General features: G+C 41.6%; 1 protein-coding gene across 2 annotated transcripts; it reads right to left on the bottom strand.

The window, feature by feature from the left end:
- Positions 1 to 2,560: 2,560 nt before the first annotated feature.
- LOC115114440 (cadherin-6-like) lies at positions 2,561 to 42,595 on the bottom strand. 2 transcript variants are annotated; one of them, XM_065013440.1, is made up of 13 exons: positions 42,471 to 42,595; positions 30,735 to 30,798; positions 27,178 to 27,528; positions 19,201 to 19,495; positions 18,874 to 18,993; positions 16,122 to 16,295; positions 12,428 to 12,615; positions 11,955 to 12,211; positions 11,085 to 11,221; positions 10,782 to 10,903; positions 9,985 to 10,102; positions 5,603 to 5,854; positions 2,561 to 4,790 (listed from the first exon to the last, which is right to left on the bottom strand). In XM_065013440.1, exons 3-13 carry the CDS (start codon positions 27,409 to 27,411, stop codon positions 4,291 to 4,293), a joined length of 2,397 nt encoding a protein of 798 aa, XP_064869512.1. In that variant the 5' UTR covers positions 27,412 to 27,528; positions 30,735 to 30,798; positions 42,471 to 42,595; the 3' UTR covers positions 2,561 to 4,290. The 2 variants fall into 2 exon arrangements, with proteins under 2 accessions (XP_064869512.1, XP_029498532.1); XM_029642672.2 differs by lacking the exon at positions 30,735 to 30,798.
- Between the last annotated feature and the right edge of the window lie 29,494 nt (positions 42,596 to 72,089).

A 72,089-nucleotide genomic window follows, 5' to 3' on the forward strand; every position in this document is an offset into this window, starting at 1 on the left:
TCAGCTTTTCCGAAAGGAGGGCGGGGTAGGGCCTTATATGCGTCGCGGAAGTTAGAATAGCAATGATCCAAGGTTTTGCCAGCCCTGGTTGCACAATCGATATGCTGATACAATTTAGGGAGTCTTGTTTTCAGATTAGCCTTGTCAAAATCCCCAGCTACAATGAATGCAGCCTCAGGATGTGTGGTTTCCAGTTTGCAAAGAGTCAAATAAAGTTTGTTCAGAGCCATCGATGTGTCTGCTTGGGGGGGAATATATACGGCTGTGATTATAATCGAAGAGAATTCCCTTGGTAGATAATGCGGTCGACATTTGATTGTGAGGAATTCTAAATCAGGTGAACAGAAGGACTTGAGTTCCTGTATATTGTTGTGGCCACACCACGTCTCGTTAGCCATAAGGCATACGCCCCCGCCCCTCTTCTTACCAGAAAGATGTTTGTTTCTGTCGGCGCGATGCGTGGAGAAACCAGCTGGCTGCACCGACTCCGATAGCGTCTCTCCAGTGAGCCATGTTTCCGTGAAGCAAAGAACGTTACAGTCTCTGATGTCCCTCTGGAATGCTACCCTTGCTCGGATTTCATCAACCTTGTTGTCAAGAGACTGAACATTGGCGAGAAGTATACTGGGGAGTGGTGCACGATGTGCCCGTCTCCGGAGTCTGACCAGAAGACCGCTTCGTTTCCCTCTTTTACAAAGTTGTTTTTTGGGGTCGCCGGCTGGGATCCATTCCGTTGTCCTGGGTGAAAGGCAGAACGCAGGATCCGCTTCGCGAAAATCACATTCTTGGTCGTACTGATGGTGAGTTGACGCTGCTCTTATATTCAGTAGTTCTTCTCGACTGTATGTAATGAAACCTAAGATGACCTGGGGTACTAATGTAAGAAATAACTTTAGTTTTTGCCTGTAAGCAGGAATCAAGAGGATAGAATTATGGTCAGATTTGCCAAATGGAGGGCGAGGGAGAGCTTTGTATGTGTCTCTGTGTGTGGAATAAAGGTGGTCTAGAGTTTTTTTCCTTTTCCTCTCTCATTTCTACCAGCATGTCACATGTGCAACATGCTGGTAGAAATGAGGTAAAACAGATTTAGGTTTGCCTGCATTTAAGTTCCCGGCCACTAGGAGAAATATTTAAAAAAAATAGATGAACACTCTCTTGGTATATAGTGTGGTCTACAGCTTGTCATGAGGTACTCTACCACAGCCGTGCAATACCTCGAGAGGTCCTTAATAATAGACATTGTGCACCAGCTATTATTGACAAATATTTTGTCCCCAAATAAGAATATGGCATTAATTGCATCTATAGATATCTAGTCGTTGAAATAAAAACAACGTAGCCAAGGTGATTCCCTCCATAAAAAAAAGAGGTATAGAGCTATAATGCCAGTAAGATTAAATGCATTCTGGTCACAAATCAGGCATGAGAGAGAGGGAGGGCTGTTCAGCCTCACATGACAGTCCCATTAAATATTAACAGAGAAGAAATGTCTAGGCCTAATGGAAGCTGGTCTAGCCTGGAGAGTTACGTCTCTTAGCACTCATGCTGCTGCTGATGGGATGTGTTGGCAAGAGTTGATGTGCTTTTGGACAGCTCATTGTGTTGCATGGTATTTAGCTGGTGGAAACTCATGTGATTCTCTCTCTCCTTTTAGTTCCTGGCAGGTGTTGCAATTGCCTGGAGCTTCTATGAACTTGTAGGGAACGGGCTTTAAAACATGTCCATTAAAGCATCACACAACATGTATGATGACAATGGTTGGCTTCTTTGTAGAATTGCTGATGCCATCTCCAACTGTTCTGTCATTTTTGTGAAAAACCAAATGAATGACCACAAACAACAATGATTAAAACATGAGCAGCTAGGCTACATGTTAATATAAGGTTCTAGGTTGAATACAAGTATCCTTTAATCCCTTGGGATGTTTTCAACAATGAAACTAGGTGGCTAACTTCCACAGGTACCATTTTCAGCATTGGCTGCTCATCTACGATTGTATGAGGCAAACTTAGCCACCACCATCAGATGAGATGCTAGCACACATGCTTACAGATGGGGAGAGAGGCCTGGTACGAGTCAATTAGCAAAGGCATTGTCTTAAATGTCACCATCTGCCTAACATCTGATCTGCTAAACCAATATCAACTTAGAAATGAATACCCTCTCTCTTAATCAGGTTTCCAGTCCTGAGAGATCTCCAGATCTCAATCACAGATTGTACTAATTAGGTAATGCTGGGGGAGAACCAGAGTGAGTCATGTGACATGCGCACAGTAAAGTAGGCTATTGATACTGAAATGTAGCCAGTCTGAGAAAGATGTCAGTGACCAGTTTGTGTGATGGTACAGTAGTATTGTAGCTGAGTTGATTAAATTAGATGCAATGGGAAAGGAACACTGCGACTACCTCGCTCTCCAACCAAGTTGCATGAGTTGAGGAGCAAACTACATTGAAGAAATTCAGCAGGTCTTGGAGGACCAGAAGCAGTTTTTTAATGATCTTCCACTGTCCTCCAGAGTTGCTGAATTTCACTTTTAATGTAATTCGATGAGCATTTATTTTGTGGTTTACTGGAAAAGTTTATTATGGTAAAATTTGACAATTGTTAATACATCATAGTATGACATGTACTGTAGCCTGTAGTGTCCACATTTAGTTGTACAACTCCAAAAGACATCAAAAACAGCGATATTGGTTGGATGCTTGTGTTTCAACAATATTAATTCAGCATGTGTCCTATATATATTTGGTACAAAGAAAATCACAACATAAAAAGTAAATTAGTACATCATGAACATCAGCTATGCTCTCAAATCACTGCCACAAAGCACAGTTTCAACCACAGTACATACCATTATTTAGTCAAACAATTTTACAGAGAAAAGTTTGATGTCAAATCAGAATGATGTACCCAAATACCCAACACATCATTATCCACAAACACTTTCAAAGTCGAAGCGCAGATCAGTTGTAATTGATCCTTTGGATCCCGTCTCAACTTCTTTAATGATGAAGTTGTTTTGGAGTGATTGCTTATGTTCGCTTAGCTACTAAGTATGATATGAGTTCAGAGAGTGAAAAGCATTATCATCCAATGTTGTCAGAGAGAGAACAGAACAATTAGCAAACACATGGCTGAATGAAATATTTACTTCAGATGCTTTCTATAGTTTTGGTTCTTTTCAAGGATGTTAGGTAATTCTTCATGTAAATGCTTTCTCTCTGTAAAGTATAAGCTGTTAAAATGTCTGTTTTTCTCAGCCAATCTCCTTCTCTGGTGGTATGCTCATTCACCTTGTAGGCTTTTTGTGCAGAATTTATGTAAGTAAGACATACAGTATGTGTATATATCGCTGCGCCCATAAACATGTCTAATATGACCATTATTGATTTGTGATGGATTATGTCGATGTTGTCAGATGTTGCTGAAATTCGCTGTAAATCTTAGAGCATCAAACCTCATCTCCATCCATTTCTTCATTCATCATCATGTGCAGAGATACACACATACAGTCCTTGTATCAAAGCATGTCTTCAGAGAGTTACTCTTGGATACAGTTCCAAAAAATGGAACATTTAAACAACGTCTAATTGGAATAGTGAACTTTCTGTGCATCAGAAGGCTTGATAGGGGAATGGAGTAAGTACAGAGTGGCTGCCCAAGTTCCATAAACTTTCATGAAGAAATGTTTTATTTTGGTCCTGGGCTTTCCTGCCATTTAAAGTATTTGGCCATTTTAAAATATAGGTACGAAGAATTACCTAAAGAGATGTTCAATTCCAGTTCCTTGTTCCTGGAAAAGCAAAGTTCAAATTCACTAAAACACTCAAATATACAAAGTACAACATACTGCACTTCAGTAACAGTACAGAGAAACTATATGAGATATCTCTCAAGAATACACAGAATTATTCAGAGAAATATGTAATCCCTTCCAATGCAGCATATAGATACAGATGTAACCAGAAAATAAAAATAAATGTATATATTTATAGTTTATTTTGACATTGAACTCAGGATCATTAACTGAAGTTCACCTTCTCTGGAAAAGTTGGCCTTGCACTAAAATAGTAAAAAAAAAAGATTCCACACAGCTGCACAGTCTCTATCTGGTCTGGCCATCAGAAAGAGCTATGGCCTATAGTTGCGTTGGAAGAAATAAAAGGGCACTTTGTAAAAAACTCGGGCTGCAACATTTGTCCTCATTTTTTGAGAAGAGAGATTACAGTCAGTTATAGTTCATAGTTCATCCTCCTAGCTCCGGCCCCAGAAACAGGTCAGGTAGTGTGTTAGGAGTCACAGTCGCTGTCCTCAGCCCCGTACATGTCAGCCAGTTTCCTGAAGCGGGGCCCCCAGTCACTGAGGTAGTTGTAGTCCTGGTCCCCTTCAGAGGAAGCTGACCCCAGGGAGCTGAGAGACTCAGCCACTGAACCGGTTCCCTCATAGGCATATGTGGCCAGAGAGTCATAAGGGGGGGCGGTGGGGTTATTGTCGTTATCCTGCACCCTTTGGTTTATGAAGTCCCGGACATCGGCGTTGTCCCGCGATGGAATGACTGTCTGTCTGAGAGGGGGGTACAGCGTGTCCGAGGGGATGATGTCCCGCCTCTGCTTGCTCTCCTCGATGGCTTCGGGGTTACGCAGAGCCCCTATGTCGAAGGCTTGGGTGTCCTCCTCTCCGCCCCCCTCGTCGTTGTAGCTGACGACGTTGTCTCGCACGTCCTCTTTAGAGATGATTAGAGGCTCCTTTTTCTTCTGCTTCTTCAGTGCCGCAAACAGAACTATGATCACTGAGAAACAGAGAGGGAGAGAGCGACAGAGACAGACACAGAGAGATGGAGAGAGAGAGCGAGGCAGCGTTAGCAAGAGGTTTGCTGTTCAGGGCTGGTTGATTTCATCTTATCTCGCTGCTCATGCTGCAGTGAACACTGCATTAGAACACGGGCTGCTTCCTGCAGCCCAGTACAACAGTGCAGTAACAATTTAGAAACAACTGCAGTTGAGATGCTGAAACATTTTTGAATTTTAACATCCCAATGAGATTGCAACTAGAAACGTATAGATAACCAGGAAATGGTGCCACGTTTAATAAATACCTTTCCATTATATGTAGTTAATGGTGCTGAAGTAATATATTGGGGTAATCGCATAATATTATTTTTCATTAAAGTAACTCCTGGTGTATCAGGGGTTATTTTTACTGCCTGTCTACTATCCTATCTACAATCTGAATCCCATTGGACTTGTTGTGATCCTCCATAAATAACACGTTTGCCGTACACAGCCAAGAGTGAAATAGACGGGAATTTAGGGCATTCTTAGAGGTGCCTGTGTGTGTGTGCGTACTCGTATGTGTACACATTCAGGTGATATACAGGAGGGTCAAATTGAACATCTAAAATATAGCAACTACACTAGAACCTATGGAATTTCTTATTAAAGAGAGATATTTTACATACTGTACATTCATGTGAATGACTAAACTGGAGATGGAGATGGTCAGAGCCAGACAGACAAACAGACAGATATAGTCAATGAGGACTCAATCAATATACTGTACTCACACAGCCAGCCAGATAGACAAACAGACAGCTATACTCACTGAGGAGGATAATAACACAAAGCAGGATAGCCACCAGGGCCCCGGTGCTGAGTCCAGCTGAGCTGGTCTGGGCCTCGGCGTTGCACAGCTCCATGTTGCCCTCGCGGTCGCAGGTGCACACGCGCACCGTCAGCGTCCCCGTGCTGCTCTGCATGGGGAAGTCCCCGTCTGTGATCACCACAGGAACCAGGTAGACGCTCTTGTGCAGTCGGCTGTAGCTGGAGCGCCGGGTTAGGACGCCAGCTGTGTTATCTAGAGGGAAACAACATACATTTAACACACATGTTAAGACTGATGTAACAGCCACATTATAGTGTGTTATATGGCTATGAAGGGTGACTGATTGCACATAGACTGCAGAATTGCCTTCCAGCCTGGATCATTGGATTCATTGGAATAACCATAAGGTGCCATAATCATGTATGCAATTAGGCATTATAACATATTTACTATAATGTCAAATCAAATTGTATTTGTCACATGCTTCGTATGACCACAGGTGTAGACTAACAGTGAAATGCTTACTTACAGGTCCATTTCCAACAATGCGGAGTGAAAGATAAGATAAAACATTTAATAGAAAATATAAATAGTATAAAAAATATAAATAATCAGGTGTTGACTGTGTAGGATAGACACCCAAACATAATATCAGGTGTTGACTGTGTATGATAGACACCCAAACATAATATCAGGTGTTGACTGTGTAGGATAGACACCCAAACATAATATCAGGTGTTGACTGTGTATGATAGAGACCCAAACATAATATCAGGTGTTGACTGTGTATGATAGACACCCAAACATAATATCAGGTGTTGACTGTGTATGATAGACACCCAAACATAATATCAGGTGTTGACTGTGTAGGATAGACACCCAAACATAATATCAGGTGTTGACTGTGTATGATAGAGACCCAAACATAATATCAGGTGTTGACTGTGTATGATAGACACCCAAACATAATATCAGGTGTTGACTGTGTATGATAGACACCCAAACATAATATCAGGTGCTGACTGTATAGGATAGACACCCAAACATAATACCAGGTGTTGACTGTGTATGATAGACACCCAAACATAATATCAGGTGTTGACCGTGTATGATAGACACCCAAACATAATACCAGGTGTTGACTGTGTATGATAGACACCCAAACATAATATCAGGTGTTGGCTGTGTATGATAGACACCCAAACATAATATCAGGTGTTGACCGTGTATGATAGAGACCCAAACATAATAGCAGGTGTTGACTGTGTATGATAGACACCCAAACATAATATCAGGTGTTGACCGTGTATCATAGACACCCAAACATAATATCAGGTGTTGACTGTGTATGATAGACACCCAAACATAATATCAGGTGTTGACTGTGTATGATAGACACCCAAACATAATATCAGGTGTTGACTGTGTATGATAGACACCCAAACATAATATCAGGTGTTGACTGTGTAGGATAGACACCCAAACATAATATCAGGTGTTGACCGTGTATGATAGAGACCCAAACATAATATCAGGTGTTGACTGTGTATGATAGACACCCAAACATAATATCAGGTGTTGACCGTGTATCATAGACACCCAAACATAATACCAGGTGTTGACTGTCTATGATAGACACCCAAACATAATATCAGGTGTTGACTGTGTATGATAGACACCCAAACATAATATCAGGTGTTGACCGTGTATGATAGACACCCAAACATAATACCAGGTGTTGACTGTCTATGATAGACACCCAAACATAATATCAGGTGTTGACTGTGTAGGATAGACACCCAAACATAATATCAGGTGCTGACTGTATAGGATAGACACCCAAACATAATACCAGGTGTTGACTGTCTATGATAGACACCCAAACATAATATCAGGTGTTGACTGTGTATGATAGACACCCAAACATAATATCAGGTGCTGACTGTGTAAGATAGACACCCAAACATAATATCAGGTGTTGACTGTCTATGATAGACACCCAAAAATAATATCAGGTGTTGACTGTGTATGATAGACACCAAACATAATATCAGGTGTTGACTGTAAATGATAGTCACCCAAACATAATATCAGGTGCTGACTGTGTAGGATAGACACCCAAACATAATATCAGGTGTTGACTGTGTATGATAGACACCCAAAAATAATATCAGGTGTTGACTGTGTATGATAGACACCCAAACATAATATCAGGTGTTGACTGTGTATGATAGACACCCAAACATAATATCAGGTGTTGACTGTGTATGATAGACACTCAAACATAATATCAGGTGTTGACCGTGTATGATAGACACCCAAACATAATACCAGGTGTTGACTGTGTATGATAGAGACCCAAACATAATATCAGGTGTTGACTGTTGTTGATAGAGACCCAAACATAATATAATGTGTTGGCCGTGTATGATAGACACCCAAACATAATATCAGGTGTTGACTGTGTATGATAGACACCCAAACATAATATCAGGTGTTGACTGTGTATGATAGAGACCCAAACATAATATCAGGTGTTGACTCTGTATGATAGAGACCCAAACATAATATAATGTGTTGGCCGTGTATGATAGAGACCCAAACATAATATCATGTGTTGACTGTGTATGATAGAGACCCAAACATAATATCAGGTGTTGACTGTGTATGATAGACACCCAAACATAATATCAGGTGTTGACTGTGTAGGATAGACACCCAAACATAATATCAGGTGTTGACTGTGTATGATAGAGACCCAAACATAATATCAGGTGTTGACTGTGTATGATAGAGACCCAAACATAATATAATGTGTTGGCCGTGTATGATAGAGACCCAAACATAATATCAGGTGTTGACTGTGTATGATAGACACCCAAACATAATATCAGGTGTTGACTGTGTATGATAGAGACCCAAACATAATATCAGGTGTTGACTGTGTATGATAGACACCCAAACATAATATCAGGTGTTGACTGTGTAGGATAGACACCCAAACATAATATCAGGTGTTGACTGTGTATGATAGAGACCCAAACATAATATCAGGTGTTGACTGTGTATGATAGAGACCCAAACATAATATAATGTGTTGACTGTGTATGATAGAGACATTTACATTTACATTTAAGTCATTTAGCAGACGCTCTTATCCAGAGCGACTTACAAATTGGTGCGTTCACCTTATCCAAACATAATATCAGGTGTTGACTGTGTATGATAGAGACCCAAACATAATATAATGTGTTGACTGTGTATGATAGACAACCAAACATAATATCAGGTGTTGACTGTGTAAGATAGACACCCAAACATAATATCAGGTTTTGACTGTGTAAGATAAACACCCAAACATAATATCAGGTGTTGACTGTGTAAGATAGACACCCAAACATAATATCAGGTGTTGACTGTGTAAGAAAGACACCCAAACATAATATAATGTGTTGGCCGTGTATGATAGAGACCCAAACATAATATCAGGTGTTGACTGTGTATGATAGAGACCCAAACATAATATAATGTGTTGGCCGTGTATGATAGACACCCAAACATAATATCAGGTGTTGACTGTGTATGATAGAGACCCAAACATAATATCAGGTGTTGACTGTGTATGATAGAGACCCAAACATAATATCAGGTGTTGACTGTGTATGATAGAGGCCCAAACATAATATAATGTGTTGGCCGTGTATGATAGACACCCAAACATAATATCAGGTGTTGACTGTGTATGATAGAGACCCAAACATAATATCAGGTGTTGACTGTGTATGATAGAGACCCAAACATAATATCAGGTGTTGACTGTGTATGATAGAGACCCAAACATAATATAATGTGTTGGCCGTGTATGATAGACACACAAACATAATATCAGGTGTTGACTGTGTAGGATAGACACCCAAACATAATATCAGGTGTTGACTGTGTAGGATAGACACCCAAACATAATATCAGGTGTTGACTGTGTATGATAGACACCCAAACATAATATCAGGTGTTGACTGTGTAGGATAGACACCCAAACATAATATCAGGTGTTGACTGTGTATGATAGAGACCCAAACATAATATCAGGTGTTGACTGTGTATGATAGACACCCAAACATAATATAATGTGTTGGCCGTGTATGATAGAGACCCAAACATAATATCAGGTGTTGACTGTGTATGATAGACACCCAAACATAATATCAGGTGTTGACTGTGTATGATAGACACCCAAACATAATATCAGGTGTTGACTGTGTAAGATAGACACCCAAACATAATATCAGGTGTTGACTGTGTAAGAAAGACACCCAAACATAATATCAGGTGTTGACTGTGTATGATAGAGACCCAAAGAGATCCTACAGTACAGTACTCACCTCCATTGTCTCTGACTGTGAAGTTGCCTCTGTAAGCTCCCTCCGTAGCCAGACTGAAGAAGAACTTGTGTCCACCTGCAGGGTCATCTGCATCCACCGCACTCACCGTCTGGATCTTCTGTTTACAGGATAAACAAAAACGGATTCATATTTTTAAAATAATATGTGTGCTGTCAGATAGCAATTCATATAGTAAGGTATTCTTTGGTTTTCCAGGCTGGCGATATTGACGAAAATTGGAGGCTAAAATTGTAGGCTAGAGACCATGCATATAGACATAACAGATTGGTATGTTTATTTAATTAATGACAAAAATAAATAACCATTTTGGAAGATCCATTGTAGATGATTGTATTGACTTCTCTCATGGGACATTGCATGGTAAACAGGAGGGCAGCAAACACAAACACAGAAGAACCAAGGATGGGCCTCTGAATTAATCATGAATAATGACAGAGGGATGAAGGAGGGATAAAAGGAGAAGGAGTAGAGGAATAGGCATGTGGTGGGCACCTATTGAAACATGTCCTTGATGTGTGACAGCTACTGTCACCTGCCATGACAGATCATCTCATCAGCTGCCACAGAAAGTAGACCCTGGAGACCAATCACTTCCCCAGAGGAATGCAGCACTCATCACAATGCTTTATCGTCATTTGTGGTATTCTTGGGCATATAGCCTATTGTAGAACCTCTAGATGTCACAATGATATAGAGTAATTATAGCAATGAGAATAATTAATTCATGTCAAACACTATCTATCATGGGACCTAAGTGGAGGATCTGCGTTCCGTACCTGTCCAGCCTTGGTCTTTTCACAAACAAACGTCTCGTAGAAAGAGGCAAATGTTGGTGCGTTGTCGTTGACATCTAGAAGACGGATATAAACAGGCCCCCGACTGGTCTGCAGAGGTTTGTCTGTAAAGCAAACATACACATAAAAAGCTATTATGAATAATAACTGTAATAAATAATTATATGATATTTGTTTTTTTAATGTTTCAAAACAGGGCAGAATATAATAATTGAACTCCATAGCCTTTTTAGAATAGTTTTGTATTGTGAATTCATGTGCCTGATAAAGCTGTGAAAGACTTACTGAACTCTGTTGCGATAACAGAAATGTTGTGCCAGGCAGCTTCTTCTCGGTCGAGAGGTCTTGTGATGAATACGGACCCATTCCCAGAATGCACGTTAAAAAGCCGGTCCAGATCTGTGCGACGATCGATGGAGTACCTATACGATAGATACACAAAATGTAAGACAATGATTGAAAGCAGGGAGGTTTGTGAAACATTTCAGAGGGTTTACTACAGGCTTTTAAAACAATACACTTCTATGTTCTACCACTCACCAACATCTCCTACTGTATTTGACACCCCCTTTTCACTCAATAAGTTGAAAACTTTTTCAGTCCACTCATTCTCTGCCCTCTCTGTATGATAACAGCAGTTGATTCTGAATACTGCGCGCCCGGAGGATCTGCCCTAGTCAGACAGTGGGACTTATATCACTCTATTTTAATACCTGTACTGGAGAGGGAACAGCTCTGAACAGTGGCACCGACCAGACCAGCCCTAACAGTTTCATCATCCAGCAGATTATGCAATGATCCTGTTATTTGTTCATACTAGATGCCCTTTCAGTGTATTTCCATGAGGAGTGGTAATTAAGGGACTTTGGACATTGAGAAGAACTCACTAAAAAAGGTATGTGTGGAGATGGTGCAGAATACACACCTTGTGCTTTGCTTAATATGAACACGACTTCTTCTAGACTCCCAAATTAATGAGATGACCTATCCAACTCTAATCATTCTACAGTTTCAAAACTACTGTAACATAACCTTTAACATCCATCAAATTACCCATGATACAAATGACTATAACCAATCTCTCCATTACCTGTGGGTGGTAGGTAGAAATGAGTGGGCGGGCTAGAGGGAAAGCAAAGCAGTGCTCTAACTAACCTGACTGGGCTGTTGTATCCATCCGGGTCCATGGCCCTGACAGACCCTACTGCAGTACCCACGGCTGCATCCTCCTTCACCTCCATCACGTAGCTGGCTCTCTCAAACAGAGGAGGCTCATCCACATCCTCTATACCAATCCTGACTGTTGCCATGTCCTTGGTGGGTAGGTACCCTAGGAAACGAGTGTCCAAGGTCTGAGTGTTCTGTACCTGGATCTCCAGTGTGTAGGATCGGGTCTTTTCATAGTCCAACGGCTGCAAGGACAGGGATACAGTGACAATAGAACATGGTAGGGGAGTCATATTCTGCACTGATGCAGTACGGTTACGTTTTGAAGTATGTACTTATCATACAATAAGAGATACAGTAATAGAGTTTCTGATGGTCTGATGACCTCAGGTCTAACAAAGCATGCACTAGTTATGGGTGACTATACAGTAGATGTAATTTACAGGAGTAATGGCTGTTACCTTTCCAACAGTAATGATGCCTTCCTGTGAGTCTTTGTCTGTGCTGACATCGAACATGTCCAAGCCGTCCCCGCCGACAACGTTGTAGAACATCTCTGCATTCTTCCCAAGGTCTTTATCCACTGCTTGGATTCTGCCAACAGGAGTTCCAGCTTTCATGGATTCTGCAACGCTGAACTGATATATGCCTGGAACATGAACATAAACAGACACACATGGAAATCAAGAATGTTCTGTATGAACCTGAGATCTACAGAACTTCATATTGGAATATCGGCAACATTCACCGCGATTTCACACCACTCAAAACCAATTGCCTCTGTAATTATGTTGGCGAGAAGAAGAAAAGTGTGTTAACGAAACAGAACCAGAATGGCCTAGAACCATGAGACAGAATTGCATAAGCTTGTCAGAAACAGAAGAAATTGTTGGTCTTCCTCTGGCAAAGGCATCCTCATCCACACATCTATGTTTCTGACACGAACACATTTGCCTTAAGAAACTATTCACACCCCTTGATTTTTTCCCACATTTTGATGAGTTACAAAGTGGGATTGAAATTGATTTAATTGTAATTTGTTTGTCAACGATCTACACAAAATACTCTGTAAAATCAAAGTAAAAAATGATTGGAAGTCAAATATTAATGGAAAATATTTTTAAAAATTGATTAGAAATGTATTTAACCCACTGGGACGATACATGTTAGAATCACCTTTGGCAGCGTTTACAATTGGGTATTTTTCTGGGTAAGTCTCTAAGAGCGTTGCAAACATGGATTGTATAATATTTGCCCATTATTCTTTTTTAAATTCTTCAAGCTCTGTCAAGTTGGTTGTTGATTATTGCTATACAGCCATTTTCAAGTCTTGCCATATAGTGCATTCGGAAAATATTCAGAATTCTTGACTTTTTCCCACATTTTGTTGCGTTACAGCCTTATTCTAAATTTGATTTTAAAAGAATTCCCCTCATCAATCTACACACAATACCACATAACGACAAAGCAGGTTTTTACATTTTTTTGCAAAATGATTAACATTTAGAAACAGAAATACCTTATTTACATAAGTATTCAGACCCTTTGCCATGAGACTCAAAATTGAGCTCAGGTGCATCCTGTTTCCATTGATCATCCTTGAGATGTTTCTACAACTTGATTGGAGTCCACCTCCGGTAATTTCAATTGATTGGACATTATTTGAAAAGGCACACACCTGTCTTCTTAGAGTTTGCTGTCCAGCCAAACTGAGCAATCGGGGGAGAAGGGCCATGGTCAGGGAAGTGACCAAGAACCCAATGGTCACTCTGACAGAGCACTAGAGTTCCTCTGTAGAGATGGGAGAATCTTCCAGAAGGGCAACCATCTCTGCAGCACTCCACCAATCAGGCTTTTATGTTAGAGTGGCCAGAAGGAAGCCACTCCTCAGTAAAAGGCACATGACAGCCCGCTTGGAGTTTTCCAAAATAGGTCCTAAAGGACTCTGACCAGGAGAAACAAGATTTTCTGGTCTGATGAAACCAAGATTGAACTCTTTGGCCTGAATGCCAAGCGTCATACCTGGAGGAAACCTGGCACCATCCCTACGGTGAAGCATGGTGGTGGCAGAAACATGCTGCGGGGATGTTTTTCAGCTGCAGTGACTGGGAGTCTAATCAGGATTGAGAGAAAGGTGAAAGGAGAAGAGTACACAAAGATCCTTGATGAGATGCCTGCTCCAGAGCACTCAGGACCTCAGACTGGGGTGAAGGTTCCCCTTCCAACAGGACAACAACCCTAAGCACACAGCCAAGTTGTTGAATGTCCTTAAGTGGATCAGCCAGAGCCCGGACTTTAACTTGATCGAACATCTCTGGAGAGACCTGAAAATAGCTGTGCTGGGACACTCACCATCGAACCAGACAGAGCCCGAGAAGATCTGCAGAGAAGAATGGGAGAAACTCCCCAATTACAGGTGTGCCAAGCTTGTAGTGTTATACCCAAGAGGACTCAAGGCTGTAATCGCTACCAAAGGGGCTTCAACAAAGTACTGAGTAAAGGGTTCGAATACTTATACCAATGTGATATTTCAGTTTTATTTGTAATACATTTGAAAACATTTTGAAAAACCTGTTTTTGCTTTGTCATTATGGGGTATTGTGTGTAGATTGACGAGGGAAAAAAATAAATAATCAAATGTAGAATAAGGCTGTAAGGTAACTAAATGTGACAAAAGTCAAGGAGTCTGAATACTTTCAGAATGCACTGTAGATTTTCAATCCGATTTAAGTCAAAACTGTAACTACGCCACTCAAGAACATTCAACGTCGTCTTGGTAAGTAACTCCAGTGTATATTTTGCCTTGCACATTAGGTTATTGTCCTGCTGAAAGGTGACTTTGGGTTAGTCTTGTGAAGTAACTAGAATGTTGTTGATCCATCCTCAATCTTCTCTTATCACAGCTATTAAACTCTGTAACTGTTATAAAGTCACCATTGGCCTCATGGTGAAATCCCTGAGCATTTTCGTTCCTCTCCTTCAACTGAGTTAGGAAGGACGCCTGTATCTTTGTAGTGACTGGGTGTATTGATACACCATCCAAAGTGTAATTAAGAACTTCATCAAGCTCAAAGGGATATTCAATGCCTGCTTTTTTTGTTACCAACAGCTGCCCTTCTTTGTGAGGCACTGGAAAACCTCCCTGGTCTTTGTGGTTGACTCTGTGCTTGAAATGTACCATCTACCAATAGGAGCCCTTCTTTGTGAGGCACTGGAAAACCTCCCTGGTCTTTGTGGTTGACTCTGTGCTTGAAATGTACCATCTACCAATAGGAGCCCTTCTTTGTGAGGCACTGGAAAACCTCCCTGGTCTTTGTGGTTGACTCTGTGCTTGAAATGTACCATCTACCAATAGGAGCCCTTCTTTGTGAGGCACTGGAAAACCTCCTGGTCTTTGTGGTTGACTCTGTGCTTGAAATGTACCATCTACCAATAGGAGCCCTTCTTTGTGAGGCACTGGAAAACCTCCCTGGTCTTTGTGGTTGACTCTGTGCTTGAAATGTACCATCTACCAATAGGAGCCCTTCTTTGTGAGGCACTGGAAAACCTCCCTGGTCTTTGTGGTTGACTCTGTGCTTGAAATTCACTGCTTGACTGAGGGACCTTACAGATAATTGAATGTGCGGGTTACAGAGTTTTGGTAGTCATTCCAAAAACATGTTAAACACCATTATTGCACATAGAATGAGTCCATGCAATTATTATGTGACTTGTTAAGCGCATTTTTACTCCAGAACTTAATTGAGCAACTAAGATCTACTTTTCAAAAGTGTCAAAATGAATGCTAGATTCCTTGAGTTATCTTAGATTAATTCCTTCTATTTTGAGGAAGCGTATACTGGCTACGGCATCTCAAAATGGACAAACAGTACTATTGACACTTTTTTCTCGTTTTTCAAGCAAACGTCTTTTAAGTGAGTATGCGAGCACACTGGTTTGGTTCGGCTAGCCGAGTTCAGCAAGGCACCAGCCGAACTGTATGAGTGTATGAGTGCTGACGCCACTCATACACACAGCACAATGACACGGTTAAAAAACGTGTTACCAACATGTCACTCATTGACACTACCACTAATACTAGGACTACTATGAACGCCATTACGAATTTCTACTTCAAGCACCAGTATAATACCAGTCACTGTACTCAGTACTCACTCTGGGAGAAGCGCGGGGGGTTGTCGTTGACGTCTGTCAGGGTGATATTGACCGCGGTGGTCCCGGTTAAGCCGCCCCTCTGGCCCGCCATGTCCTTGGCCTCAATCACTACCTGGTAGTGTTCCCGCTTCTCCCGGTCCATCTCTCCAGGCCCCAGGGCTGTCCGGATTATGCCTGAGGATAAACCAGAGGAACACAATATTAATGTGTCATATAATATAATGAGATGTATTGTTAATTAGCTAGCTAAGCATGTTTCTCCTTCTCTGGTCCTGTAGGGCTGTAGGGATCGCTCATGGAGCCACCATGTCAAACAGATTTAAATTATATGGTATAGTTTGAGAATGACCTAATATATGTAGGTGTCCTTGATTTAACTAATGTATCAGCAAATATTATAGTTATAATTACCAATGGGAGTAACGTAACTAATGTTTATGACTGGTATAAGAGAGATGCACCTTCTGCAAAGAAATGGTCACCACATCAGAATATAAAAACAGTTTCACATTGCTAAGACCTCATGGTAGGATTTAACAAGAAACATTTACTACTGTATTTACAGTTGAAGTTGGAAGTTTACATACACCTTAGCCAAATTTAAACTCAGTTAAACTCAGATTTTCACAATTCCTGACATTTAATCTGAGTAAAAATACTCTGTCTTAGGTCAGATAAGGTTCACCACTTTATTATAAGAAAGTGAAATGTCAGAATAATAGTGGAGAGAATGATTTATTTCAGTTTTCATTTATTTCATCACATTCCCAGTGGGTCAGAAGTTTACATACACTCAATTCGTATTTGGTAGCACTGCCTTTAAATTGTTTAACTTGGGTCAAACGTTTCAGGTAGCCTTCCACAAGCTTCCCACAATAAGTTGGGTGAATTTTGGCCCATTCCTCCTGGTGTAACTGAATCAGGTTTGTAGGCCTCCTTGCTCGTACACACTTTTTCAGTTGTGCCCATTCATTTTCTATGGGACTGAGGTCAGGGCATTGTGATGGCCACTCGAATACCTTGACTTTGTTGTACTTAAGCCATTTTGCCACAACTTTGGAAGTATGCTTGGGGTCATTTAACTTCCTGACTGATGTCTTGAGATGTTGCTTCAATATATCCACATAATTTTCCTACCTCATGATGCCATCTATTTTGTGAAGTGCACCAGTCCCTCCTGCAGCAAAGCACCCCCACAACATGATGCTGCCACCCCCGTGCTTCACGGTTGGGATCTTCGGTTTGCAAGCCTCCCCATTTTTCCTCCAAACATAACGATGGTCATTATGGCCAAACAGTTCCATTTTTGTTTCATCAAACCAGAGGACATTTCTCCAAAAAGTACAATCTTTGTCCCCATGTGCAGTTGCAAACAGTAGTCTGACTTTTTTATGGCGGTTTTGGAGCAGTGTCTTCTTCCTTGCAGGTTATGTCGATAAAGGACACGTTTTACTGTGGATTTGGATACTTTGTATGTGTTTCCTCCAGCATCTGCACAAGGTCCTTTGCTGTTGTTCTGGGATTGATTTGCACTTTTCACACCAAACTAATTTCATCTCTAGGAGACAGAACGCGTCTCCTTCCTGAGCGATATGACGGCTGCGTGGTCCCATGGTGTTTATACTTGCATACTGTTGTTTGTACAGATGAACGTGGTACCTTCAGGCATTTGGAAATTGCTCCCAAGGATGAACCAGACTTGTGGAGGTCTACAATTCTTTTTCTGAGGTCTTGGCTGATTTCTTTTGATTTTCCCATGATGTCAAGGAAAGAGGCACTGCGTTTGAAGGTAGGCATTTAAATACATCCACAGGTACACCTCCAATTGACTCAAAGTACGTCAATTAGCCATAATTAGCCAAAAAGCCACATGACATAATTTTCTGGACATTTCAAAGCTGTTTAAGGCACAGTCAACTTAGTGTATGTAATCTTCTCACCCACTGGAATTGTGATACAGTGAATTATACGTGAAATAATCTGTCTGTAAACAATTGTTGGAAAATGTACTTGTGTCATGCACAAAGTAGATGTCCTAATTGACTTGCCAAAACTATAGTTTGTTAAGAAGAAATTTGTGGAGTGGTTGAAAAATGTGTTTTAATGACTCCAACCTAAGTGGATGTAAACTTCTGACTTCAACCAAATTATTTTTATGAGACAGTGAAAATGGCAACGGACCCAACATCCATCCTATACAATAATGTCTGGCCTGGCCTGGTCTGGTTTGGTCTGGCCTGGTTTGGTTTGGTCTGGCTTGGCCTGGTCTGGTTTGGCTTGTTTGAATGGGTTCTATAATCTATGATATGATTGTTTTCAGATTAACCCTTAGAAACATCTATTTTTTCCAACGTTCGTAGGATTTCATGTCCTCTGGTGTGACGGAGACATCATCGTCCATGCCACATCAGGGATGAACCATATCGCTGTTAAGCCACACAATAATCTGCCGGTTGGAGGCTTTTTTGTTTCCATTTCCTTTTTGTTTAAACACAGAACCAGCAACGGGAGACGTTCCAGAGTGCACATTAGAAATGATTCAATGTTTCAGTCTACTTTGGAAAATGCACAGGGGGCTGAGAGAATAGTAATTGCTCTGGAAGTCTGACTCTGAACATTACATTGCATTACAGTCTCTCTCTTCATTGTAATAATAATTGCTTTGAGGGATTAAACAGCATTGCTGCTGTTTCAGACAGACAGACAGGCATCACACAGAAAGACATAAAGGCAGGCAGGCAGACAGACGGACCTGTATCGGGTTCCACTGAGAAGTACGGGTGCCCCTGGCTGATGCTGTATCGTAGTTTAGCGCTGTTCCCGTACATGCTGTCATCTGCGTCCATGGCTGTTACCTGGGTGACTGAAGTACCTGAGAATGGAAGATAAAAAAGGCTTTGTTAATCGCTGAGGATGAATACGAACTCACATCCACATGATCAAAACCATGGTATTTTACACTTGAATAAGTTCCCATTGACCTTGAAACCGTGCTGATCTTTTATCATCAAAGGGAGTTCAATTGAAGGGTCATGACGTTGAAATGTCGAAAGTCAAATTAAAGTTAAAGAGCACATACCCATATTGGACCTCTCTGGTACACTGACAGTGTAAAGCTCCTTAGTGAATATTGGCTCGTTGTCATTGATGTCATGGAGTTTAACAATAAACTCTGTCTCCGGCTCCAGTTTTATGCCTGTGTTCTTGTTGACCACGGTGGCTCGGAGGGTATAGAAGGCCTTATCCTCTCTATCCAGTCTCTTATTGGCATGGAGGTCGCCATTGTTTTCATCAATGGTAAATATGTCTCCAGCCCCGTCCCCACTTAGAATGTATTTCAGGGTTCCATCCCCCCTGTCCATATCAGATTGGAGCTGCCATAAAAAAACAAAAGAATAGTCAACATATTTGTCTCCTGTGAGAAATGGGGCCTTCAGAGAGATGACAGCAAGGCAAATACTGGATGTATACTGCACTATACAATATATACAAAAATATGTGGACATCCCTTCAAATGAGTGGATTCGGAAATTTCAGCCACACCAGTTGCTAACAGGCGTATAAAATCGAGCACACAGAAATGCAATCTCCATAGACAAACATTGGCAGTATAACGGCCTTACTGAAGATCTCATTGACCTTCAACATGGCACCGTCATAGGATTCCACAAGTCAATTTGTAAACTTTCTTCCCTGCTAGTGTTGCCCCGGTCAACTGTAAGTGGTTATTGTGAATTGGAAACTTCTAGGAGCAACAACAGCTCAGCCTCGAAGTGGTAGGCCACACAAGCTCACAGAACGGGACAGCCGAGTGCTGAAGCGCGTAACGCATAAAAATTGTCTGTCCTTGGTTACAACACTCACTACCAAGTTTCAAACTGCCTCTGGAAGCAACGTCAGCACGAGAACTGTTTTTTGGGAGATTAATGAAATGAGTTTCCATGCCCGAGCAACCGTACACCACCCTAAGATCACCATGCGCAATGCCAACTGTCGGCTGGAGTGGTGTAAAGCTCGCAGCCATTGGACTCTGGAGCAATGGAAACGCATTCTCTGGAATGATGAATCACGCTTAACCATCTCACAGTCGGATGGACAAATCTGGGTTTGGCAGATGCCAGGAGAACGCTACCTCCCCGAATGCATAGTGCCAACTATAAAGTTTGGTGGAGGAGGACTATTGGTTGGGGGCTGTTTTTCCTTGTTAGGGCTAGGCCCCTTAGTTCCAGTGAAGGGAAATATTAATGCTACAGCATACAATGACATTCTAGACGATTCTGTGTTTCCAACTTCATGGCAACAGTTTGAGGAAATCGTTTTCCTAGGCAAGTCAGTTAAGAACATATTCTTATTTTCAATGACGGCCTAGGAACGGTGGGTTAACTGCCTTGTTCAGGGGCAGAACGCCAGATTTTTACCTTGTCAGCTCGGGGATTCAATCTTGCAACCTTACGGTTAACTAGTCCAACGCTCTAACCACCTGCTTTACATTGCACTATGAGGAGCCTGCCTGTTACGCGAATGCGGTAAGAAGCCAAGGTAAGTTGCTAGCTAGCATTAAACTTATCTTATAAAAAACAATCAATCAATCATAATCACTAGTTAACTACACATGGTTGATGATATTATTAGTTTATCTAGCGTGTCCTGCGTTGCATATAATCGATGCGGTGCACATTCACGAAAAAGGACTGTCGTTGCTCCAACATGTACCTAACCATAAACATCAATGCCTTTCTTAAAATCAATACACAAGTATATATTTTTAAACCTGCATATTTAGTTAATATTGCCTGCTAACATGAATTTATTTTAACTAGGTAAATTGTGTCACTTCTCTTGCAACAGAGTCAGGGTATATGCAGCAGTTTGGGCCACCTGGCTCGTTGGGAACAGTGTGAAGATTATTTCTTCCTAACAAAGACAGCCAACTTCGCCAAACGGGGGATGATTTAACAAAAGCGCATTTGCGAAAAATGCACAATCGTTGCACGACTGTACCTAACCACAAACGTCAATGCATTTCTTAAAATCAATACACAGAAGTATATATTTTTAAACCTGCATATTTAGCTAAAAGAAATCCAGGTTAGCAGGCAATATTAACAAGGTGAAATTGTGTCACTTGTGTCTTGCGTTCATTGCACGCAGAGTCAGGGTATACACAACAGTTTGTGCCGCCTGGCTCGTTGCGAACTAATTTGCCAGAATGTTACGTAATTATGACATAACATTGAAGGTTGTACAATGTAACAGCAATATTTAGACTTAGGGATTCCACCCGATAAAATATGGAATGGTTCCGTATTTCACTGAAAGAATAAACGTTTTGTTTTCGAAATGATAGTTTCCGAAATCGACCATATTAATGAACAAAGGCTCGTATTTCTGTGTGTTATAATGTTATAATTAAGTCTATGATTTGATAGAGCAGTCTGACAGAGTGACGGTAGGAAGCAGCAGGCTCCTAAGCATTCATTCAAACAGCACTGAGCTGTTTATGACTTCAAGCGTATCAACTCCCGAGATTAGGCTGGTGTAACCAATGTGAAATGGCTAGCTAGTTAGCGGGGTGCGCACTAATAGTGTTTTAAACATCACTCACTCTGAGACTTGGAGTAGTTATTCTCCTTGCTCTGCATGGGCCGTGGCTTTTGTGGAGCGATGGGTAACGATGCGTCGAGGGTGGCTATTGTCTATGTTTTCCTGGTTCGAGCCCAGGTAGGGGCGAGGAGAGGGACGGAAGCTATACTGTTACACTGGCAATACTAAAGTGCCTATAAGAACATCCAATAGTCAAAGGTATATGAAATACAAATGGTATAGAGAGAAATAGTCCTATAATTCCTTTAATAACTACAACCTAAAACTTCTTACCTGGGAATATTGAAGACTCATGTTAAAAGGAATCACCAGCTTTCATATGTTCTCATGTTCTGAGCAAGGAACTTAAACGTTAGCTTTTTTACATGGCACATATTGCACTTTTACTTTCTTCTCCAACACTTTGTTTTTGCATTATTTAAACCAAATTGAACATGTTTCATTATTTATTTGAGGCTAAATAGATTTGATTGATGTATTATATTAAGTTAAAATAAGTGTTCATTCAGTATTGTTGTAATTGTCATTATTACAATTTTTATTTTTTATTTTTTATTATGATTGTATTTTTTTAATCGGCCGATTATTCGGTATCGGCTTTTTTTGGGCCTCCAATAATCGGTATCGGCGTTGGAAAAACTTAATCGGTCGTTTAATCGGCCGACCTCTCATTGAAACGCCGTATGCAGGCCAGGCCTAATCGCTCAACTTCAGTGTCCGACCTCACTAAAACTCTTGTGGCTGAATGGAAGCAAATCCCTGCAGCAATGTTCCAACATCTAGTGGAAAGCCTTCCAAGAAGAGTGGAGGCAGTTATAGCAGCAGAGGGGGGACCAACTCCATATTAATGCCCATGATTTTGGAATCAGATGTTCAACGAGCAGTTGTCCATATACTTTTGGTCATGTAGTGTATCTACGATACAATAACTGTGTTCAACAGTCCATTTAGGGATTGGACTAGTATTCCAATGGGGAAATTCCTTATGGGCAATTCCTCATTTACGCAATTGTACTGAGACCCATTGAATTCAAAGTTTAACCAACCATACAACTAACTATATGCAAAAGGTCTACTTTTAACAATTTACACAAACAATTTTACAAAAACACATTTACTGGATGAACTGTGCAGATGCAAAAGTTTGGGTACAGAATGTAGGTAAAATCTCCGTCCTGTTTTATGTCCACGTTTTCCAAAAACTGTGAAATATCTGCTCTGAATTAAGATTCAAGATGTCTGCAGAAAGAATGGTGTCAGCTATGACATGACACATTTACTTTGACAACATGCCTTTTGGTTATTGAACTACAGTAAGTGAAGTGGATTTACACCCGGTAACGGAATTTCATCATGGGTCCCTGATCTGTACTACACAGAAATGCATAATTATAGATATTAATGTAATTCTCTTCATGGTGATGTATCCTAAATAGGTAGTCAAAGGTATAAATATGCAATATCCTACTTTGCATATTTGGGTATTATTCTACACACTGGCTATTATTTTAGTGAGCTCTGCCCCCAAACAAGACCAAATGTGGTTGGTCCGGAACGGATCAAATTTGAACCAATCATAGATGTCTATGTTTCAGAAATTTGGACATCAAAGCACAGCACAGTAGAGCTCAGTAGAGTACAACACAGAACAGTAGAAGAGGAGAGTTCATTACAGTACAGTGGAGTAGAGTACACTTCAGTATAGTACAGTAGAGCACATGTGAGTACTGTAGAGCAGAGTAATGCAGAGTAGAGTTCAGTACCATACAGTAGAGTACAGTATAATACAGTACATTATAGTGTACTCAACTCTAGTGTGCTCTACTGTGCACTGTACTGAACTCTACTCTACTCTACTGTACTGAACTATACTCTACTTTTCTTTACTGCACTGTACTCTACTGTGCTATACCGCACTGTGCTGTCCAAACCTGTGAACCCAACTGTAGTTTGTGACTACTATGATTTCCCATTTCCCAAATCAATTGCAGAAATTCCGTTACCAATTTTGAGACAACATTTATATTTTTTAAATACTTAATAATTAATACACAAACTTTATATGAGTAAAAACACTGGAACTAATCGATAGGTCTACCTTTACTTGTTACTTCTGTGTACTTTTAATAGCTTCCTCCTTATGAGGGAGAGTGTGGGTGTTTGGTAACAGAATATCAAGGCACAAGGCAATGTTTCTTCAACTTACAGAAGGCAGAGAAATGTATCCAAAATGAAAAGTGTTGATATTAGTTGGTAATTAGTTGCTAATCCCACATTTTTTAGATGGAAATGGTTGAAAAATATATAAATGCACCTATTAAAAAAAAAAAATACTCTTAGCTTACATTTTACCTCCAAGTTGACATGCTCATGAACATCACATATTGGTGCTCATGGGTCCTTTTACATGGAAATGACCTTATCTAATTTAACTGAGAGGAATGAAAATGGAATTGACCCCTGCTAGCAAAACATCGGAGTTACAGTTTGCATTAGATGGGCTGTGAGGTAGAGTGTGAGTGACAGGTACAGTTGAAGTCGGAAGTCGGGAGTCATTAAAACTCATTTTTCAACCACTCTATAAATTGCTTGTTAACAAACTATAGTTTTGGCAAGTCGGTTAGACATGTACTTTGTGCATGACACAAGTATTTTTCCAACAATTGTTTACAGACAGATTATTTCACTTAAAATTCACTGTATCACAATTCCAGTGGGTCAGAAGTTTACATACACTAAGTTGACTGTGCCTTTAAACAGCTTGGAAAATTCTGGAAAATGATGTCATGGCCTTGGAAGCTTCTGATAGCCTAATTGACAACATTTGAGTCAATTGGAGGTGTACCTGTTGATATATTTCAAGGCCTACCTTCAAACTCACTGCCTCTTTGCTTGACATCATGGGAAAATCAAAAGAAATCAGCCAAGACCTCAGAATTTTTTTTGTAGACCTCCACATGTCTGGTTCATCCTTGGGACCAATTTCCAAATGCCTGAAGGTACCACGTTCATCTGTACAAACAATAGTACGCAAGTATAAACACCATGGGACCACGCAGCCATCATATCACTCAGGAAGGAGATGCGTTCTGTCTCCTAGAGATGAACATAGTTTGGTGCGAAAAGTGCAAATCAATCCCAGAACAACAGCGAAGGACCTTGTGAAGATGCTGGAGGAAACAGGTACAAAAGTATCTATATCCACAGTAAAACGAGTCCTATATCGACAAAACCTGAAAGGCCGCTCAGCAAGGAAGAAGATTGCTCCAAAACCACCATAAAAAAGCCAGACTACGGTTTGTAATTGCACACGGGGATGAAGATCATACTTTTTGGAGAAATGTCCTCTGGTCTGATGAAACAAAAATGGAACTGTTTGGCCATAATGACCATCGTTTTGTTTGGAGGAAAAAAGGGGAGGCTTGTAAGCCGAGGTGCACCATCCCAACCGTGAAGCACGGGGGTGGCAGCATCATGTTGTGGGAGTGATTTGCTGCAGGAGGGACTGGTGCACTTCACAAAATAGATGGCATCACGAGGGAGGAAAATAATGTGGATATTTTGAAGCAACATCTCAAGACATCAGTCAGGAAGTTAAAGCTTGGTCGCAAATGGGTCTTCCAAATGGACAATGACCGCAAGCATACTTCCAAAGTTGTGGCAAAATGACTTAAGGACAACAAAGTCAAGGTATTGGCGTGGCTATCACAAAGCCCTGACCTCAATCCCATAGAAAATTTGTGGGCAGAACTGAAAAAGTGTGTGCCAGCAAGGAGGCCTACAAACCTGACTCAGTTACACCAGCTCTGTCAGGAGGAATGGGCCAAAGTTCACCCAGCTTGTGGAAGGCTACCCGAAACGTTTGACCCAAGTTAAACAATTTAAAGGTAATGCTAACAAATACTAATTGAGTGTATGTAAACTTATGACCCACTGGGAATGTGATAAAGTTTACTAGGATTAAATGTCAGGAATTGTAAAAAAAAACTTTAAAAAAAATGAGTTTAAATGTATTTGACTTTAGTGTATGTAAACATCTGACTTCAACTGTAGGGGAGGTGACGGGAAGGGTACTGATGGTCTCTGAGTGGTAAGTGACTCATTCCGTCTTTCCATAATATGGTCTTGCTTTGCTGACAACGCCTTGATTTGTAAATGGAGTAAAAAATCATACCACATGGTTTGTAAAGGTTATGGTATTTAGTACAACATACCAATGAATCTGTCAAACAGTATATCTACCTCTCCAAGTAGTTTTGTCTATATAGATACACTGCTACAAACAGAGATCCACTGAATGAATCAATTAACATCAGAGTGCACTCTCAATGCCCTCTGATCACTGTCATTGAGAACACACAGTAAGCCCTTTCTAGTTAAATGTCAAAGAACAAGACAGTCTCAGAACATACACACGTGAATGAAACGGGAGTTCACAATGATCTAGGGAAAGAAAGGAGACAGTCTTTGAAAAAGAAGAAAGCCAAGATGGTACAAAGCTTTGACATGATCAACAATTAATGATTGTATCCTCCCACAGATGTCTCAATCATCTAAATCCAACATGTAACACATAATACCTGCAATTCCCCTTTCAGCACATATGTTCCTGCCTCATCTCATCTCTTATTCCCATGCCTCTAAGTAGCCATTATGCAACTCTGAGCAATGGGCATAGAATTGGGTTTTTATCCTCTACCATGCTCAGTGTGTCCCATCTTCACGACAGCAGACTTATATGCATTTCAACAGGGCTGTCGGTGGTAAACAATGTCCACCTAAACATCTATAACACACAACAAGGCTGTTCAGTCCCACCAGAGAGGACAGAACAGTGAAAAGCACATGTGACAGATAACATCTCATTATATGCATGGCAACACAGAGGCAGGCTTGGTGGAGAAAAAAAGAGGGACCTGACAAGGTGAATTATTTTCTACAAGGCATATGGAAATAATCCACTGCACAGCGCTGCTCCGCTCCCCAGGGCTCGACAGAGTAACCTCATGCAAGACTGATGGTGGTGGCTCCAGAATGCCATTCTCTCCCTCTGCCTCTACCCCCCCCACTCCCAACCCTCTCTCTTTGCCCTTTTTCTCTCAATCTTTGATTATCTCCCTGCTTCTCTGTGAAGCCGGGTCTCGCTGTGAGAGCCTGTAGAGTTACAGGGTACTACAGGGTACAGGGCCTCAGTAGCTTCAGTAGCTCTCCTCTCTCCAGCCTCTAAAACATGCAATGTATGCTGTTGTGTTACATCAGAAAACCCCAATCCTGGTGGGGGGATATGATGTGGTCCCACTAGCCAGTGACATTGACATTTGATGCTCTGGGAGATTTCTCAATATTTATATTGTCATTGTGTCAAGGCCAGAATTCAACAATAGCAGAGTGGGGTTTTCCCCACACTGCTCTTTCAGAAGTGCACATCTGCAATAAGACAAAAAGGATATACCTTGCCAATGTACTGCTTGTCACTCCCAGTGTACTCCTCCTGTAGAAAGAACTGGTTCCACATCCATCCTCGTTTGAAACGCTTCAGTAGCTTCTCTCCCTTTCCTCCATCTCTGTCCTCCTCCTTCTCTCCTTCCATCTCTCCCATCTCCACCACAATCCTTCTGGTAATGGACATGTTATCCACGTAGAGGGACAGGGATGCCCATAGCATGACCAGCAAGCAAGTCCTCATAGTGGAACTGTGGTGTTTGCACAAAAAGCCAAGCCTCTATCTGCCCTGATATTTACCTCCTATAAGGGAGCTGGGCTTCACCCTCATTGTCCTATTCCTTGATGGCTGTGTTGGAACCTGTCAGGGGGAAGAGGAGGAACGATTAGAGGGACACATTTCCATCTTTTTTGAAAAGTAATGTGTATCATGATCTGAATACAGATAAAACAAACAATACACAAAAACAGACAGACAATTGAATAATGACATGCTATCAACCTTAATGTATCTTCATTTAGATAAAAGGAAGAAGAAGAAAAATGTTGGTGTTCAATTAGCCTTTAACTAAAAAAAGGCTAAAAAGGATTTGCACTTAAAACACCAATCAATCGATCAATAGTTCAAATCCACATGAACTGCTCTATTTTAGAGAGCACAAAACTTACAGAGCAATTTGCTCACTTACGGCAATACCCCTTTCCCCATCTAGAATACTCTCTGTCTCTTACAATATACAGTACATTGGTGTTATACAGCCTAATCACATGCCATGCATGTCCTGACCAGATGATGTATAAACCAGACGCAGACAGAAGCATCAGGCCACCATGTCATTTCCAGCAATCACCAGCTTCCCTGCTTCACACAACAAGCCATGCCTCGGCCCCTTTACTACTTATCAAGGAAATTGCCAATGTGATTGCAGTGGAAAGGGGAGGGGTAGTGCACATGTATTTTCTGCATTTCTCTCCCCCCTCTACAATTTGCGATTTACAGCATCTGTGCTGACATTAAGTGCATGTGTATCTACTCATCAGCATAGAAAGCTAAGGGTCAATACGGCTTCACTGATGGTGAGAGGGACGGATACAGGGGCCATGAATCAGTTAAAAGACATAATTACGATGGGCGAATTGACTCCTGCAATCACGCCGTTGTTTTTCTACTGCTGCCATCTGACCTCTCAACATGTCCTCCATTAGGGCCATTATGCCTGCTTTATGAAATGGACTAATTGAATAAGGTAACAGATACCAAAGTATATTGATTTGCTGTCAGAATCAGTCAGGTTAAAAGGAACACAGGGGGCTGGGGGCTCTTTGCCTCTTCTATATTTTCAGTTGAGGGGACTAATCCCTGTGTATATCAGTGTGGAAGTGAGGCTTCCCTAGAAGGCAGCAGAGCAGAATGGGGGCTAGCCTAGTGAAACACATTAGTCAAGGCCCCAGCCTAGCCGGGAGCCATTTCCCTCAGCTCTGTGACCTGTTAAATCCCCTGACAGAGTCTTGCTGGGGGAAGTCACCTGGATCTAGAGTGGTTTTGTTACATACTATGTCAGAGAACACAGACAGCTTCCCATCCATTCCCACTACAAAATGTTTGCTAATTTATTCACAGGTCCTGCTGAGAGACTGGGGTTCATGTAGTGCAGACTGAATACCAGCATGTGTGAGATGAATAGGGCTGTTGCGGTGACCGTATTACCGCCACACCGGCAGGCACGAGTCATGAAGGCAGTCAAATTCCACGTGACCGTTTAGTTACAGTAACTAGGCTTCTCCAAGCTCTGATGCTGCTCATGATCATTAATAGCCTACCAAACTTACTAACTGCCGGGAACTCAGCACTCTATTGTCCCTCTAATTACTCTGACATCAATGCAAACGTAATCAAAACAGTCAAACACTTCATGAGAGCCCATGAGCTCATGTTGCACAACATTTCTATAGGCTATGCAATTGCGTGACAAAACAGAGTGATGGCCTCTACTAAAAAGAGGAGGGTCCCATCAGCTTTCTGTAGGCTAGGCCTACTATATTTATTTCACAACTTTCCTAATATTAAGCACATTGCTTATCTTTACAACAGGAGTATAGCCTACCTTGCTGGAATGAAAATGAATCATGGGAAAAGCATCCTCCATTGGCTATTTAAGTGCATAGGTGTATTTTTCCCGCTACCCCTGTTTTGAAAGTGGCCAAATAACATCTTAAAATGAAGCACATTAATCTGCTTTACCTGGGGGTGTAGAGCCTAACTGGCATACATACGCAGCGTGTGAGTTTCAAGTTTGGGGAAGATAATTTTCACCATAAAAATGCCTAAAAAAAGCATTAAATGCATAATCACATTTGCGGTCACTTTTGATAATGGTGTTTTCCCACTAACGGAACATTCCCGCTTATGCCATGTGCGCATTGCTGCGCTTAGAATGTGAATAAAAAGCCTAATATTTTATCAACATTTTAAATCCTGATCTGTTGTGTCAGCAACATTGTGTAAAACATATATTTTTTTATGCTTGTGGTTAATTATTAATTTGGGATCTAGTGCATCCCACAACTATCCCAGACTATATTTGAAATATTTATTTCTCGCACAGAATAGAATAGGTTGACCTTTGTACTATAGGCTGTCAGGTTGGCTGGTTGGCTGTCATTGTAAATAAATAAGAATTTGAAGAAAATACTACAGGTGACAGTAGTTTGACATAGGCTAGTGCTTTTGTTGTTCCTTAGGCCTACTCATCTTGTTGGCTGACGAAAAGTAAATGTGGACAGTTCTTCCAACATCTTCAATATGCACACGGAATTGGATAAGGACGTGCGCAGTTGCGTCCCCGATGTGTCTGTCTTCACTTGTAGACTGTGAGAAAGACCTGAGTGTTTCGGAGTGCACTGCATGGATTTTTTTAGGGTTCATTACAGCCACAAAGGGGATGAAATTCGAGGCATTATCAAGTGCTTGTCAAATTGTGAATGAGAGATTAATGATGTGTGTACAGCCTGCGCAAAAAAAAAACAAAGCAGAGCTCAGGCCTTTCAAGCGCCTTTTTTCCAATCATCATTAGAGTCGCATCATGCAGACTTGTACACAAATCAAAACATATAGCCCAACGTTTGTAGAACAACTTAAAGTTAGTACCTATTTCTTTGTTAACCGCTCAACACAGAAGAGCGCACTTATTTATAGTATATTGAGCTTTGTTCAATTGTATTCTTCATACTATAAAATAATGTCACGGAATTCCAAGCAAATCTTGTATGCTAAATGAACTAGTGTAGCGCACAGCCATTTGGCATAGCCACCCCAGGATCTAACATAAAGACAACTCAGGAGTATGCTGTTCTGTTCTGAAATACACACAATTTTCTTCATATCATGCTTGTTTGGACCTGTCTAAAATAAATAATGGATTTATTGTGAAGGTGTAGGCTATATTACATGGACTTATTAGACTTTTTAAAATGTAGATGTTCCAAAAGTCTGCATCAGTGGCTTGTAGGCTATGTGTGGATGCCAGGAGATGCTAATTGTGTTTGTTTTAATTAATGGTAAATTACCGTGAGACCGACAGTTATTTGCTTGACAATCACCTGCTGACGAAACTTCGTGACCACCACAGCCCTAGAGATGAACGAACAAGGCAATGGTTAAGATTCACTGGAGCCTACCTCTGTACATTAAAATAACACGTTGAAACCATCCAATGGCTGCTAAATAATTCAACATTAAGCTGGATAATCATTCTGTACTCTGAATTTGAATTTGATACATACAATATCGATCCAAATGCAGCCTATATACTGTACATTACCATGAAGATTTTTGTTAAATCCATAATGCAAAAAAAAAAAAATCTATCTTCCATTTTGGACAACAAGCCATCTCATGACATTACAACACAAACCAATTTACTAGACCATCTAGCATGACCTTCAGGTGACACGACACTCATTCTCTCACTCTGCTGCCTTTAAAGCCTTGCATTTGGCAGAGGGAGGGCTGTACTTTAAGGCGTCAGCATGCTACGGCTAGCGGCTAGCCAAACCTAATTAGTGCTTTCATACTGCCTTAATAGACCTTCGCTGAAAAGAACTGGGGAAAAATCAGCCCTAACCCTAACCCTATGATAACTCAATAAATCGGTCATTCATTTTGACGTTTTTGTCGAGGGTGTTTGGTGCAGTATTTCTAAATGACTAAATGTGCATGAAAACGAGTCGTCTCTCGTTGAATGACAACAAAGACTTTACTGAAGAATCCCTACTGTTGACCAATCACTGACGAAGCGGGGTAGACTTCGGGATACCAACTTCGGCTTACCTTAAGAAACATGTTTGTGTGCCCGAACAACCGAAAAAACCCTTACCGAAGTCCAAAACAAACAAAAACTTCACAAAATGTCATCATAATATATGCACAAACTCTTCCAAACTGTTTCAGCTGGGAAGCAAAGGGACGTCTTTAGGGTGTTGAAGAGTAGTGGGGGCCTCCCTGCAGACAGCCTCAGCCTTAGCCTCAGCGGGCCTGATGAGTCCCATAGGAGCAATTAGAGGTGAAGAAAGGAGAATGTCAGCCCTGGGCTGCTTCCGTGTGAGGAGGGAGAGAGAGAAGGCGGTCGACAGGTACAAGACCTGCTACAACAACAGGGCAGAGCAGCCTCATAAAGGCACCTAATGCCTGCCTGTGTCACAGACACATACACGCTGTCTTCAGACTTCTAATGAATAAGGCATGGAGGTGGAACTATCACCTGTTGACTTTAACTTTGGAACAGTTTTAGTATGGTTCCATGTACTGTATTACAAAAATGTATGTGTTTGGTATATTAAAGCAGCAGAGGCTGATATAAAATAATAAACTCAGCATTTTGCATTTATAAGAACACTACAAGTACCCCAGTGCATGTTTTTTCTGTATCTATACTACAGTTTTCAACTCTCTCCCCAAAAAGGGCAAGTCTGGAAGGTAAATTGCGTTTAAGTGGTGAATGTTAGGAGGGGGCCTGCTATCAGGTTGCCACCACCCAGAGCGATAGGCAGCCAAACAGTTGACTGTCATTCTCCAGAGACCAATGGGCCGTCGATACCTATTGATCTGTCTGTTTAGGAGGGGGGGCTTCAAGATGCCATAGTATCTATCACCTTGCTTGGCTCTGTTTGCAACACTCTTTGACTTGTATGCTCTAGGTGATAAAGATCTCATTTCAAGTAACATCAGTTCTTTCTTTGTTTTGTACCATTGAAAACAAAACAATGTGTGAAATCAACTGATGAATGATAATTTGACATAACTTATTCAATCTGTACGATCTTACAAAACAATGACTTGAAAACATGCATACTACATTTGCATTGACCAGTCTGATTTGAGCTTGTACAACCATTATAGTGCCAATTCTTTGAGTAGAAAAGACTGTCACACAACATGAATGGTAATCCCTCTCCTCTTCTCCTCTCCTCTCCTCCTCTCCTCTCCTCTCCTCCTCTCCTCTCCTCTCCTCTCCTCTCCTCTCCTCTCATCTCCTCTCCTCTCCTCTCCTCTCCCTTCAATTACAAGGGTCCCAGTCCCCCCCCTCCACTCCAGCTATAATCTCCCCAGCAACATTTGTGCACTAATCTTAACAGGAAGAGATAATAGATGTTGAGTCCCCTGAATGGGACTGACATGTGCACCAACACAATTACTGTCAGGGAGCGTCGCTGGCGCGCTCATACCAGATGGGACCTCTTAATTACGTAACTGGAAGAGGGGCATAATGTGATTTGGAGGCAATGTACGTTACGTTGTGCCACATCCGATTCAGTATCTATCTGTCCTGTATTGCCCTGTTTCCAGAATTGTCGTCAAATGGCTGGACGCATGTCAGTTCCATACCTACAGAAGCTCTTCTGACGTGATTGCATTTTGAGTATAAATAAATTCCGCAAACTTGAAAGATGTCAGCGAACAGTTTTCCAGATTAATACGTGTGTGTGTGTTTGTGCTATTTAGAACCCCCAAGCTGTTTTGGATCCTCAATGATCCATGCCTGGTTCATTCCTTTAGGTGTTGGATACTAAAGAAGATGACAACCCATTAAACTGTGTGGGTCTTTCATTTATGGCGTCTTTGTCAATGGGGCTGCCTGTGTAAGCCAGTGTCTCATAGCGTGTTTGTATTGTGGGTGGTTGATTGGGATTCCTCCTTGGAGGAGGAGAAAGCGTGAGAACGGCAGCTTTATGGTCTGCTTGTTCAAAGACCTAGCAGGAGTGTTCAGGTCAGAGCTTTCTCTCCACCGTTGTGTCCAAGCACTGGAATGTGGCTGCCTCACTATTACAATGCAAATGTGCCAGTGTCTGATGGAGCTACTCTTTATGTGTGAGAGTGAAAGAGAGAGAGAGGGGGGGGGGGGGGCAATTAGTCATTAGCCTACATCCCACATATGACAGCGGCTGTAGGGCAGAATTGATTGTATTTCTCTCCCTTTTTAGCCATAATGCAGTTCAGGATCTGACCAGCTTGTCTAGTCATTAGTCTATACCTGGCCTTGTTCTATGGTCTTCTTGCACCTCAGATAATTAACCATAAAGGAATCATGACACTGATTCATCCGTGAACAGCACACTTCTCCAACGAAGGTGAGCATTTGCCCACTGACGTCGGTTGATGCCGAACTGCAGACAGGCAAAGACCCTGGTGAGGATGACAGGCACGTTGATTATCTTCCCAGTTTGTACATAAATTCTTCGGTTGTGCAAACCCACAGTTTCATCAGCTGTCCGGGTGACTGGTCTCAGACGATCCCTCAGGTGAAGAAGCCAGATGTGGAGGTCCTGGGCTGGCGTGGTTAGGCTGGTTGGACATACTGCCAAATTCTCTAAAATGATGTTGGAGGCGGCATACGGTAGACAAATGAACATGCAATTCTCTGGAAACAGCTCTGGTGGACATTCCTGCAGTCAGCATGCCAATTGCACGCTCCCTCAAAACTTGAGACATTTGTGGCATTGTGTTGTGTTTCAGAACTGCACATTTTTTTGTTGTCTTTTATTGCCCCCAGCACAAGGTGCACCAGTGTACTGATCATGCTGTTAACTTCTTCGAGATAGGGGGCGCTCTTTAAATTTTTGGATAAAAAACGTTCCCGTTTTAAAAAAGATATTTTGTCACGAAAAGATGCCTGACTATGCATGTAATTGACAGCTTTGGAAAGAAAAAACTCTGACGTTTCCAAAACTGCAAAGATATTATCTGTGAGTGCCCCAGAACTAATGCTACAGGCGAAACCAAGATGAAATTTCATACAGGAAATGCCCCATATTCTGAAGGCGCTGTGTTCCAATGTCTCCTTATATGGCTGTGAATGCGCCAGGAATGAGCCTGCCCTTTCTGTCGTTTCCCCAAGGTGTCTGCAGCATTGTGACGTATTTGTAGGCATATCATTGGAAGATTGACCATAAGAGACTACATTTACCAGGTGTCCGCCCGGTGTCCTGCGTCGAAATTATTGCGTAATCTCCAGGTCCATGCGCGTTCCATTTCTTCAGAGGAGAAACTAAACTGCCACGAATGATTTATCATCGATAGATATGTGAAAAACACCTTGAGGATTGATTCTAAACAACGTTTGCCATGTTTCTGTCGATATTATGGAGTTAATTTTGAAAAAAAGTTTGCGTTGTAATGACTTAATTTTCCTTTTTTTTTCTTACCCAAACGTGATGAATAAAACAAAGGTAAATGATTTTATTTGAATGCTTTTCTTGTTTTTGTGAAAATGTTGCATGCTGAATGCCAGGCTTAATGCTATGCTAGGCTATCAATACTGTTACACAAATGCTTGTTTAGCTATGGTTCAAAAGCATATTCTGAAAATCTGAGATGACAGTGTTGTTAACAAAAGGCTAAGCTTGAGAGCTAATATATTTATTTCATTTCATTTGCGATTTTCATGAATAGTTAACGTTGCGTTATGCTAATGAGCTTGCGGAGAGAATTACACTCCTGGATACAGGTTTTTTTCGTAGCCAAACGTGATGAACAAAACGAAGCGATTTGTCCTACACAAATAATCTTTTTGTAAAAACTGAACATTTGCTATCTAACTGAGAGTCTCCTCATTGAAAACATCTGAAGTTCTTCAAAGGTAAATGATTTTATTTGAATGCTTTTCTTGTTTTTGTGAAAATGTTGCATGCTGAATGCTAGGCTAAATGCTATGCTAGGCTATCAATACTCTTACACAAATGGTTGTTTAGCTATGGTTCAAAAGCATATTTTGAAAATCTGAGATGACAGTGTTGTTAACAAAAGGCTAAGCTTGAGAGCAAATATATTTATTTCATTTAATTTGCGATTTTCATGAATAGTTAACATTGCGTTATGGTAATGAGCTTGAGGCTGTATTCACGATCCCGGATCCGGGATGGCTAGAATCAAGAGGTTAAGTCAGCTTCTTGATATGCCACACCTGTCAGGTGGATGGATTATCTTGGCAAAGGAGAAATACTCACTAACAGGGATGTAAACACATTTGTGCACAATCACATAGAGAAATTAGCTTTTTATGCATTTGGAAAGTTTCTGGGATATTTTATTTCAGCCCATGAAACATGGCACCAACCACTTTACATGTTGCGTTTCTATTTTTGTTTAGTATAACATAATTATAATTATATGGCCAAATACACTGTCCATTTTCAACTGACTCTTACTGTCCTCTCCTACTGTCCTCATTTCATATTTCACGTCTAAAATGTGAAATACTCCCTGTTCCATTTTCCCACACATTAAACACCCACACGTCAGAGGGAGCAGCTTGACAGAGAGCAGTGCAGTGGGAGGAAAGCAGGGTCAAGCACTGGATGACCCTCAGAGGTCAATATGTGTCATCATGTTCAAGATGTGGAAGAAGCACTGGTGATCTTGAGTTATGCCACAGGTTTGGTCAATAAACTGCTTGATGTTAATGGTATGGAGATCCTAATATCATCAAATGGTCAATAGGAGAGCAACCTTTGAGCATGACATCATTAGATACTGAAAACAAATAGGCCTACTAGTAATGCGTCAGCTTATACAGCTGAATGATACAAGGGTAAAACCATATACAGCACAAAGGAAAACGTTAAAAGTTGCTTTTCATATCTACCAACATATTCTCATTCTTTTCCACGCTTGTTAATAGAGCGACTGGTGCTATTAGCAATTCTGTTTTAAACTAGCTTTCCTACTGCACATCAATGCCCTCTTTTCAAATCAATTCAATTAAGCTTGACAAAGCTTGAGAATTAAACAAACCAATAAAGCTAGTATTTCTAATGGAAAGAAGAGAATGTGTGTGGGTGTCACACCAGGGTGTGTGTTAGCCTCTGGGTGGGGGGAGAGAGCTCTCTCTTTTTCACACCCCAAACTCGCATTTACAGCCAATCCTCCAATGATACAAGATAAAGCCTGTGATAAATAACAAATAACACTTGTACTAGAGGTTGCAACTTTCTCAATCAACAACAACAAATCGATGGGTCTGTTTTCATAGCTGTTAGGACATTATCAGAATAATACTTCAATTCCCTTGCCTTTACTGATCTTTGCAGACTATTCCATTTTGGGGTGTTAAATGTACAGTAGTTTGTACAGTAGTTTTTTTCAGCCCATTAACCTAAGGTCTCATTTAAACTAGAGATATCAGTTTTTTTTTGCATTGGATGCGTCTCAATCCACCACATACGCCTATGTACTGCAACACTTCCGCTTCTGCGGGGAAAGGTGAAAAATCTACAGCTGTGTTGGTCAGACCATGAGAGGTCCCGAAAATCGGTCTTCTCACAGAATCGTCTGTAGCGTCCCGAGCGGTTTGGCCTACAAACTACTATGACTAACTACTGACAAACTACTACTACTACTATGTTCTCTTAGGAACGATGAGACTCTCACGAACATGTACATGTCGGTTGTTTTGCCTCACAAGACTCGTTTGAAGGTCCCCCCGGTACCAGTTGAAAGAAATTATGGAAGTATATATGGGGACTGTTTAGATGCCAAAAAATAAGGGGCTAAATACATATATACAAAGAAATACTAATGTTTCCTGATCTTTCTTATATCTCTCTGATATAGGACACACACTTCAGAACAAACTTCATTTAGATTGGGGAGGGGGGGACTATCTGTTATTCAATGCATTTGTATGGGCTAATAGCAGTACGTGAATGTAAATTGTTATTTAGGCAACTTTTCCTTGTTATTCCAGGTATAGTAGCGTTAAAAAACAGAGAGAGATTGAATGACAACATTAGGCCTTGTTATAGACCTGCTGACTGCAAATGAGGCTCCCTCTATAATCTATAATTGCCATGGCTGTAAAACAGTGCAAGACATTTTTTGAAAAGGGGCATAAGTTGTCTTCAAAAGACAATGTAATACTATGCTCCAGACAGGAGAACAGATTGCTTGCCAAAATGAATTGTTAATTTGAGGATATCAATTCTGCAATTCATTGTACTCTGCCTATACTATTCAATGGCTTAGATATAGTGCATTGTACTCTCAGAAGACCAGTATTTGTGGTGTGATCCAAAATGTCAGGAGTTTGATCTATAAAAACACCTGTATAGGTAACTGATGACACACCTGTGCTAGTCAATGCAATCCAACCCCTCGCTAGCTTGACAAACACACGGGACAATGGCCCATTGTCAAATGAGGTGACAGAGCACACAAGCACATTTACATTCAAAACTATTTACAAACTCTAGGTACATTTACATACAGACCCCATATAATTCAATTTGATAATGATCTGTTTGTCAAATGTGAGTGCACTATGATTACGTCATGGTAAAATAAAACTCCTGATGGATGATATGTTATGAATAAAGAATAGGTCTTCTGAGAATACAGTGGATGGTACGTACTAGTCACACTCACTCTCAATAACACTTTTAGACATGTTAGATGAATGTAGTATAGAAAAGATGTTTGAGAGACACATGAGAGTGTAAATCGTCACTATGTGAATCAATATACCCATTTAAGAACATCCATTCCTGTGTGCATGTCCCATTGTGACCACATGAGGGCACAATTAAAGAAGCTGTTTGAATTTTCCAAATGAGAGTCAATCGGAATACCCCATATAGTTGACATATAAATGAATCATAATTCCCTATAGTGAAGGGTCACATCATTCTTAATCAGGTTTTAAGACAGAGGATAATCAATCCTCTTCTACTGGAGTAGGCTAATCAGTGGAAAGCAGTTTGTTCCAAAGGTCACAGTGACCTGGTTGGGTAGTGGGAAACTGGGAGTACTGGGAGTACTGGGAATACTGAAGGCACTTAGAATTTTGGGGATATTTACAACATCCATACAACAGACATTTCTAAGATAATATTATCATTATCAACCAACAGTATTTCAGGCTTTTGACATTCAGAGAAATTGTTTTACACCCATTGCCTCTCTTGGTACAGTATGCACTATTATGTGCCCAATAAGGTGTGGAAATAATCAGTTGTGATTTACAACAAATACTTTTCCTTACTCATTAATAGGGCACACACCACAAAAATATTTGAATAATTTGAACAGGCTAATTGGTCTTTAAAGGGGAATGGAAGCACTTTAGGAAGTAAAGTTAAGCAAAGATATGTATTCCATCCACTAATACTAAACATGTGCACATAACATAGAAACCTCTACATTTTTGGGATTTTGATATTGAACAACTTTTTTTTTTAGAGGTATAGGTAGTGCCAACTTGAATTGCCATAGAAAGGGCTGACGCCAATGCGTCATTGACAGGGTTGAGCAAATTGTTAGTTTTGTCTGGGGGACTGAAAGCGAATGTTGCCACCGGGAGGCGCCTTGCCTCCACTGGCTCTGAAAGGGTTCTCACAAGGTGAGAAACTGTATACAGTTCATTTTTATTTTTCCCAATTGATAAAATGAGTCTGTCAGCCAAAAAAAGGCAAGGTACAGTAGCTAGCTAGATCTACATCTTGTCTTGCCTTTTTATGTTAATGTCACCTTTGACAACTATACGTTTAAAAAAAAAAATCATATTGTTAATTTGAAGAGCATTTGTCATTGGTATGAGCTAACAGCTCACATTAACTGGCTGGTGTCTGATTCTACAGTAGCTAGCTAGCTAGCTAGCCACAAGAGAGGGCTCCTGCAGGATTGCTATTTCACCAGTAAAATGTATGATACCCATATCATTATTAGTTAGCTATCTAGATAACGAGCTACATAGCTAGATATCTCATTAGGTATCTGTTTATCTATGATTCCTAAAAACTAGTAAGCCTGCTGGGTGTTGATTGCAAGAATGAATGTAGCCTAAGTCAGAAGCCTAATCCTTTTGACTAGCTATAGCTATGATTTCTGAAAGCTCAGGCTGGTAGTCCGTTTGGTAACTATCCTAAATCATCCTGGCCTACCTGGTAACTGTCAATGGTGTATTATTGTTATGTACTATTAGGCCTATATACTGTATATTCAGCCTACATTAAAAAAAAATACTCTCTCTCTCTCTGTCTGTAGGACACTGGTGGACTGAGGAGGATGACACTATTGACATGTCACCTGTGCACCAGTAGAAGTAGAAGTTGATTCCCATTTGATTGATGTGGTGCAATTGTATGTCACATCCTTCGAAAGGACTGTTTCTCAGCTTTCAAAATATGAATAATTGTGCAATTGCACACGAGAGGGCGTGCTAAACAACTTTTTTAGCTGTGGTCATAAGCCGAGTACTGTATATCAGCACAGCCATGCACAGCCAGTCATTTCGCACAACTTTGAGTGTACAATTGTTTTTCTACAACTGGTTACCAATGAAATAAAACATGTTATTTCGATAAATGTATTCATAGGCAACTATTTCATCCCTCAACAAAAATATAGGCCTAGTCCTGACACGTCTTTGGTTGCTAGCCAATACGGCTGGCTGTTCATTCTGTCGGTTAGGTTGCCCGAGACACGACGTCTTTTTGTTCTATATCTATGGATGCAACGCAGTCGTTCATTCTAAATGTTCCGTTGCCATGCTGGCTGGCAGTGCTCTTATTCCTTGCTTGCTAGCTAGTCAACTACGGCTAACACAGTCAGGTCAAACAGTTCAGCTACAATACAGCAAAGTAGCTGCATTTGCGTTTGTTTAAGCTGTTTTGGATACATTCATGATGTGTGAATTTTCCTGGCATAGAACATGTGCTCTTGTCAGGACACTGTTCAGAGGAGCTAGCCACCTACACAGCTAACGCAATCACTTCAAACTGAAGCTGGTAAGACAGCAAACTAGCTGCATTTCATGTTGTTTTACCTGTCTGTTCATTGTATTGATTAGTTTGCCCGAGACTTGACCCAGTTGTGAAGTCTTTTTGTTCTATATCTATGGACGCAACCCAGTCGTTCCTTCTAAATGTTCCGTTGCCATGCTGGCTGGCAACGCTCTTATTCCTTGCTTGCTAGCTAGCCAAATATTTCTAACAGTTACATCAGATGGAACATAAAAATGATTCTGATTCATGATTTTGAGCGGCTGAAAAAAAATTGGTTAGGTTGCCAGAAACGTGGCCCAGTCGTGAAGTATTTTTATTCTATATCAACGGAAGTCCCAGTCGTTTGTTCTAAATGTTCTATTGCCATGCTGGCTGGCAACACTCTTATCCCTTGCTTGCTAGCTAGCCAACTATGGCTAACACAGTATCGTCAGATGGAACAGAAAACAAGATTCCCATTTTTGCGTCATAGGCTTACCTATGCTAAACAGGTTTTTTAGTTTGGCGTAGAATGCGTCTCAACCAATCACAATGCTTGTTTTGACCAACCTGCTGTAAAATGCTCATTAATGCGTGCAGAGTTCATGGTCTTTCAGACAATTTTGGGATTCAGCCATTTTTGGGATGCAACAATGGCAAAGTGGTGATTTACAGTTACAGTTAAATGGTGTTCTAAAGCCTAGTGTTTCCATTCTCCTTTAACACAGAATTAATACAATGAAAAAGGTTACATTTTCAGTCATTAAAAATGCTATTTGCCCTTATGAAAAATCTGCAGTCAGAGTGCAGTATAACTGTATGCTGCAAATACGGTGTCCAAAATAACACTGTTTTATTCTGCAGTAATTTGCAGTGTAACTGCAGTACACTGCAGTTATTCTGCAATTACTGGGTCCAAAATACCACAGTCGACTGCAGTTGCTGCACTTTTACTGCAGTTTCCAAACTGAAATCTTTTTTTATAAAGGTGACAACCACCAGAAAAACATGGGCTAAATAGAAGACACTTGTTGCTGTGGAAAATAAATGGCAATGCTTTGCCTGTATTTGCTTTTTTGACATAATTACTCATTCACAAACTCCTGGGGCATGCTCTGCACATATGGGCATAGCATACTGGGAATGGTAAAATACAGGTGACTTGCCTCAGCACTGCACTTAACGGGTGGATTTGCATTTAGGGTAGCACCTACATCCACATTAGAGTGCATGTACACTCCACAGCAATAGAGTGCCAGTGTCTAAACAATAAATAAAACAATAGGCCTACACATCAAGTATTTCTAATAAGACACAAAAAGTGTACACTGTTGGCTATGAGTGCTTTATCAATAACAATGTCAATATCAACAGCAACCTACAGTAGGCTAATATATCACGAGACCTTCCATGACCATTCAACAAACAACATGGTCCTCATAATCCATTTCCCCCTCAAAAACAAGGATTGTTTACAGGGTAGCCTTGATTCAATCCTCTGACATGTCGCATTGAAACGGGGACACACACCTTAAGCCACACATTGCCAAACAACACTACCGCTAAAGATATGACTGCCACTAGACTCTGAAAATAACAAACAGTAAAACTTTAAGCCGGGTCAATTAAATTAAGTTATAATTATAATTTATGACCTCTAATTGAATCATGACATACTATCCAGGGAACATGAAAATATGCAGCTTTTTACACACACAACCATATTGCAGTCAGCCTAGGCTACCGGTACATGTCAAATCCAGCAATTCGGGAAGTGTATTATTATTTTCTAACATTGATTATTTCCTTTAAATGAAGTTGTAGGCTGATGAGACCGACTATGACGAATTCATGAGATCGTCCTACATTCAATTATCCAAGGAAAGCAACTTTGATGAAGTTATAAGCTATTTATCACAAAATCGAACATCATCCTTCAGCTATAAAAATAAAAGGAACCCTTTAAAGTACGTGTGTTTTTAAATACTGTAAAACGACTTTTTCATGAGCGCTATTTGAACATATACAGCTAAATAAAACATCACTTACCAATGTTTGACGTAGCTGAAAGCTCAATCAATGCGCGCCTGTGTGAATCCGTTGCATGCAACTGACTCACTGAACGCGGACTGGTGCCTGCCTTCTCTTGCCCTCTCTTTCTCTCTCTTTAGTTCATGATGAGCATCCCTTGCTCTCTCAGCCTAGAAGTTGAGTCGGACTCTAGCTGCTCCTGATTGGGTGTCAGCCGCTGGTTCACGATTAAAGGGACAGGCTGAGTTGAAAATGATTAATTTATCACCAATATTTATGAGGGTTTTTTCCAAGCGATTTGCGACAGGGGCACATCATTTTTCTCATGAGCCATTCTTACAAGATAATATTGTTCTCCTGCCTTTCAAAGATAATTAGCACCTTAAAAGAATTGCATATTCAACAAACACTGAAACAATTAAAGCTACAACGATAGTTTGTGACAATGCCTTGACAATGAGAGCATTTCAATAATGACATTTGTTATTGCCTTGGTTTGGCTACCTAGACACTTTTGTGTCCTTCAAATGTTCCTTATGTAGCCTATAGCCATAGGCCTACAACTGTTACCACTGAGTTCGGACAATGAAATGTCACATAGGCCTATTCCACAATGGACACTATTTTCCACCTGCCCTAAATCAAGCTGTCTTGATCCACATTCACAGAGGTTGTTGGTTGTGAAAACCTGCAGGATGCATTTTGTAATGAGAGAAAAATGTCAGTGTTTCTGACAGACTGTGGGGGCGGTTGAGGAAGGCACCTGAGCACTGTCACTGTCTGACGGTTCAAATGGCTAAAGGGTCATAGGGATGTGCTTCTCACTTTGACAGCGTGATGTCCTGAAGTCTCATCAGTGTGCCGTGTGAGCTCTGGGGCTCTGGGCTTTGACAGCCATTGTTTCAGAGAGGGGTATCACTTGTTTCAAGCAGAGGTATCACGCTCTGTAACTCTGTTAATATTTGACAAGAGGAAGGATTCCCCCTGGTGACCTAGGTACACATTCCTATTTTTACATTAACATTTCCTCTGAAGTATTTGATTAATACATCATTATACACACACCAAACAATCAACAACTAGGTAATATGATGTTACTTATCTTTTTAGAGTGTTACTACACAGGTATGAGAATGTAATGTAGTGTTATCTGAGAGAAAATGTTAAAAGTATGACATCTGAGGTGGAGGCAGCGATAGAAGGTACAGCCTCACAGTGACCATGCCCGGATAACTTTTAATAATACGTTTCATTGCCCAGTTAATGCAGGTGGTTCAACAACAGAGACATGTATCCAATGATCATGTAGCAGATTGAGTATACACATAACCCAGTTGATATAGCAATTCCCTTCCAGCTAGCTGACTGAATGTCTGAGTACCAAATGGCACCCTATTCCCTATATAGTTCACTGCTTATGACCAGAGGCAATGGGCTCTGGTCAGAAATAGTGCACTATATAGATAATGGGGTGTGATTTGGGAGGCAGCCAATGTCTTTCTAATTAGGATGCCCACCACAGGCTCCAGCAGACCCAGGCTCATATATTACAATGTTGAATGGACAGTCTGAAGTCAGAGCACACCCCTACTGATCCTCCCCCTAGGCCCACTGACTGGCTCTTCTAAACAGTTATTGCCAGAACAGGGAATGGCAGTGGCAGTAAACTAAACATAGTAGATTTATTGTATGTTATTTAAGCTTGACATTACCTAAATGTATTATTTGACATGCCTGATGCACATTCCACTCGTCTGCTGCTGACGACGTTGAATTTCTTAAATCTATGAAGTCATTGTGGTGGGTGAGTTCGGTAAAAACAAGCTGCATGTACCCCCCCCCCCCCTCCAATATAACAATTGGGCTAGTGGATATTTAATAGATGGATCATACACTACCAAATGTATATAAATTAATTCACAAAACAGCATATTACTGTCTCGATTAAGCCATCAGCCAGTATTATCTTGACTAATTAAGGCTATACACATTATACAGATAATTATTAGGTAATGGCCTAAGTATCGTGAAGTGACCACCATGTCGACCTACTTATTACTACCAAAGCCTGATGGTTTTAAAGTAGATTACTGTGCTGATGGGAAGATAATGGTAAATGTGGTAATGGATAACTGTTTGATAGTACACATACAGTGCTTTCAGTGTATTCATAACCCTTGACTTATTCCACATTTGATTGTGTTACAGCCTGAATTCAAAATGGATTAAATATATGTTTTTACTCACCCATTTACACACAATACCCCATAATGACAAAGTGAAATACATGTTAGAATCACCTTTGTCAGCGATTACAGCTGTCAGTCTTTTGGGGTTAGTCTGTAAGAGCTTTGCACACCTGAATTGTACCATATTTGCACATTATTCTTTAAAAAATTCTTCAAATTCTGTGAAGTTGGTTGTTGATCATTGCTAGATGACATTTTCACGTTTTTCCAAAGATTTTCAAGCTGATTTAAGTCTAAACTGTAACCAGGCCACTCAGGAACATTCAATGTTGTCTTGGTAAGCAACTCCAGTGTATATTTGGCCTTGTGTTTTAGGTTATTGTCCTGCTGAAAGGTGAATTTGTCTCCCAGTGTCTGTTGGAAAGCAGACAGAACCAGGTTTAGCTCTATTACGTTTTTTTTTTGTAACAAAAACTCCATAGTACTTGCCGATGACAAGCATACATTATTCATAACATGATGCAGCCACCACCATGATTGAAAATATGAAGAGTGGTACTCAGTGATCGTTGTATTGGATTTGGCCCAGCATAACGCTTTGTATTGAGGATATATAGTTAATTTCATGCCTTATTGCAAACAGGATGCATTTTTTAAAATATTTTTTATTCTGTGCAGGCTTCTTTCTCTGTCAATTAGGTTAGTATTGCTGAGTAACTACAATGTTGTTGATCCATTATCCATATATACTTTATTTTAATTTTTACATCCAACAGTAACTGTACAAGTCTTTATCAGACTGACACTACTTCCGGGTTGGAGCGAGCCGGTCGCATCCGCGCTTCGGTCTGCAGGTTGTATAACTTTTTCATTACATTTCATTACATTTCATTATAGTACAACGGTCTGATTTGTCTAATCTTAGCAATTTCTTCTTAGCTAGCTACATAGTCGTCGTTGTATCAAAGATAATTGCGTAATTATCGTATTTCGTCGTCTCCTATCTGCCCAACACGTTCACCGTCTACCGTAGCACTGTAGTAACTATCACACTCAACTGAACGACTTGATTAGTGTAGTGTTAGCTAGCTACATAGTTGTCTTTGCTGTCTTCGTATCCAAGATAATTGTGTAGTTTAGAGTGTGGAGTCTTAGAGTGATAATTGCGTTATTATCGTATTTCGTCGTCCTCCTATCTGCCTAGCAGCTAGCCAGCTAGCATACGTTCACCGGCTACCGTAGCACTGTAGTAACTATCACACTCAACTGAACGACTTGATTAGTGTAGTATTAGCTAGCTACATAGTTGTCTTTGCTGTCTTCGTATCCAAGATAATTGTGTAGTTTAGAGTGTGTAGTCTTAGAGTGATTATCTTAATTCACCGAGGTTAGCTAGCCAGCTATTTTGTCGTCCTTAACGTAGGAGACACTCCTAGCTAGCCAATAGCCAGCCAACGTCTACTGAATAGAACTTTCGCATTCGGTCGCATTCCGCTTCGCTCCACAGGTAGTATCACATTTTCATTTCATTTCATTACAGTCCCAACGGTGTGATTTGTTTGATCGTAGCTAGCTACATAGCCGTCTTTGTTTCAAAGATAATTGTGTAGTCTAGAGCGATTTTCTAGGTTAGCTAGCCAGCTATTGTCGTTCTCCTAACGCAACGTAACGTAACCAACACTGCTAGCTAGCCAGCTAGCTCCCGAAAAGCAGCATTGTAGAAACTTCACACTCAACGGTACGACTTGATTAGGGTAGTGTCAACAACGCAGCTAGCCTACCCCAGCAGTACTGTATCATTTTAATCATTTTAGTCAATTAGATTCTTGCTACGTAAGCTTAACTTTCTGAACATTCGAGACGTGTAGTCCACTTGTCATTCCAATCTCCTCTGCATTAGCGTAGCCTCTTCTCTAGCCTGTCAACTATGTGTCTGTCTATCCCTGTTCTCTCCTCTCTGCACAGACCATACAAACGCTCCACACCGCGTGGCCACGGCCACCTAATCTGGTGGTCCCAGCGCGCACGACCCACGTGGAGTTCCAGGTCTCCGGTAGCCTCTGGAACTGCCGATCTGCGGCCAACAAGGCAGAGTTCATCTCAGCCTATGCCTCCCTCCAGTCCCTCGACTTCTTGGCTCTGACGGAAACATGGATCACCACAGACAACACCGCTACTCCTACTGCTCTCTCTTCGTCCGCCCACGTGCTCTCGCACACCCCGAGAGCTTCTGGTCAGCGGGGTGGTGGCACCGGGATCCTCATCTCTCCCAAGTGGTCATTCTCTCTTTCTCCCTTACCCATCTGTCTATCGCCTCCTTTGAATTCCATGCTGTCACAGTTACCAGCCCTTTCAAGCTTAACATCCTTATCATTTATCGCCTCCAGGTTCCCTCGGAGAGTTCATCAATGAGCTTGATGCCTTGATAAGCTCCTTTCCTGAGGACGGCTCACCTCTCACAGTTCTGGGCGACTTTAACCTCCCCACGTCTACCTTTGACTCATTCCTCTCTGCCTCCTTCTTTCCACTCCTCTCCTCTTTTGACCTCACCCTCTCACCTTCCCCCCTACTCACAAGGCAGGCAATACGCTCGACCTCATCTTTACTAGATGCTGTTCCTCCACTAACCTCATTGCAACTCCCCTCCAAGTCTCCGACCACTACCTTGTATCCTTTTCCCTCTCGCTCTCATCCAACACTTCCCACACTGCCCCTACTCGGATGGTATCGCGCCGTCCCAACCTTCGCTCTCTCTCCCCCGCTACTCTCTCCTCTTCCATCCTATCATCTCTTCCCTCTGCTCAAACCTTCTCCAACCTATCTCCTGATTCTGCCTCCTCAACCCTCCTCTCCTCCCTTTCTGCATCCTTTGACTCTCTATGTCCCCTATCCTCCAGGCCGGCTCGGTCCTCCCCTCCCGCTCCGTGGCTCGACGACTCATTGCGAGCTCACAGAACAGGGCTCCGGGCAGCCGAGCGGAAATGGAGGAAACTCGCCTCCCTGCGGACCTGGCATCCTTTCACTCCCTCCTCTCTACATTTTCCTCCTCTGTCTCTGCTGCTAAAGCCACTTTCTACCACTCTAAATTCCAAGCATCTGCCTCTAACCCTAGGAAGCTCTTTGCCACCTTCTCCTCCCTCTTGAATCCTCCTCCCCCTCCCCCTCCCCTCCCTCTCTGCAGATTACTTCGTCAACCATTTTGAAAAGAAGGTCGACGACATCCGATCCTCGTTTGCTAAGTCAAACGACACCGCTGGTTCTGCTCACACTGCCCTACCCTGTGCTCTGACCTCTTTCTCCCCTCTCTCTCCAGATGACATCTCGCGTCTTGTGACGGCCGGCCGCCCAACAACCTGCCCGCTTGACCCTATCCCCTCCTCTCTTCTCCAGACCATCTCCGGTGACCTTCTCCCTTACCTCACCTCGCTCATCAACTCATCCCTGACCGCTGGCTCACGTCCCTCCCGTCTTCAAGAGAGCGAGAGTTGCACCCCTTCTGAAAAACCTACACTCGATCCCTCCGATGTCAACAACTACAGACCAGTATCCTTCTTTCTTTTCTCTCCAAAACTCTTGAACGTGCCGTCCTTGGCCAGCTCTCCCGCTATCTCTCTCAGAATGACCTTCTTGATCCAAATCAGTCAGGTTTCAAGACTAGTCATTCAACTGAGACTGCTCTTCTCTGTATCACGGAGGCGCTCCGCACTGCTAAAGCTAACTCTCTCTCCTCTGCTCTCATCCTTCTAGACCTATCGGCTGCCTTCGATACTGTGAACCATCAGATCCTCCTCTCCACCCTCTCCGAGTTGGGCATCTCCGGCGCGGCCCACGCTTGGATTGCGTCCTACCTGACAGGTCGCTCCTACCAGGTGGCGTGGCGAGAATCCGTCTCCTCACCACGCGCTCTCACCACTGGTGTCCCCAGGGCTCTGTTCTAGGCCCTCTCCTATTCTCGCTATACACCAAGTCACTTGGCTCTGTCATAACCTCACATGGTCTCTCCTATCATTGCTATGCAGACGACACACAATTAATCTTCTCCTTTCCCCCTTCTGACGACCAGGTGGCGAATCGCATCTCTGCATGTCTGGCAGACATATCAGTGTGGATGACGGATCATCACCTCAAGCTGAACCTCGGCAAGACGGAGCTGCTCTTCCTCCCGGGGAAGGACTGCCCGTTCCATGATCTCGCCATCACGGTTGACAACTCCATTGTGTCCTCGTCCCAGAGCGCTAAGAACCTTGGCGTGATCCTGGACAACACCCTGTCGTTCTCAAATAACATCAAGGCGGTGGCCCGTTCCTGTAGGTTCATGCTCTACAACATCCGCAGAGTACGACCCTGCCTCACACAGGAAGCGGCGCAGGTCCTAATCCAGGCACTTGTCATCTCCCGTCTGGATTACTGCAACTCGCTGTTGGCTGGGCTCCCTGCCTGTGCCATTAAACCCCTACAACTCATCCAGAACGCCGCAGCCCGTCTGGTGTTCAACCTTCCCAAGTTCTCTCACGTCACCCCGCTCCTCCGCTCTCTCCACTGGCTTCCAGTTGAAGCTCGCATCCGCTACAAGACCATGGTGCTTGCCTACGGAGCTGTGAGGGAACGGCACCTCAGTACCTCCAGGCTCTGATCAGGCCCTACACCCAAACAAGGGCACTGCGTTCATCCACCTCTGGCCTGCTCGCCTCCCTACCACTGAGGAAGTACAGTTCCCGCTCAGCCCAGTCAAAACTGTTCGCTGCTCTGGCCCCCAATGGTGGAACAAACTCCCTCACGACGCCAGGACAGCGGAGTCAATCACCACCTTCCGGAGACACCTGAAACCCCACCTCTTTAAGGAATACCTAGGATAGGATAAAGTAATCCTTCTCACCCCCCCTCCCCCCTTAAAAGACCTAGATGCACTATTGTAAAGTGGCTGTTCCACTGGATGTCATAAGGTGAAAGCACCAATTTGTAAGTCGCTCTGGATAAGAGCGTCTGCTAAATGACTTAAATGTAAATGTAAATGACACTGAGAATTTCCTTGTTAAAACATGCAGGAATATGTTTTACATCTTAATAAATAAATAAAAACATTAATGAAATCACGGTAATGATGAGTGAAGTGCCGCTTATTAGGTGTAGTACCTAATAAGATGTACAAACCACTGTGTGCATATTGCATAATGTGGTCAAAATGGCTGTTGTTCCTTTTCTCAAACCAAAGGTCTGTCTCCGTGAATATTTTAGAGGATTCTCCCTAAGCTTAGGACTGCAAACTGTAATCCGCCTTGAATCAGTAACAGCATATTGGCAAGGGCTTATGCTCTCTACCACCCAAGACAAGTCAAGGAGCATATCGTGTGAAAAGGCTGAATAAGTAGCACAGATCTTGACAGGCACTTTATTTGTGTAACAACATGTTTAACTATATATTTTATTGTCGTAAATGCTTCCTATATTGTATGTACATCAATGGAAACCTATACTCATATATCAGTAAACAGATTACTTCACCATTTGACCAACTCCCATGGCTATAGCCAAATACTTTCCCCTGTTTTTTACGACTCTGTGTTTCCCCTCCAGAATCCCCCAGCTAGTCGACATAGAGGAAAAAGAGGCAGTGACAATGTGGACTCAGTGACGAGGAGGACTCAGTGACGAGGGGGATTCAGTGACAAGGGGGACTTGCTGAGCGTGGATAATCGCTGGAACTGACCCGGCAGCCGGCTCCTCAGATAGAAAAGGATTTCCATTCTCAGCAAGAGAGCAGTGGCCAGCAGCGACCCGGGGCGACATCACTACAGCAGGGGGAGAAATGTATTAGACATGCATCTCAATTCACTTTGTCATGTTGCATTCACTGTAGGGGTAAAACAGGGTAAAAGGAAGGACCTTCTACAAAGGAAGAACAAGGTTAAGTAAACCTTGTTTTGGGATGTGACAGGACTTTTTGGGACAAAAACTGAGTCTGAGTCCAGCCATCCCAGCTGTGAGTCTGTTTTGAACCAAAGTAATATTAATTTGATGAGAAATTCAAGACAGTTTATTTTCATTTAAAGTAGATGCTCATTCCACCTACCCAAAATTGTGACATGTTCATGTTTTTTAGAGACAGAGGCTGTCCAGGAGTTACTAAAACATATTCCTGTAGCCATCAAACAAACCATTAGTGTATTATGAAACTCCAGTCTTTTCTCTCCTCATACTGAACAGACAGGGATTAATAGACCCCCCTCCGCTGCCACAGATGGACTTTGCCATGCCAGCCGACTGTTATTAAATCCCCACAATGTCTTTCTGTACTAGTCATCAACAAGTCTCCAAGCCTCTGTCTGTGAGAACTCACACTAGAACTTACAATGGAACCCACACACAATCAAGAGGGGGTGTACTCTTGCTGTGGGCCTGTGGCACATCCAGCACTGTATGCCACATTAGTAGGGTCTTTGACTTTGCCCTCTGATGATAATTCTGAAATCTGGGGTTTTGCCATTAATCTAGCTGCAATACTCTTTGCCAAGGGGATTATTGAGTGACAATTTCAAGAGGAACGAAAGATGTAATTCTCCTCCTAAGCCACGAGTCTATTAAAAACCAAACAGTTCTGTCACTTAACACATAGGCCTTACTGCACAGCTGCCAAGTATTTCATAAATAAGTTGATGATGAATTTTCCTTAGAGAAAACAAGAACATTTCACTACCCGCCCCCGTCAGAAAATCCCCTTCCACAATGCTGTGGTTTGGGGATTTGATGACGTACAGGAAGTAAGAACCATGACCTGATATAAAATCAACACATGTCAACACATCCAAAAAATCTAATAAGACAGTACATCTTGTCAAATGAAAATAGCAAGAGGGAAAACCCTATTAAATAGGATGTCTTTTTTTTGGGGCACATCCTCCTTTTAGACCTAGTGTTTTTAGGTCCCTTAAGGTGTTGGTGGGGTGTAAAAGCTAATCCATGGCATTAAATCCCTTAGCAGACCACCCCAACGGCCCCCTCACTAAGCAGGCAATAATAGGCTAGAATATGAGGCATGGCAAAGGACCACAGAAGTTTACAACCACGAGAGGGACAAGGACTGGGAGAAAGCCTCTAAATACAACGTTATGAGTTCAATTGATGGTCTAAGGTTAGGGGGATGTAAAGCCAACAACTACCTTTTAAATAAAAATACGTATGAGTATAAGGGCGCATATGAAGGCATACTCTGAGGTATCTAGAACGTACTGACAAGTGGCGAGCTCAAGATTTATTAACTTGAATAAAACTTTTTTTTATAATGATTGAGCTCAGCTTGACAGAATGCATGGTACCGTGCAAAGATAACATGAATACTATAAACTAGACAAAAAAAATAGTTTATAACACCAAAAGTTAAAATATGTGAACGTTTGGAATGTAAGATAAATTCATATCTCCACAGAATGTAATTACAGTGATAGCATTCACCCAGTGTTGAAGCAATATCAGACAAAACATCCGTAGCCTACCTATACAATACCATCCTCCACTCTACATCTGACTCAATGCTAACTCACTGCTCCTTGGTCTGACACTAGGCCATTACTTCTTTCTGTCACTCTCTTCTCTTCCTTTCTGACTCAAGCCTGCCATTCATCCTTCCGGAATCCTCTACCTTTCCCAGCCAAATCAAAGATGGGTTACTGACAACTTTGAGTGCTACTATATCATAACCCCATTCCGTTCCAGCAGCTTTCTAAGACGATGTTTACAAGAGTAACCAAAGACATTAGCAGACATTACACCCTCTACTGGTGTTTGTGAGAGTCAAGTATTTGACTATCAAATGTCTTTGAAAGAAAGACACCCTCTCAACTTCAATTGCCTGTAACCAAAATATAAATCAGAACATTTCCATGGGAACATGTCAGAGGCTCAATCCATTGTAGTCCAATGTGCTGCGGGACAGAGCATATCAAATAATTTGATCATTTCTTTAATTAATTAATTAATTAATAACTTTAAATAATTAATGAACTGAATAAGATCCAACAGAATATGTATACAGTACACAATCAATAGAACTGCATTGAACATCTCGCCTTCCTCTTAATCATCACTATTACAGAAACAGACTAGTATCTCTAGGCTCTGCATTGTCAAAATAGGTTATCCCTGGTCTGCCATTCAGGGGCAGAGGAGGAGATACTGAAGGGGTTATGGGAAAGAGAAGCCTGGTGAAGACACCCAGTCTGAAGTGTGTGACATTATCAGCAGAGGTCCACCGATCGACCATGTACCTTTTAGTGACCTGCCACTGATTAGCATTGTGCCTCTTATCTTGTCACCTCAATGACAGAACAATGAGAGCCCAGCCTTTAAAAAAACCCATTGTAATAAAGTTGGTTTATTCAACACAATCAGAGAGTAAATATAAAAGGATCTGTATCTAACTGCTCTGCATCTAACTGCAAATTGACTCTGGTTAATATGCAACTCGCTATAATTGAGGTTGCACAATCACTCTTCAAACAGGAACATCGATGCTTAATGATGCTCTGAAGAGTGTGAGAGAGCTCCTAGGTTTGGTTTTCAGCCACTTATTCATGATACGTCAGTGAATTATCACTGGAGTTGGTTCAGAATCCAACATTGTTTCTTAGAGGTTCCTATTTTCTATTTTTGTGGTCCTAATGAGCTATCTTGATTTAGTGTTCTTTGACTCAGCCAAGACTTTATGATCACCCTTTTCTGCGTCCCAAATGGCAACCTATTCCCTACATAGTGTATCATATGAACCCTGGTCAAAAATAATGTACTATACAGGGAATAGGGTGCCATTTGTCACAAAACCCTTCTCTTCATTCTTTATTCAGTCTTTCGACAGAGCAAGTGAGCAGGTAGGTAGTGCATGTCTGAAGTGTCAGCCATAATGACTAGAACACCGTGAATAATAGCAGGCATGTTTTGGCTAGATTTACTGATTTATCAAGATCTGCTGAGCTGGCCCATTTCTGAAAACATATGAAATGAACCGTGGACCTTCACGCCACTTCAAAAATAAATTCTAAAAATAATTCACTGTAATTACTTACCCATCTGTCCTAAAACACTGTTTGTCAGACGAGAACCTTGATTGATTAATTTGATATTTGATATGTTTTACATTAATCTCATAATTAATGGTTTTAAAAGTTCACAGCTCTGGACTATGGGCATCATAATGATCAAGGGACGCAATATTAAAAACATTGAACTTATTGGTAATGTCAATATACCTTTTATTGAAAATGCATCAAGGGAAAGAACATCAGATCAGACCAGCAAAAACTATATTCAAAAACGATATAAACTATAACAGTGATAAAAGTGTTATAAAAGCCAGCGCTCTCCACCCTCTAATAATTCCTGGAGCACCGTGGCAAGCCAAGTCACTAGCATTCCAGTGAGAGTTATGATGCGACATGGAACTGTTGGATCTACCATGGCTCATTAATGCAAGCATCTTATTTGCCTTTGACTTTTAAATGTCACAATTCAATTGGAGCTACAGTGAGACACAGGTTCCATTCACCCTGGTGGCTTAGCAGGAGATTATATAATCATGTGTCTTTCCCCTCGTTGTCTCTAACTACCGCCATGACAAAACTGACAAGAGAGAGATTCATTTACCTGTCTGAGAACACAAGTTATTTTATCATGGTTAACAACATATGATGCAAGGCTGATCAACGTTGTCTAAACCATCTATCGTCATAATGATCATTTGTGTAACATTCTCAAAACAAGGCATTTGTCGGCGCATTAATTTGACCCTGTTTTGAATGGTGTTTTGTGTCAGCCATGACATTTATCCATGTTCCCCATCTCTATCTTGGCCCAATGGTATATTCACAAGCCAGTGACAAACTGGGTGACTTCACCCATGAAATAGGAACGGTGGCACAAGAAACAGATAACAGATGACACCTTAAAATGCATTTCACAGGGGGACAATGGATCAAAGAGCGTAATGTGCTCCAGACACCACGCCACCGTCCCTGTCAGATATGACAGCACCTACCTACCTCTTTCGCTCTCTTCTTAACTAGGTCAGGCCCAGACTACCTCTCAATGCTCCCATTGGCTTCTCTTAAGATTCTCTCACTCACTATTGTGCTCACTCCTTTTCAGTGGACACCCTCGGGTAATCAAAAGATGCTGCCACACAGACCATTGTGACCTAACTACATATTTGGATCACATTTACAGTATTTTGTAAAAGAAAATGGTTGGAAATGTTGTACATGTGTCAAGCATATGGGAGGGCTGAGACCTGACTGGCATTTGGTGGAGTATAATAATATGTCAGTTAGGAGTATTGTGTATCTAGAGGTTTATCACGCTTCATGTGAGCTGCTTCTCCTGGCAAGGATAAACCAGCACAATCACTGTGTAGGGACAGTTCAATTTCACACTTGATTATGGAGTGAAGAGTTGTTTGTAGTCACTGAATGCCAATGACATTGTTTGTGTGTGTGTGTGTGTGTGTGTGTGTGTGTGTGTGTGTGTGTGTGTGTTTTAATATTGTTACAGTTTTTGATTATTGTGTTATGTAGACTGTGGAAAGGGGAAACCTGGTTCCGTAAGAAGTGTGATAGAATCCAGATGACATTTACATTGGCATTAATAACAATATTGCATGTTGTTGGCTGTGTTTTTGCTTATGTGTAAGTAGACATTATTCTGATAATATGCTGCTGTAGAAACATTTGAAAAGTTGAGTAAGTTTGGAAAACAAGCATCAGCCACGATTCTCTGCAGGAAACATCTGGCACGTGATGCTACATTTATCATGGGGGTGGTAATTTCATGCATCTCAGATTAGACATTATTGCAGCACAAAACCAGGAAAAACAACACAACATGGCAAAGACAATTCCTAAACAGAAAGGGGCCATACTATGCTAAGGATGACTACATTTTTATACGGTAACAGATTCCATATCAGCCAGTTCAAATCGTTGGCGTAGTTGGATGTGATCCAACCCTTTTTCAGAAAAGCTTCCTTACCAGAAGTCCACTGGCACGGTTTGATAAGCAAATTAAGTAAATCACAAGTTGTAAAGTGACTGCACAAATCGCTCAGTGTAGAGTGCTGGGTGCCTGACAAGTGCTGCAACTTGTGGCGTGGGTTCGAATCCCCCACAGGATATTTTTTCCCTTTGAAATGTAGAATTACATTTTTTTTTTGTGTTGAGAAGGGAAGTGCAGTCAACACTTTGAAAATTAGGATTAAGTATGATTTATGATTTAATAAAAAGCTACGTCTTTCTTCGGCCTTTGTCCGTTTGAAAGGGAATCTGTTTGAAAAGGTAAGCAACAATGTAGAATTTGCAATGTCAAGGAAGCATCATGCAATATATATTGTCAATATATATAGCTGGTCGTCCTCAGCATAGTGGCTAATTGACCCTTTGCTAAGCCCCACCCCAGAATTTTGGACAACCAATCGCAGCGCTACAATGGATAGCAACGTTGAGTCTCACACCTCGGAAAAGCTTATGTTTAAATAGCATGAACGCCAGTGAGGGTAAAAATATTTTTTCTTAAAAAAATAAATGTTTAATTAAATCTGCTAAATAATTGAACAGTGCACCCAGAGCACCTGCTACTGTGTAGGGTGTCCACCCTGTGTAGGGTGTCCATATCCAAAAAGTCGGATTTCATAACCTAATACATCCGATAATAAGCACCAACCTCTGTTGGCACTTGAGTTATGAGAAACTTTTGAGGAGTTTACATTTTGTGGTCGTCGTCTTCAAAGTTGTTTCATGACACAAACGGAATTCAATGGAAAAGGCTTTGAAAATAAACATTTCAGTACAAACGCTCAGTGCTCCGTCGACATTTCACAGAGATATGCTTGTTTTTGTGAGAAATCTTTGAAAAAGAACAGGAATTTCATATATGAAAACTCTGCTAATGCTAGCTAGTTAGCTAGCCGCTTAGCAAATATAACATATATCAAAATGTATTTTAGTTAATTGAGTTGGCAATGTTATGAATACAACTCTCATCTGCTGTCGACATCAGGATATGATTTGAGAGCGCTAGTTAGCTCCAAAAGTGGTTATAGCTTTGACTGCATGCTGACAGTGAATTCAGAGCCATTCAGGGGCTAAATACATTACAAAACCATTTTTACCAGGTTCCCGTAAAACAATTGTAATGACTGTAAACCACAACATACCCAATCAAATAAAAAATCTAATCAAATTGATTTATATAGCCCTTCGTACATCAGCTGATATCTCAAAGTGCTGTACAGAAACCCAGCCTAAAACCCCAAACAGCAAGCAATGCAGGTGTAGAAGCACGGTGGCTAGGAAAAACTCCCTAGAAAGGCCAAAACCTAGGAAGAAACCGAGAGAGGAACCAGGCTATGTGAGGTGGCCAGTCCTCTTCAGGCTGTGCCGGGTGGAGATTATAACAGAACAAGATGTTCAAATGTTCATAAATGACCAGCATGGTCAAATAATAATAATCACAGGCAGAGCAGTTGAAACTGGAGCAGCAGCACGACCAGGTGGACTGGGGACAGCAAGGAGTCATCATGTCAGGTAGTCCTGAGGCATGGTCCTAGGGCTCAGGTCCTCCGAGAGAGAGAAAGAAAGAAAGAGAGAAAGAGAGAATTAGAGAGAGCATACTTAAATTCACACAGGACACCGGATAGGACAGGAGAAGTACTCCAGATATAACAAACTGACCCTAGCCCCCTGACACATAAACTACTGCAGCATAAATACTGGAGGCTGAGACAGGAGGGGTCAGGAGCCACTGTGGCCCCATCCGATGACACCCCCGGACAGGGCCAAACAGGAAGGATATAACCCCACCCACTTTGCCAAAGCACAGCCCCCACACCACTAGAGGGATGTCTTCAACCACCAACTTAACATCCTGAGACAAGGCCGAGTATAGCCCACAAAGATTTCCGCCACGGCACAACCCAAGGGGGGGCACCAACCCAGACAGGAAGATCACATCAGTGACTCAACCCACTCAAGTGACGCACCCCTCCTAGGGACGGTATGAAAGAGCCCTAGTAAGCCAGTGACACAGCCCCTGTAATAGGGTTAGAGGCAGTGAATCCCAGTGGAAAGAGGGGAATCGGCCAGGCAGAGACAGCAAGGGCAGTTCGTTGCTCCAGAGCCTTTCCGTTCACCTTCACACTCCTGGGCCAGACTACACTCAATCATATGACCCACTGAAGAGATGAGTCTTCAGTGGGTCAGTAAGGTTGAGACCGAGTTTGCGTCTCTCACATGGGTAGGCAGACCATTCCATAAAAATGGAGCTCTATAGGAGAAAGCCCTGCCTCCAGCTGTTTGCTTAGAAATTCTAGGGACAATTAGGAGGTCTGCGTCTTGTGACCGTAGCGTACGTGTAGGTATGTACGGCAGGACCAAATCAGAGAGATAGGTAGGAGCAAGCCCATGTAATGCTTTGTAGGTTAGCAGTAAAACCTTGAAATCAGCCCTTGCCTTCACAGGAAGCCAGTGTAGGGAGGCTAGCACTGGAGTAATATGATCAAATTAGTTGGTTCTAGTCAGGATTCTAGCAGCCGTATTTAGCACTAACTGAAGTTTATTTAGTGCTTTATCCCGGTAGCCGGAAAGTAGAGCATTGTAGTAGTCTAACCTAGAAGTGACCAAAGCATGGATTAATTTTTCTGCATCATTTTTGGACAAAAAGTTTCTGATTTTTGCAATGTTACGTAGATGGAAAAAAGCTGTCCTTGAAACAGTCTTGATATGTTCTTCAAAAGAGAGATCAGGGTCCAGAGTAACGCCGAGGTCCTTCACAGTTTTATTTGAGACGACTGTACAACCATTAAGATTGATTGTCAGATTCAACAGAATATCTCTTTGTTCCTTGGGACCTAGAACAAGCATCTCTGTTTTGTCCGAGTTTAAAAGTAGAACGTTTGCAGCCATCCACTTCCTTATACATTTACATTTAAGTCATTTAGCAGACGCTCTTATCCAGAGCGACTTACAAATTGGTGCTTTCACCTTATGTTTGAAGCACATGCTTCTAGCGAGGGCAATTTTGGGGCTTCACCATGTTTCATTGAAATGTACAGCTGTGTGTCATCCGCATAGCAGTGAAGGTTAACATTATGTTTTCGAATGACATCCCCAAGAGGTAAAATATATAGTGAATAGTGAATAGTGGTCCTAAAACGGAACCTTGAGGAACACCGGAATTTACAGTTGATTTGTCAGAGGACAAACAATGCACAGAGTGACAAACTGATATCTTTCCAACAAATAAGATCTAAACCAGGTCAGAACTTGTCCGTGTAGACCAATTTGGGTGTCCAATCTCTCCAAGAGAATGTGGTGATCGATGGTATCAAAAGCAGCACTAAGGTCTAGGAGCACGAGGACAGATGCAGAGCCTCGGTCTGATGCCATTAAAAGGTAATTTACCACCTTCACAAGTGCAGTCTCAGTGCTATGATGGGGTCTAAAACCAGACTGAAGCATTTCGTATACATTGTTTGTCTTCAGGAAGGCAGTGAGTTGCTGCGCAACAGCCTTTACTAAAAATTTTGAGAGGAATGGAAGATTCGAAATAGGCCGATAGTTTTTTATATTTTCTAGGAGGGCCAAACACCAAATAGTTTCCTGATTAGCAAGGGGTAGTCTGTTTTTAATTTAATTCTGTATTAGAAACCGTTTGAGATCATTGTGTGGGGATTTTGCCAATGGTTGAATGGGGAATTCACATCTAATAGCCTATTTCTTTGCAGAATAAACACACAAACAAAAACATTTTGGGCTTGGAATGACAGAATCTGTGTTTTGTAACTTATCATCACAGGGATACTGGAGTATGTAGGCTCTATTCAATCCATATCGCGGAATTTCAGCGTTACAGCATGATTGAAATTTAAAGGCAATGTTTCCGCTTTAGCATAGACTGCATTCACGGTAAACACTGCATATGTTGGCTCAATGGGAAATTACCTTTATATTTCTATCGTGCAATCTGTAACACTTCAGATATACAGAGTGAATAGAGCACTAAGAGGAGGAACATTTGGATGATTTTTTTCCAGATCGCTAATAGTTCACCCTTACTACCACTGTGATCAAAAAGCAAAAAGACAATGTTTCAATACCCATCTATCAGGAAACTGAACATTCACCAACAGTTGAAAGTTTAACATTTCATTCTGTTCTCTCTCTAAATCTAAACAGAGAAGCAGCTCTATGTGAAGGTTAGGTTACCATGGCGTCCATTTGAAAGGCAACCTGCTTAGAGAGGCAGCCTACTTTGCTTGCCTGGCCAGTGCCAAGTTTTCTCTCCCAGAGTAAAATAGTCAAAGGTCTGCAGTGGCAAAAAAAATAATGATTACAGAGTACATTCAGATGACCATGAAATGTTGCCCAAAATTAAATGCCCTTTGAATAACCCTGCCAAGTGAATAACGATTATGTTTCTGCTTCTTCAGTTATGGATCATATCTATTCAAGACCTCACAGAGCCAATGGTAACTGTAATAATGCAAATCTGCCTTTCACAGCAATTCTAAAACCCACTTTACAATAGTAATATTTTCATAATCCTCGTGAGCAACTTCCTTTCCTATGAAAATATTATGTGGATATGTGAGTGGAACTTCCATGCATACGCATTTTAAATATCTGATGCTCTGAATCTCATCAACATCGTGAAAAGGAAATGAAAGAATGGTCATAAACAGTGTTGACTTGTTATTGGAATTTGCAGCTATAGACCATAGCTATGAAACTAGCATGATTTCCCTTCCCTTTCCCTTCAACCATCTATTAGAGAGGAGGTATATTAAGTAACAATACCTTGAAATATCCTCGCTAAAGCAATAGCATGTTAATTACTGTCAATTAAATGATTAAATAACATGACGATAACATTGGATAGTGATAGGAGGATGATGCTGATAATTAAATGTGGATGTCATAAGGTGAATGCACCAATTTGTAAGTCGCTCTGGATAAGAGCGTCTGCTAAATTACTTAAATGTAAATGTAAATGTAAATTACCATAATTCTGGATTAAGATTAATTGACTGGCATTTAAAGTAAACCCTTTGACAACTTTCACACAACAAGGCTATGCTCCTTTCTGTGAGGACTGGTGTTGAAAATCTCAAATACCAACCCAAAGATCATCATGTGTGAATGCATAGAGATTGAAGAACTGTCAGCTGGATTGTGGAGGGGAAGGGAGAAAAGAGAGGGAGAGATCAAGGGAGGGGGAGGAGAGAGAGGGTGGAGAGAGGGAGAGGAGAGAGAAAAGGGGGAGATAGAGGGATGAGAATAGAGAAATAGAGGGCGAGAGATGGGGACAGGAGAGAGAAACAGTGAGTGTGTGAGAGAATGGCAGAAAAGGCTTGCCGAAAGAGAGGAAAAGAGAAAATTAAATAAAGAGAGACGGAAATGGGGGCTGGTGGAGTGAAGACCAGTGCCTCTGTAATTACAGCCTCTCCCAGCGGCAGGTCGTTTCGTCTCATTACCGTCACAGTGGGACGGCAGTACCGTGGGCTACCACCGGTGACCAGCATGACGTCCTCCCGCCGCTCCTCACTCAGCAGTGACCGGCTCAGCACTGTTTCTCTTCCCTCCAATGCTCCACTTCCTGAGACAGCCACAAATACCCTCAAATTGCTGCATAAAATGCAGCTCATTAAGGGGAAAATAAGCTGTTTGTGTGAGGAGGTGCAGGTTTAGGGATTCAGGGATTCAATAGGAATTCCCCATGCATGGAAGAAGAAGCTAACCCTGTCTGGTCACCAAAGTGATTCAGGTCATGATGTGTGATGCTACTCCGCTATAGACGCTACAGATGTGTGTTGTGTTGCTTTTGTCACAGTCTACCTGCCTACACTCTGCACATTGTCTTCCTGTGCTGTTCAATAAGTCAGGGCAACAGTGTTTTTCCAGGGATTGACATTTTCAAGGCCGTTACCTTAGAGGTGGCTTTCGGAAATCACTACAACTTTGCAACAGTAGATTACCTCGAAGAGTTTGAAAGTGCAGTAGCTACAACATGACAACAATACAAACACATTCACGAAAATATGTACTGCTCCTCTCTTTGCATTTAACACAAATATGTTTGCTGCTGCAACAAACAAACAGAAAGCGGGCTGACATTCTGAGGAGCCTTCATGCATTTATGGAATAGGTGTGATTGTATCTACACACCCATATCCTTTAATTAGGCTTCCCTATCCTTCAGACAGGTATCTGATAAGCATTCTCCACCACACACCTTCATGAACTAACTAACAGCAGGCCTGACAGATGGCTAGCTGCCTGTCTGCAGGACCATGCTCTAAGGGGGAGAGAGAGGCTACACTCCCTCCCAAGACCAATTGCTGCTACACATCTCCACAGTTGTTCATGTCTCTGCATCAACCATCTATCCAACCAATCAACACCCTTACATTCCTCAGGAGATTATATAGGAACATGCCTCATACCATTCCCCTATGATTAACTATGTCACAAGTCATTATTATATTTAATCTTCAAGAATTGTCCAGGGTGGGGGACAATACATTACTAGAGAAACGCATAGGGAATTCAGTTTCACACCAAAAATATTTTGCATTTTTGTTCAGTTGATTTGTGGACTGGTTTAAAGTACAAAGCCTAGAGCTTAAATGTGCTAATGTTTTCAAGGAGGATAATATTATATTATTAGTGTAATAGCCTTGACCTGTTTCCGCTTTTAGTCACCATGATTAGGAGATCGTTGCCCCATTTTCTGGACCTGGCCATTACTCAAGTTAATTGATGTCATGGCTCACACAATATTGGAATTGATGTTCAGGCCAGCAACTTCAGAACAAATGAATTACCTAAATTTGCAACAAGGGGGTGAAACGCATCCATATGGCTGTGAAACTGTTAAGGGACTTGAAAGGTCTGGATGGGGATAGGGTAGTGGATACTCTTTATTATCTCCCCAAATTTGAGATGACCATAGACATGTTATTTGTTTTGAAGCTGCTGAAGCTTATCTCCCCCATGTACAATTAATATAATTGATGAGTCCAGGACCCAGTCAGCTATTATCAGGCATCTTGTCTTAGAAACTCTTTGTTTGTGGGGATGATTTTTAAGAATTTCAAGAATGCAAAAAAACAACTGATATATATAATAATGAGGTCACAAAGATATATAATTACCCAATGAATAACTAGTAGCTTATAGAGAGGAGGTCATCTCTCCTCTAAGCACATAGACAGAGAATGGTCCAAGAGGTGTGACAGAACCCTGCCTCCAGGTCTCCGGGGAGGACTGGTCTGACTAAAGAGAGGTGGAGAGAATCACTACCGGAGGACTTAGAAGACAACACACAAAAGTTAATACCACAACTTCCTGGGGTTCTTTGAAAGGAGAGGAGGGTGAAGGGCCTATTACCCAGCACCCTGTCATCCCCCTGACTGGGCCTTAACAACTGGTTAGCAGGCTGGATAAAGCTGGGGGCTAGAGGGGGAGACATGCCAGTGTTCTCTAAGATACACTCCAAGACAGTCCGTCTGGTCGGTCACATTAAGGGACTCCTGTGACTCAATAGTCAATACTATGGCTGTAATATTGATAAATCATTGATGCCATGTTACATTTTGTCACAACTGTATGCAAAAACTATACACTATATATACAAAAGTATGTGGACACCCCTTCAAAATAGTGTTTTCTGATATTTCTGTCACACCCTGATCTTTCACCTGTCTTTGTGATTGTCTCCACCCCCCTCCAGGTGTCATCCATCTTCCCCATTATCCACTGTGTATTTATACCTGTGTTCTTAGTTTGTCTGTTGCCAGTTCGTCTTGTTTGACAAGTCTACCAGCCTGTTTGTGTCTCAGACCCTGCTTTTCCCAGTCTTTCTATTTCTCACCCTCCTGGTTGCCTGTCGTGACTCTGAGCCCGCCTGCCTGACCACTCTGCTTGTCCCTGAGCCTGCCTGCCGAACTGTACCTTTGCCCCACCTCTGCATTATTGACCTCTGCCGACCCTGACCCTGAGCCTGCCTGCTGTCCGGTACAGTTGCCCAACCTCTGGTTTACTGACCCCTGCCTGCCTTGACCTGTCTATTTCCTGCCCCTGTTGGATTATTAAACTATTATTAAATTGACGTTGTCTGCATCTGGGTCTTACCTTCATACCTGATCATTTCAGCCACACCCATAGACAAACATTGGCAGTAGAATGGCCTTACTGAAGAGCTCAGTGTCTTTCAATGTGGCACTGTCATAGGATGCCACCTTTCCAACAAGTCAGTTCGTCAAATTTCTGCCCTGGAAACATCTAGGAGCAACAATGGCTCAGCCGCGAAGTGGTAGGCCACACAAGCTCACAGAACAGGGCCGCCAAGTAGCTTGTAAAAATGGTCTGTTCTGGGGTTGCAACATTCACTACTGAGTTCCAAACTGCTTCTGGAAGCAACGTCAGCACAATAACTTTTTCATTGGGAGCTTCACAAGCCTAAGATCACCATGCGCATTGCTAAGCGTCGGCTGGAGTGGTTTAACGCTTGGCGCAATTGTACTCAGGAGCAGTGGAAACTGCTCTGGGAGACCGACAGATGAATCTGGTTTTGGCAGATGGCAGGATAATTCTACCTACCCCAATACATAGTGCCAACTGTAAAGTTTGGTGGACGAGGAATAATGGTCTGGGGCTGTTTTTCATGGTTTGGGCTAGTTCCAGTGAAGGAAAATAACGCTACAGCATACAATGACATTCTAGATGATTCTGTGCTTCCAAATTTGTGACAACAGTTTGGGGAAGGCTCTTTCCTGTTTCCACATGACAATTCCTCTGTGCACAAAGTGAGGTCCAAACACAAATGGTTTGTCTAGATCGGTGTGGAAGAACTTGACTGTCCTGCACAGAGCCCTGACCACAACTCCATCGAACACCTTTGGGATGAATTGGAATACCGATTGCCAGCCAGGCCTAATCACCCAACATCAGTGCCCGACCTCACTAATGCTCTTGTGGCTGAAGGGAATCAAATCCCCACAGCAATGCTCCAACATCTAGTAGAAAGGCTTCCCAAAAGAGTGGAGGCTGTTATAGCAGCAAAGGGGGGACAAACTCAATATTAATGCTTATGATTTTGGAATGAGATGTTCGACGAGCACTTTTGATCATGTAGCGTATGTGTTAGTGAAATACTTTTTTCCGTATGTGAAAAAAAAAAATCCGTAAAAAATCATGACCTGACCTCTTGGGAGGAGTTTTCCTAACTCGTTTGTCAAATTGGAAATAAAGTAGTTATCCTTGAGATATACATTCAAAACTTTTACAAATGTCCTGACCTGAATGCACAGCTGGACTAGACAGATGGTTCACCTAGCAGAAGTAAAAGTAGTACAGATGATGGATGTTACAGTACATGTTTGCCAAGTATTTCAACTCCACAATGATTTCATCCAAGGAGTTGAGCACAAACTAGAGTTTTTTTAAATGAACCTCCTACTCCTTCGAGTCGCTATGCAATTGGTTCTTAAAAAATGAAAATATTAAACAACTTACGGTGTACCTATGTTTTTCCTCTGTTGCTGCGTGCCTTTCTTTGTTTGCTGAAATCCATACTTTTTTATAAAATGTTAATCAAAAACAACCCTAGACTGTTTGTGCTACTGTACAGCAGACCTGCTTCGACATTCACAGAAGGGCATGTTGATCAATTTCAGCTTCTTGCTTTCTATTTCCCTATCTCTGTCCCTGCCGTGCCGTTGTCTGATTACAATTACTCTATGGTCTAGGAATTTTCCAAATAAAATGTACTCACTCATGATAACACACACGACTAACTATTTTAAATGACTGATCATGCATGGTATTGCTTTCGATGTATTTCATTAGAGCAGAGAGCTGTGGATTTAAAAGCAGACAGGTATCTAAATCAGATGGTTATTAGGATTATAAATATATATATATATATATATATATATATATATATATGAATACATTTTTAACATCAAATTGGATTGTAAAGAAGGTAAAATATGTTTCATTTTAAGACCAACCACATGTCGATTTATCAGACTTAGCTAACATATGTATTTAGGTGCATGATTAATATGGTAGTATAACAACAACTGAGAGTAACCATCTTGATATCAATCCAAGGCAGCTGCATTCCCCTGACCAATGTAGACATATTCATATTGAATCCCTGATGCATGAATAATAGCTTCAGATGTGGATGAGATTTGTTGTATCAGACATCTAATATAAATTGACATCCATAAACAATGAACTGAAATCTGTATTTCTCTCCGTTGTAGTCTTTGGTATGCTCATACAGTAGCACAAACAATACACTTTTATAGCCTCTCTACTTAGAATAGTCTTCAATTCATTTATCAGGGGTGCCGCAAAGTAATGGCTTTGAGATAATAGTATTACAAAATGCAGATTTGGATAGCAGTAATAGGACATTTAATTTGTTTATTCATTTTTTCCTTCAAGTCATCATTTCATACAGAACTATGAAATATATGAGAAAATTCAAAGGTGCGGGATTAAAATGACTATTTCTTCTATATCTATATATTACAAAGAAGGTCAGGGAGAAATTGTCTAGAGTACACAAACCTCTGTGAGTCCCTGATACTGAGAGAGAAGACATTTAATAGCTAGAGAAAGTGGAGAATTCTTTGTAAGAGGAAGGTTACACATCGAAGGGGACAGAGTAATAGGAATACACTGAAGGAGGCCAGTGACTAAGTTCCCATGTCCATTTACAAGAAATATGTTTGAAAAGGTGTCGGAGCAAATTCACTATTTAGAACCCTCTGAGTGCCTGATGCTGAGAAAGAAAATGTTTTGTAGTTGAATGAAGAGGATAATTCTTTGTAAGACGAAGGGGAAAGAACGATACAGAGTATATCAGGAGGACTGTGGTCAAAGTTCCCATGTACCCAGATGGTCCTTTAAACCCTCATGATATCACTATTACTGTTGAGTGCTATCACGTCTTTCATTGATTATTATCAGTCAATTACTTTAGGAACTTTTGGGCTATTTAGGTGTCGACCACAAATGAGTTTACAATTACAACGATTTAACTTAAAGCTGACCCAATTAATGTTAATTGGTTGGGCATCACAAATTGATTACTTCAAGGATATATTTTGAATTGACTTCCTAAATCCTACAGGGAAACATGAGGGGCCACACTTGCTTGTCAATAGACATGATCATATTTCAAATCACTGGTGTTCCTGATAAATACATTTCTTTTAATAGTCTTCAATAAATCTGTCAGTCTGAGCATCTGTTCCACGATGTCTGGGCCAAGTTGGGCTGCCAGTCCTCATTTAATACAACATACCGCTCATGAATCCTGTCACAGAAAAATATGAACTCACAAGCACACATCTTGTCATTATTGGGCCCAACAAGTTATCTATCCTTGTTATGGGGTTAACCTTTTGTCCTGTGATGGAATTAATGGCTTCCTGTAACAGAACAAGGACACAGTGCCTCTGACTCGGTCACGGCTTTGTTTGACACAATGAAAAGGAAATTGAATCATTCACAAGAAACCTGTCCCAATTCAAGGATTAAGGGGTTTTATTCATTCATTGGGGAATGGATTTGGCAACTCAAATAATTGGAATGTGTACAGACATCTGTGGGTGGAGGTCCAAACCACATGGTGATCTGGGTAGTCTGATTCTGAAACAGATCAGAAATAGATCTTAAATGTGTGTATTTGGAGTGGAATTGTCCATTCGAATTGATATTGTGATATCTTATTATTATTAAACTATACACTGACCTTAATCTCTTCCCCTACTGCACTCTAAGGCTTATCTGGTGGCTATGTCCATGGGCAGAGGCTAGCTCAGCATTTACACTGAGCCTGCCCAGAACACACAGTTGGGTCCATCATTACCTGTAAAGCTGGATTTGAAGGGAATTGAGAGAAATAATCCAGATAAGAATATGTTTTAAGATGATTCAAAAAGGACAATGTTGCAGCATTGGGATTAGAATAGAAAAATACAACAAAAACAAACAGGCAAGAAATACTGTCTTGAATGAACACACAATCATTTGAAAATATGAAAAAAAAACAAGATCTGAATATCACATGCAAAGTGACAAAAGTTTATATTTTCATATTTGATATTGTCACGTAGAGTAGGCCAGAAGGCTAAACTGGATAACCTAACCTCTATCAAAATAAAAAGATGGCGGAGCCGCAAAAGTTCTTCTGTGCAAAGGTGTTTATTTACAAGTGATTCCGGAACAAAAACAACAGTACTGCCATCAACGTCTACTTTATGGGACAGCTTAAAAACAATGCTGCCCCATCCACAGCTCAATCCAAAATGCCTCTCTCATGACTGAAAGAGAGGCTCCCTTTTGTAGGGCTAGCCCCTCCCCTCAGAACAATTAACCCTCATTAATTAATCAATTAACAATACAAACCTACATTTTCCATGAACTAAACATACTAAAGGATATACATTGCAACACGGTTTTAAACAATATCAAAACATAACATTTACAACATTACAACACTACTGACAATATCTTTCAATATGCCCATATGCATTAATGAGCCATTTGGGACAGGCACTATAAAGCCAATCCAATTCCCTTAGCTCGGGTCCTTTTCCAGCATACCCGGAAGCTACAGAGATGGAGAGAGAGGAACAGAACAAACAAACAATGCGCTCATCCACAACATTGATAAGTATAATAATTATTGTATCTCTCAAATATGAACATTGACAAGTGTGAAATGCATGCACCAAGACAGAAGTTAACCTGTGTGTCGACCCACATTGTCAACCTATCTTATAATGGCGCAGGGAGGAGTGATGAATATGTGTGTGCGTTAAAGAACCAAATGCTGCCCGCGGCCAGTGACGGACTTCTACGTCACATTACCTTCCTCCTCTCCTGAAGCGACCATGTTCGGGAGCCTTGATAGGTAGTCCGCAGTAACGTTCTCTTTTCCTGCCTTGTGACGGACACAGAACCTGAAGGGCTGGAGCTCCAGATACCACCTGGTCACACGAGAATTCCGGTCCTTCATGGTCTGGATCCAGGTCAGTGCTCTGTGGTCCGTGTGCAGGTCAAATTCCCTCCCAAGAAGGTAGTAACGGAGGCTATCTAGGGCCCACTTTATAGCCAGGCACTCCTTTTCGATTGTAGAATACCTGGTTTCCCTGGGCAACAGCTTCCGACTCAGGTACAGCACAGGAAGCTCTTCTCTTGGCTCCCCTTGGGCCAGTACAGCTCCAATTCCTACAGCCGAAGCGTCCAGCTGTACGAGAAACCGCTTCTGAAAATCAGGGGTTGTAGAACAGGGAAGGAGCACAGGTTTTTTTTCAGTTTCATGAAGGCTTCCTCACACTCCTCAGTCCACTTCATAGTGAGGTTGGTCAGAGGGACAGCGATGGTTGAAAACTGCGGACTGAATCTCCGGTACCAACCTGCCAGACCTAGGATGGACTCCACTTTCTCCACCTGAGGCCGAACTTCACCTTTACCCAGCTGGTAACACAGGTACTTTGTCTCCTGTTTCGCACACTCACACTTCAGGAGGTTAAGCGTGAGTCCTGCATCATGGATCTTCCCCAGGACTCTGCTAAGATGCTGTATGTGCTCCTCCCAGGAATGGCTGTAGATCACCACGTTGTCCAAGTAAGCAGCACAGTAATCGTCACAGTCCTGGAGGACCTTGTCCATCAGCCTCTGGAAAGTCGCAGGGGCCCCATGAAGGCCAAACGGCCTGGAACAGGCCCATTGGCGTCCGGAATGCAGTGTAGGCCTTGGATTGTTCATCCAGGGGCACCTGCCAGTACCCTTTGCAGAGATCCAATGTGGTGATGTAATGAGCTCTACCTATTCTCTCCAGTAAGTCGTCAATGCGGGGCATGGGATAGGCATCAAACTGGGAGATGGCATTCACCTTACGGAAGTCCATGCAGACGCGCAAAGAGCCATCCTTTTTTGGGACAATGACAATAGGGCTGCTCCATTCACTTGAAGATGGCTCGACAACATCCATCTCTATCATGGTGTGGACCTCTTCCTTGAGGGCTACCACCAGCCTCTCAGGCACACGGTAAGGATGCTGGCGGACAGGGTTCTGGCCAGGTTTCAAACGAATGATGTGTTCTAGGACTTTGGTTCTTCCTGGTCTCTACCGACGATGGGTTCGACCGGGGGAGAAGACACAGGACGAAATCGGGGAGGTCATTATCCTCGAGCAACTTCTACAAGTTCTACCACACGACATTCACAGATATGGACCATATTATGTACCATAACTAACTATAAAATAAGTATAGTACATGAACAAATGCAAATTTCTCAGACAAGGCTAAGAAATGAAAGAATAACATGGAAGTATAAACCTGAAGGGACGGCACTCCTTAATGTTCCCTTGTTGTGAGAACAATGTAGCTAATGTTATAGTGAGATGTTTGAGACTAGCAATAGAGCTAAGCATCTAAATGTTTTTGGTGAGCTATCTGATACTCCCAATTTGAGTTGACATCTCAGTTGACACCTGCATGAGTTATCCTCATTGTTTTCATGAAGTTCCAGAGACACTTACAAAGAAATGGAATGGCGTTTCAAGGTATTGTATTGTGCGACATAAATACAAATACTAGACATCTGTTATTTCCGAGCTTTCCTAACATTGCGGAAACTTGCCCTTGGAAATCCCAAAAAACGTCACAATCGACAGATTAGGTACGAATATTGTTCAAACAACTTCTCAAATCTAATCCAATCAAATGTTATTGGTCACATACACGTAATTAGCAGATGTTATTGCGGGTGTAGTGAAATGCTTGTGCTTCTAGCTCCGACAGTGCAGTAATATCTAATAAGTAATATCTAACAGATTACACAACATATACCCAATACACACAAATCTAAGTAGGAATGAATTAAGACTATACCCATATGGACGAGCGTTGTCAGAGCGGAACGGACTAAAATACAGTAGAATAGTATGGAAAACAGATTATACATATGCGATGAGTAATGTAAGATATGTAAACATTATTAAGAATGAAATACCATGGAATAGTATAGAAAACAGTATTTAAAAAAATATAAAAAATTATTTCACCTTTATTTAACCAGGTAGGCTAGTTGAGAACAAGTTCTCATTTGCAACTGGTCATGTACAGGCCAAGATAAAGCATAGCAGTGTGACCAGACAACACAGAGTTACACATGGAGTAAACAATTAACAAGTCAATAACACAGTAGAAAAAAAGGGGGAGTCTATATACAATGTGTGCAAAAGGCATGAGGAGGTAGGCGAATAATTACAATTTTGCAGATTAACACTGGAGTGATAAATGATCAGATGGTCATGTACAGGTAGAGATATTGGTGTGCAAAAGAGCAGAAAAGTAAATAAATAAAAACAGTATGGGGATGAGGTAGGTGAAAATGGGTGGGCTATTTACCAATAGACTATGTACAGCTGCAGCGATCGTTTAGCTGCTCAGATAGCTGATGTTTGAAGTTGGTGAGGGAGATAAAAGTCTCCAACTTCAGCGATTTTTGCAGTTCGTTCCAGTCACAGGCAGCAGAGTACTGGAACGAAAGGCGGCCAAATGAGGTGTTGGCTTTAGGGATGATCAGTGAGATACACCTGCTGGAGCGCGTGCTACGGATGGGTGTTGCCATCGTGACCAGTGAACTGAGATAAGGCGGAGCTTTACCTAGCATGGACTTGTAGATGACCTGGAGCCAGTGGGTCTGGCGACGAATATGTAGCGAGGGCCAGCCGACTAGAGCATACAAGTCGCAGTGGTGGGTGGTATAAGGTGCTTTAGTGACAAAACGGATGGCACTGTGATAGACTGCATCCAGTTTGCTGAGTAGAGTGTTGGAAGCCATTTTGTAGATGACATCGCCGAAGTCGAGGATCGGTAGGATAGTCAGTTTTACTAGGGTAAGCTTGGCGGCGTGAGTGAAGGAGGCTTTGTTGCGGAATAGAAAGCCGACTCTTGATTTTCGATTGGAGATGTTTGATATGAGTCTGGAAGGAGAGTTTGCAGTCTAGCCAGACACCTAGGTACTTATAGATGTCCACATATTCAAGGTCGGAACCATCCAGTGTGGTGATGCTAGTCGGGCATGCGGGTGCAGGCAGCGATCGGTTGAAAAGCATGCATTTGGTTTTACTAGCATTTAAGAGCAGTTGGAGGCCACGGAAGGAGTGTTGTATGGCATTGAAGCTCGTTTGGAGGTTAGATAGCACAGTGTCCAATGACGGGCCGAAAGTATATAGAATGGTGTCGTCTGCGTAGAGGTGGATCAGGGTATCGCCCGCAGCAAGAGCAACATCATTGATATATACAGAGAAAAGAGTCGGCCCGAGAATTGAACCCTGTGGCACCCCCATAGAGACTGCCAGAGGACCGGACAGC

This window comes from Oncorhynchus nerka, linkage group LG9b (assembly GCF_034236695.1).
Source record: "Oncorhynchus nerka isolate Pitt River linkage group LG9b, Oner_Uvic_2.0, whole genome shotgun sequence".
NCBI classification, from domain to species: Eukaryota; Metazoa; Chordata; class Actinopteri; order Salmoniformes; family Salmonidae; genus Oncorhynchus; species Oncorhynchus nerka.

Coding starts and splice junctions, on each gene's coding strand:
- LOC115114440 (XM_029642672.2), bottom strand. CDS start 27,411: ATGAGGACTTGCTTGCTGGTCATGCTATGGGCATCCCTGTCCCTCTAC. Junction 19,496..27,177: donor ACAAGCAGTACATTGGCAAG/GTATATCCTTTT, acceptor TTTTTATGGCAG/CTCCAATCTGATATGGACAG. Junction 10,103..10,781: donor AAAAGACCAAGGCTGGACAG/GTACGGAACGCA, acceptor TCCTGTAAACAG/AAGATCCAGACGGTGAGTGC.